At 37.2% G+C, this 57,634-nt stretch overlaps 3 protein-coding genes across 3 annotated transcripts; 2 read left to right on the top strand and 1 right to left on the bottom strand.

Moving 5' to 3' along the window:
- Positions 1-4,591: 4,591 nt before the first annotated feature.
- Positions 4,592-14,847, top strand: LOC145601775 (uncharacterized). Its single transcript, XM_081657843.1, has 9 exons — positions 4,592-4,953; positions 5,052-5,129; positions 8,000-8,677; positions 8,946-9,048; positions 10,374-10,474; positions 10,592-10,766; positions 11,447-11,617; positions 13,970-14,070; positions 14,264-14,847. The coding sequence occupies exons 1-9, from the start codon at positions 4,669-4,671 to the stop codon at positions 14,315-14,317; spliced, it is 1,746 nt and encodes a 581-aa protein (XP_081513969.1). The 5' UTR covers positions 4,592-4,668; the 3' UTR covers positions 14,318-14,847.
- A 1,481-nt stretch (positions 14,848-16,328) lies between these two features.
- Positions 16,329-17,865, top strand: LOC145602950 (auxin-responsive protein IAA32-like). The gene is made up of 4 exons (XM_081659092.1): positions 16,329-16,646; positions 17,020-17,298; positions 17,396-17,504; positions 17,626-17,865. The coding sequence occupies exons 1-4, from the start codon at positions 16,544-16,546 to the stop codon at positions 17,687-17,689; spliced, it is 555 nt and encodes a 184-aa protein (XP_081515218.1). The 5' UTR covers positions 16,329-16,543; the 3' UTR covers positions 17,690-17,865.
- A 28,802-nt stretch (positions 17,866-46,667) lies between these two features.
- LOC145601794 (receptor protein kinase-like protein ZAR1) lies at positions 46,668-49,398 on the bottom strand. The gene is made up of 2 exons (XM_081657868.1): positions 47,751-49,398; positions 46,668-47,655 (listed from the first exon to the last, which is right to left on the bottom strand). The coding sequence occupies exons 1-2, from the start codon at positions 49,201-49,203 to the stop codon at positions 46,988-46,990; spliced, it is 2,121 nt and encodes a 706-aa protein (XP_081513994.1). The 5' UTR covers positions 49,204-49,398; the 3' UTR covers positions 46,668-46,987.
- Positions 49,399-57,634: the final 8,236 nt, after the last annotated feature.

Here is a 57,634-nt window from a genome sequence, read left to right as displayed (position 1 = left end):
AACATGCAACATATTAAAGTGTCAATAATACAAAGAACCAACAAGAATGAGTTTGGAAAGTATACCTGATGTTCATCTGATATTATTGTGATGCCAGCACCATGATATGTCCATTTTATATAGTATTTTACCCCCGTCCCTTGGTCATAATTAGTAGTGTTTTTGGCTCTTTAGAGCCACTTTTATTACTAATATGTGTTTTCTAGTGTTTTCGTAGTTTTGGTTGAGTTTTGTAGGGAATTGCACCTTTGGAGCATTTTCCCAGGGTTTTATGAAGCAACTACGAGCATTGGAGGAGCATGACCGTCTTTGAAGCCCAAGGCCGGCTAGAGCCATCGAGCCGGTGATTAAGGGCTCGGTATTTAGAGTACCGAGGTTTGGACCGAGTATTCAAGACCCGAAGAGGAGATCCGGATTGGGCCGAGGAGTCGAGCCCAATCGGAAGTCCAAGCCTCGAGGAGCCACAAGGGCCTGATCGGGCAAGCATAGCCCCGATCGGGCAAGGCAAGTGCTAGGCTCGCCCGATCGTGCGAGGCTTAGAATATATACTTAGGTTATATGTATATATATATATACATATACACATATATGTATGTGTATATATACACATATATGTATGTGTACATATACACATATATGTATGTGTATATATACACATATATGTATATATATATATATATATATATATATATATATATATATATATATATATATGTATGTATATATATATATATGTATATATATATGTATATATATATATGTATATATACATATATATATATATATATATATATACATATATATATACATACATATATATATATACATATATATATATATATATATATATATATATATATATATATATATATATATATATTATAGAATTGAGATCATGTGAGAACCAATCTAATAGAAACTGGGAATCAATCTCAGCCTTTAATCACGCTCCATCCGACGGCTCACATTTCACCCGCATTCATAAATGGCATTTTTGTAATTTCGTGAATTTTGAAACTTTTTTCCCGTTTTTTAACTGTTAAGGCAAATTCATTTACTTTATGACATTCATTTACTTTTACTATTTTACTAACTTTTAATTTACATTTTAGAAATGAAACTGGAAATCAGTTTGTAAAGTTGAAATATTACGAAAATGCCATTAATGTCACGGCGGGAAGCATGTTGACCGTCCGATTAACATGATCTAAGGGCCTAGATTTGTTCCTAGCTCTTGTTATAGCCTTGGTTCTCAATAACCTGGTCCTATATATAATAGTAAGAAGAATAGGAGGAAAGAAGAACAAAAAAGAAATACTAGTAAGTAAAGTAATTAAGAAAAACCCAGCATGTAAGTTTTAACAGGAGAGAAAAAGTTGGGGGTCCGTGATTTGTGTTTCTTCAATTATGAGAAATTGATGAATGAAGAACATAGAGAATTTGGGTTCTTGAAATCTTAGCTTGTTGAATTTCGAGAGTAATGTGGGTTTGAGAATTGAGACAATCGAAGTTTTTTTCTAGGGCAACTTCAAATGTTCTGTTTCAGAATTCAGAGTGACGATAAGTTTGAAAAGCCAGAAAAGGTGGGGGAGGGTCGCTGACACTGGATGTTGGGACTCTTGGGAGCGAGAAGGTCGCTGGCAGGGACTGGCAGTGACAATGGGTAGAGGATGGGAGTTTGCATTATAAACTGGACTCACATGAAACGGACCCACACAAAACCTTCTCTTATTTATTTCAAATTAATTATTTTTTTTGGGTTTAATTTCAAATCTACTGTTTTTTGAGTAATTTTGTGCAATTTTGGGTAAATTTGGTGGTTTTAGGGTGGGTAGTGGTTAGGGATGTCAGTGGGGAGGGTCAAGTAGGAGCGAGACCCGCCCCATCCCCGCCCCAGTGGGGCGAGGATGGGTCTTGGTTTGGCGGGTGGTGGGGCGGGGATGGGGATAAAAACCATAACCGCCATGGGTGATGGGGCGGGGGTGGATTTTAAGTTGTACCCGCCTCATCCCCACCCCGCCCCATTTCGTACCCGCCCCATCCCCACCTCATACCCACATCTATATATCTTTTAAAGCAAAATTACATACTTTTATACTATTTATAAAATAATTAGGTGAAATACAATATTAATTATACTACTTTGTACGAAACTTATATTATAACACAAAAATGTGTGTAGAATGTTTTATTTTATAATTCGTATTAATTATGTAGGATTGTGTATTTGAGATACGGAGATTAGGTTGATCTTTAATTTGGTGGGGATTAGGCGGGGATTAGGTGGGGATGGATATCCAAGTGGGAGGTGGGGCGGGGATGGTTTTGGAGTTGTACCAGATGGGGCGGGGATGGGGATGGGGATGGGGATGAAAATATTAGGTGGGGATGGGGATGGGAAGTCCAACATCTGCCCCGCCCCGCCCCGCCCCATTGACATCCCTAGTAGTGGTGGTTAGGGTGGTCGGGGATTGTTCTTGTTCTATGGTGGTCGACGCATGCGTAAAGGGTGATAAATTAGAAGTGTTGCCCAAACTCAACGTCAAGCTAGGTGGTAGGTGGTGATGGGCTACATAATTTACAGAAAGTGTTGCACAAATGAACATTTATTGGCGACGGATATCAAAATAATAATGTGTCACAAATGAAATAATAAACCATTATTATATGTTATAAGTTAAAAACAAACAAAAGGCAGAAAAAATTTAGATTGGGGCTTTCCACCGGCAAGATCTGATGGAAGCCCCTCAAAAATTAACAATGGAGGCTAAGATTGAGGAGAGAGGTTAGGGTTTTTTTTTTTTTGGTTGAGAAATATAATTTATTTTTTTTTTTTTTTTTTTTTGTAATTTTATTCATTTTCACATAGGAGTATTCATTGAATTTTATTTATATTTAAATCCTTATTTTTAAGTATTCCCCTTAAACTTGTGATACTAGGTATGCCATTTGCAATAAGTGGCTTGAGTTGTTCATATTAGATGATTTGAACTATTGGAAATCAATTGAAAGTAGTTATCACAACTTAGAAAGTTCAAATTCACCATATTTTTTTTAACTATAAAAAAATATCACTTGGCTTGTAATATTTTGAGATTTAGATTTATTTTTGAGATTTGTAATATTTTTGGTTTGAATAGTTATCAATTGATCAACTTGCCACAATTCAAGATTTTAGTTTCACCATGCTTTAATGGTTTGAAGTTTTTTTGGTACTAAATGGGGTGATACACAAAAACAACCAAATCAAGTAGCGAGTTACGTTAGTATCAGGGGCGGACCTATTAAGGGTCTTGGGTGGCACCGCCCCCCCAAAAATATTTTTATTTATTTATTTATTAAGGTAAAGGTATAAATTTATAGGTTGTCTCTTCAGAGACATCTGATAAATTTATAGGTTAAATACAATTTTTTAATGTAATAAATACTCCCTCCGTTCCCTAATATTTTTTACATTTAGAATTATGCGCGGTAATTAAGAAATTGTGTAAAGTTGAGGCATATTGGAATATTTCAATGATTGAAAGTACAAATTTATTGAAAAATACAATGTTGAGCATGTGGGGTGGAGAAATTAGAGGAGAGAGGAGAGAGAAAGTAATAATAAGTGTTGAAAAACTATTAAAATAGTACAAAAAGTACCATAGCACATGGAAAAGTAAGGATTTTTGAGTAATAAAATTGTAAAACAAGGGTAATTTAGTCCAAAATTTATGACCAAAATAGGAAAGATACTAAATGTAAAGAATAAAAAGGAACACCCTAAATGGAAACGTAAAAAACATTTAGGAACGGAGGGAGTAACATTAATTTAGCTTTGTCATAGTGGTAGTGCATTGAATTTATGCAAAAAGTCTTAGGTTCAAGCCTTCACAAATAAGCATTTTTTTTTTCCTATTTCTAGCCCCTCCAAACTAAATATTCTACATCCCCACTGGTTAGTATTACCCGTTTAATAAACATGCTGGGTTCGGTGATTCTAACTCGTTTATTACATGGATCGTGTTCGTATTTAGTGGTTTTCAATATATTAGTACGTGACATGAAAACGAATACAAGATGACACAACTTGTTTGCCAGCTCTATGGATTTGTTCTCTTCAGCTTAATTTCAGTTCAATTCAGTTTAGTTTCTAATTTACTTCTCTCATAAACAGTTCAGTTCTAGTTCAGTTCAGTTTAGTAAATTAGAGCAAGCCCATATATATACAAATGCTAGATTTGAGAGTAACATCGGAACTCCAATAAAATATTAGAGTATGTTCCGTATAATACACAAAAGATACCATTGAATTAAAAAAAAAACACTAATAAAAGCTATTCAAAAGCCAGTGTCGAACACATTTTTAGACTTACAACGGGTCCATATGGAGTAATTCGATTATGGATATAGGATATGTGTCACTTCCAGCAAGGACCCATCATAAAAGTCAGAAAAAGAAGACAAAGATTACAACAACCGACCACAAACTCAATATACTCGTTTTAAATATTTCTCACCAAATGTATTCTTCAAATGAAATTACAAGTAAACAAACAAATCAAACTCAAATTCCTAAATCCTAATAAAAACTTGTGAAATTAGCGCCAAACACAAATTAAGCGGTAGCACCGCTTCCTACAAAGCAGCAAATTATTATTATCAGTGTAAATAAATACACCATTAAAAATGGCGATTACATTTCAATTTCAATCAGATATGCGTTTCTCTCTCCAATTCACCTCATTCTTCCGCCGCCTTTCGCCGCCGTCAACCGCCGATTATCGCCGCTGGTTATCACCGGCTGTTACCGGTAATCATCGCCGTGTTTCGCTGCGGTTGAGTGTTAAAGCTTTCTCAAACGACGCCGTTGTTGATAAACCCTCGATTTGTACTGCTGATGAGCTTCATTATGTTCATGTTGCTAATTCGGATTGGCGTCTTGCTCTTTGGCGTTATCATCCTAATCCTCAGGTTTTTAATTTTTTTGATTAATTTGACTATTTGTGTTTTTTTTTTTAATTAGGGTTTGAATTGTGATTTTTGGGTGTTTGATTTTGTTGAATGTGCAGGCTACTGCTAGGAATCATCCTCTTTTGTTATTGTCTGGTGTTGGGACCAATGCTATTGGCTATGATCTATCTCCCGAGGTACTTGGATTTTCATTTTTTTTTTTTTTTTTTTGGGTGTTATTTTATGATTTGGATCAATGTCGTTGGAATTTTAGTGTTTAATTGATCAATGTTTTAATTTAGCGCTGCGAATTAACGGATTAATAGATGCAACTTATTATTGTTATTAGTTGTTGAAGCATAACAATGATTGAGGTGTTGAGTTGTCCTGATTATCAGTACTTTATTTGGAAATTATTTGGTACTCCGTATGACCGTATGTGAGTTGTTGGTGGTGATGACAATCATGAACAATGTTAAAATGTTGGTGGCTGTATGATTTAGGTTATACGGTTTAAGTAAATTGGCTGCTTATTTAAGTGTCCCATTTCCTTTTTAGGAAATTTTCTCTTGTGTTTTGACATTTTATTTTATTATATCTCTTTCCTCATATGTTCCTTATTCCTACTTTTCTATTATTTTGATTCTCTCTTACAAAGTACTTAGTAATAAATTTTGAACTTATTGTCACTTTTCTATAATTTTTTTTATTCCCTGTCAAATCCCACTTATAAAATAGTTAATTTCACTTAATTCACCATCCAAACACCAATTAGTGCTGCTTAAATGAGGCACCTATAAAAAATGGAGGTAGTAATGTTTATGTATGCACTTTTTACAACAGTCAAAGAGAAATGAATGGAAAGTAAGAGAGAAAGGATGAGAGAAGTGGAATGTTGCAAGTAAATAATACTTTCTTCGTTCTTTTATTGTTGCACCATAGAGGTTGGACACACTTTTTTTTGGTAGTGGGAAAAAGAAAGAGAGAAGGGTAAAACTACATAATTATCCATGTGAGGGTATATTGAGTATTTGTAGTGTGAACCGAGATATTTTGTATTCTAAAATGGATATGGTTCCTATAGATAAGTGGTGCAATAATTAAAAACGGAGGAAGTATAATTATAGAAAATATAGGTTGAGTGGAGTTTTGCATGAAGAGTAGATGAAGAAAAAAACATAGGTTAAGTAAATAACGACAAAGTAAGAGATTCTACGAGTGATGAACTTGGATGTGTTAGAAATTATAAATAGGGATGAGATAGGAGAAATAAGAACATACATATATTCAATCCAATTAAACATTGTATTTTTACAAGACTTTATATAGGCATACACATCATGACTACTTGTTAGAATTAAGGAAACATAATCTGATTTAGTGGGTAAACATGGATCCACTAAGCTACTACATTAACTCAACTAATGATAATTTGCCTTCTTACTGTAACAAACTACCCATACACTACACACATGCTCCGTAGAGCTTGACACTACTTTGAAGTTTGAATCAGAAATTGATTGAAGAAGTAGTTATTTATGCATTTTAAATTTCTGCTATAATTTCAGAATTTTGCTTTCTTTTTCACAACATGGTGGGGGTTTATTTATTCTTCTAAGTTCTAATCTTCTTGCTTGGGTCATATCCCTGGTTAAAAAGATTGTCTAGGACATTTTCCTAGCCTCAAATTTAAATGAGGAAGTGTTTGGGACTTAGTTTGAACTAAGCTTGCTATCTTAAAGTTGGTGATGCTATTTGGCATTCATCGACAGTGCTAGATATTATATGAAATACTAAATAATTTTTATATTCTTCATTTTGACAAAATGGCTATAGTCTCTTTTCAGTTTTCCTTGAACAAATGCCATTTTGTTCTTAAGCTTCTGTCCCTATTATCTCATTAATCTTCAGCAGTGCATTCCCATTGAAAACCAAAGACAGTGTAATTCATTTATTTTTTGCTTCTCTTCTAGTTTATTACAACCTTAAGTTAAAAGAGAATTAATGACTCTATCTTTACCTTGTAACCCACTACTTCTGAAACTAGTTTAATTCTGTGACTTTTTTCACTTCATTTAAATCATGTGAGAGGTTAGCTTTCTGGCTGGTCTCCATATTTCTTGCCTTGTAGTCTCTAGGTTAACACCATATGCACCAATTGAAAGTGGATTCGTAGAAGAATGTACTGTGAATATATTAATTTATCCCCTTCATATGTGCATGGTGTGGAGTATCTAAGCTGGCCATATTAGAAAAGCTAGATGCATTAAGATAAACTTAATTACATTGTATTTCTGTGTTTACTTGGTTGTTATGCTTTACATAAGGACTTATTTAGTCTACACTCTACATAAGCTCTACGCATAAAACTTTTGGCATTTAAGTGGGGTATCTTAGTATCCTACTGTCATCATTAAACCTTAAAGCAATTTTGTATATAGATTCCAAAACTGTTGTATTTTATCCCCTCAGGAACACCATAGCCATTTTCTGTCGATTCTTGATAACATTTGCTGTAAATATTAACTATGGTTGTCCTTTATAAGCATTATGGCACTCCAATTCTGATAGGGTTCTGGTCAACATGCTCCCAAGTCAAGAATTGGGGCATAGCGTTTAGGTTAATGTATCCATAGTCAAGAAATGCCTTAATGTGAACTGGGAGTGTCATCAGAAAGGAGTAAAACATTGGAGTTTTGCTGCAAATATGGCTGGGATAGAATGGAATGGAATGGTGGCCGTAGGGCAGTTAGGGGTACTTTTATGTTTTTTTCCCCCCCTCTCTCAAGGGTGTTAAGGAGGGATAAGATTAATTAGTTATATGTATGTGTTATCGTTCATTCATATCCTAGAGAGCTCTATGTTGTTTCCTTTTGCATGAAAAAAGGTCAGTCTTGTTTTTAAAATGCTGCTTTGATTTATAGTCTACTTTTCTTGGGATCATGTTGTTAAATAAAGGCTTGTTGATTGGCTAGTAAATAAGATGAAAATATGGTCTCTAGCGGTCTTAAAACTGTTTAGGTGGCTTTGTCTCCTTTTTTATTAATTAATATTATATTTGTGGCAGTCTTCATTTGCTCGCTACATGTCTGGACAAGGATTTGATACATGGATTCTGGAAGTTAGAGGGGCTGGATTGAGCATGCCTGCTACACACTCTAAAGATGTTGAACAGTCAGCCCATGAAATTTCTAGTAAGATGGAGTCAGCAGCTGAAAAGGCAAAAGAAGCTGCGACTCAAACAAGGCAGTCCGCAACTGTTGAGGATGGGGCAGTAGCTGATGCAGACGTCCCTGTTCATAATGGAGCTCCATTGACAGTTGCGACAATGTGGGATGAATCAGAACTCGTTACAAAATTGACAGAAACATTCATGCGTTTGTCTCAGAGGCTCTCTGGCTTTCTTAGTGAAGGTCAATCAAAAGTTATGTCTGCAAGACTATTTGATCAACTTCAGAAACTCTTGGACGATTCTTATTTACTTGACCGCTTCAATGACATAAAGGAAAAGCTTTCGAGCTTGTTAGAAACTAGTGACAACTCTTCTGTAGCTAATCAAGTATCAGATCTAAGCCAAAGGCTAGTGAATATCTTTGAAGAAAGTCAACGTTCGGTCTCGCCTCCACTCTTTGATTTGCAGACCCGTTTCTTCACAACCATAGAAGAATTTCAGAAACAGCTTGATGTGATGGTGAAGTATGATTGGGATTTTGATCATTACTTGGAGGAGGATATTCCTGCTGTGGTGAGGTGACCTTTCTTCTTAATTGTTGGTTAAAAACAGATTCCATATTTTTAACAGTTTAACTTTTGATAATCCTACTTTCATCTGATTTTTGATCTTCTTCAACTCTCCCTCACCCTTCACGCTATGATAATTATAAAATTCTTTTTAAATGTGAGCGAACATGATTTATGTATAATCTCTCATTCTGCCAATATATTATGCTCTGTAATTAGCTTCATGCCCCTTCTAATATTATACTCTCACACTTTGTGTCTTTGTAATGCAGATGGATTATATAATATCTCAAAGCAAACCCAAGGATGATAAATTGTTTGCCATTGGACACTCAATGGGTGGTATACTGTTGTATGGGATTCTGTCCAAATATGGTAAGTTATGACGTTTTGGTGTACAAATTTTGTGGCTATTGATTACATGGTTTCACATCTTGAAGTCTTTTTTACTGCATGAAAGTGTCAAAGCTTGAGCTAAGTACCTTACCAAAATCTTAAGACAGGAGTCAAGGAGGAACCAAGGGAGAGATCTGTTGGCAAGAACAAAGAAAAGAAAGTAAATTTAAGACAAATCATAACATTAAGAACGAGATTGGGATATGGGAATACTTTTCATGTTATTATCGTGATTTTGCCAGATTGCATTCTTAACTTTAACCATAAACAACACTTACAGACTTGTGAAATCTTTAAAACATTGATCAAGTAGTTACTACTCAGTACTACAATACCTTGCCAAAATGGCAAAATCAGAAATTTGTGGCTATAGCTCACCCAAACTTCAATCTTTCTTTGCAAATCTCTAAACTAAAAGCTATGAAGGTGGTTTTGACACCAAAAATTTGTTGTGTAATGGGTCTCTAGAGCATTTCTAGTAAATTTGACTCAAATCTTCATTTATAAAGATGGTGTTTCAGGGATTTGTTTCTGGGTTGGAAATACTAAGAGAGAAGAAAGGGTCTCCCATAGTGAGATGATGATAAGCACAGCACCAAACCCACCATTTATTTGCCAAAAAGCAAGTACACGGAAGGCCCTTGAAATACCAAAAATTTATAATTTACCTCCATTAAAGCATGCTTAAGTTCATAAGAATTTACCTCCATTTTCTAAAATGTGTTATCAGTATTAAGTTGCATAAATAATGAGTGGGTCTTATGAAGTTTTAAACAAAGTCATAAAAACAAGAGCAGTCTCCTCTTATTAATCCTCAACATCAACCAAAGCTAATGAGTCTCTTGTATCTTTACACTTTAGCAGTCTCTTGTAGCTAACGAGAGCAGTCTCTACTTATATCCTTTAAGGACCAGTGCACATACATATTGTTTAATAAGCTAAAAACACATCCTTTATCTTATTAATGTGTTTTTTTTTTATTTTTAATTTCTTATTTTTTTTTGACAACATTAATGTGTTTAACCTTATTATGTATATCACATTTTATTCTATACTTCAAGCTGTTCCTGCAATTCCTTCTCAAACATGCACATCTCTATTCGACCAATCTTCTTTATACATATCTTTAGAATTTCCCCTTTGACATTAGAGGTATGCTATGACTGTAAATTGCTGTAACAATCCCTGTCGTTACTGTTCTCCTTTTGAGCTAGCCTGACTTACTAATAAGAGCTGCATGTTGGTCACTATTTATTACTATTATTGCATTTGGTTAGTCACTATTTGGCTATTTTCCAAATCAGGATATGAAGGTAGAGATCCTAGATTAGCAGCTGTTGTAACATTGGCGTCTTCACTTGACTACACAACTTCTAAATCAACACTTAAGATGCTCCTACCCCTTGTAAGTGGAATACTAGTCAATTCTGCATTTTTATGGTCCTTTCCTCCTTTTACAAGTGATATAATTTTGTTTTTTTTGTTTGTTTTTTTTTTTTTTTTTGTATTTATTGTTTATCAGGCAAATCCTGCACAAGTCCTTAATGTCCCTGTTGTTCCATTAGGAGCCATGCTATCAGCTGCTTACCCTTTTACATCAAGTCCTCCATATGTCTTGTCTTGGCTGAATAATTTAATATCAGCAGAGGACATGATGGATCCAGAGTTGCTAAAGAAGCTTGTTCTGAACAATTTCTGTATGCACAAATACCTTTTATTCTTTTGAATGTTGTTTTGTATTTTCTTCTGCAGTTTTTGATGAGAAGGAAAAGTACATGTGGCACTCACAACACAACATATAACAAGCACTTTTTTTTTTTTCCTCTTTTGCTTGTATTAAGTGCTAATCAACTTCTTTGTCTAGACTCTGTACTATATGGATTGCTATTCTGTTGATTAGGTGCACATCTATTATTAGTCCAACTTTTGTAGTTGTTTCTTGTTGAATTTTCCATATGTGTTGTTTCCCTATCCTTTTCAAGTTAAAATTGCTTTTTAATTGGAGATGTGGATTGACTACCATTTAATGCTATATATTTTACTGTTTCTGTGCTTGTATTAAGTGTTAATAGTCAACTTCTGTGTCTGCTATCTGAACTATGTTGGATTGCTCCTATTATACTGTTGTTTTTTTTGATGACCTTGATGTTCTCATTTATGCTGTTTTCCAAGTCTTTAAGAACTGCTATCTTTGCGTGTTGTACATTTGTCATTATGTTATAATTGATGTTCAAGCAACTATATACTTGCTAGTGTTCATTAGAATGTCTTTAACTAATTAACTGTAAGGTGAAATTTTGCTTGAATGTCAACTGTCAACTCTTCACCACAATTTTTCCTCAAGTATCTTCTTCTAATTCATTGATAATACCTCCAGGTACTATATCAGCTAAACTTTTACTACAACTAACAACAGCACTTCGAGAGGGTGGACTGCGTGACCGTAGTGGCACCTTCTTCTACAAGGAGCATTTGCACAAAATTACTACCCCAGTGTTGGCTTTTGCGGGAGATCATGATCTCATTTGCCCACCTGAAGCCGTTTATGGTATTCCTTACCTTTTTTTTTTTTTTTTATTTATTTTAATATCTTAGCATCTTAGTCTGTGTTTAATGTTTGACTTTTAACTTATGAGACATCATGACGTTGATTTTGACTAATTTTTATTTTTTTTTTATTTTTTTAACCTTGTTAGTATTGGTTTATAACATAATGTAGAGATAAGTGAAAAATGTTATAATAAGTGACCTCGGGGGTGTTTGGTAAATGAGAATCGAGGGTGGGAATGGGAATTTTAATCCCAAATAAAACAAAATCTCTTGTTTGTTAAATGGGAATGGGATTAAAGTAGGGAATGGGAGTGGGAATAAATGGGGTGAATTCCCACCATTTTATTACCTAGGGAGGGTAGGTAATAAATGGGTGGGAATGGGAATAAGTAGAAAATGACATTTTTGCCATTAATGAAAAAAATGGAGGAGAAAGAACAGTAAGGGTAATATTGTATTTTTGTTATTTATTCCCCATCTATTCACATCCACTACCCAAACAAAGTATTGTCATATTTTTCTATATTCCCAACAATCAATTCCCAATTCCATTCCCACATTTTAATCCCCAAACTCCCATTCCCACATTCCAAACGCCCCGTCAAAGTATTGTTCTGTCTTCTCACTTTCTCACTAATACTCCCTCACTAATTTGTGTCATTGCTATGTTAATTAAGAGGTAACATTAACATTGATTAGGTCTTGAGAATACATACATACATACTGGTGACGATAGGAGGCTGGTGTTAACGGTGTCTTAGAGATACTGTTACTGTGGTGGTTAAGCTAGCTTACTGTGTTATTGGTGGTGGTGGACTTGTGGTTTGAAGTTTTTTGGGTGGACACTGTCACGGGGTGGGTTTGAGTAGACGGAATAAGGGTGGTTTATGTTAACTTATTATTAAGTAGTAATGCTTTGGGGTGGTTTTGGACTGAATTCTGTTACAAATTTTATTTAGATGAGTTACTTTCTATTAGGGGTGAAAGTTCGGTTTGCGGTTTGGATTATAGCCAAAACCGAATCCAATCCGAATTAATTCAGTTTCGGAAATCTCAATGTGAATGCAAACCGAATTTAGATATGATCCAATATTATCCAAACCGAATTAATTCGGTTTTTCAAATTAGAATCCAATCCATACCGAAATTTGTTCCCTTCTTTTGCAACATTCAAACCCGAAACTCGAACTTCACCCAAAAAGTTCCTACAATCATTTCTTGTTAACTATATTCTTTGTGAGAGAGTAAAATATTGAGATAGGAGAATTAAGAATTAGGTTTTTTTTTTAGTTTATAAATGAAAGGGGAAAGTGGTTGGATAATTTAAAAAAGAAAATGGGCTTAAAAAAATAGGTCGAAATTCGGTTTGTAATTCGGTTTTCGGTTTTTTTAAACCCCAAACCGATCCGTAATCCATATTTTTTAATTTTTCCAATCCGTTTCAATCCGAATTTCAAAAAAATCCAAATCGAATTACTAATTCGGTTTGGTTTTCGGTTTGGATCGATTTTAATCCGAATTACTTTCACCCCTACTTTCTATATTATTGACGATCGTCAAACTCGAATATGTGGATCCTTAAAATTGGCTTTATTTTTGTTTTATTATTTAAAAAAAGGAAGTCTCCTTACAAGATTACGAATCAATACTCCCTCCATCCAAAAATAGTAGTCTTATATAGTATATACCCAAAATCAATCAATCAATCAAAGCCTTAATCTCATAAGTGGGGTCGGCTACATGAACCAAATTTGATTATTTCGTGTAATTATCAAAAATGATCCCCCTCCTCCATCCCTTACGATCCAATGCTTCATCCTCATGCACATCCATTTACTTATAAAGTATACACCCAAAAAATTTTCCCAATTTTTTTTAAAAAAAAAAAAAAAAAATCTCCGTTATTGGTTTCTCTTATTGTTCACCTTTAATTAACCAAACCTCAGCATCGTTTTTTAAAAAAATTCATTTTTAGTCAATCAAACCCTAATTGTTTTTACTTTTTTCTTTTTTTTTTTTTTTTTTGTTTTCTTAGCATTCAGATTTCACCATCTTGCAGTCTTGCTTTGTGATATTTACCTTTAATCAACTAGTCCCCAATTTTATTTACTATTAACATTGCCTATTATCAATCAAACCCCAGTATACTCTTCTTTATTCACCTTTCTAAACACGTGTGCAGTGACACAGGGACTTTGTTGCAGCCCCCCCACCCCCTTAAGTTTTTCTACTAGATAGCACAAAGAAAGGAATTTTTCAACCAAAACTTAAGAGGAAAAGTGATATAGTTTAGCTTAGTGATTTTAACTTGTTTGTCCAAAATCTATTTTTGACATTTTTCATGGAACAGAAACTGTGAAGTTTATGCCTGATAACATGGTTACTTATAAAGTTGTTGGACAACCCGGAGGTCCACATTATGCGCACTATGATTTGGTTGGAGGAAGACTGGTTAGTATATTTTGACCTTTCTTTTGTAATTTATTTACTTTATATCATTGAAAGCCATGCTTAGTACAGTTACCAGCATATTTTTGTATTCTTCTGCTTCAGTCTTTTGTGGCTTTCTGTGAACCTGTGTCCCCAACCTCCTCCCCCTTCCATATAAGTTTTTAAAACTTAATTCTTATTCTTGGTTTTGCAGGCTGTAGAAGAAATATATCCTCTTATAGTTGAGTTTTTGAGCTGTAATGACTAGAGATTTGGATTTAAAGGACGTGACCCTCTCTCAAAGTGATTTTATTTTTTTTGTCTACAATGAGCAAAGCAGCTGCATCTCACTTCACCAACTCAAGCTATTTTCACGCCGGTGCTCAGTTAATTTATGATTTTGAAAATGGATTGCAAAGTAAAATTGCCCTAGGCAAGCAGCCAAGAATATCTCCTTTTTACCGAGGATGTCAAGAGTTGCTTTCAGGTTGGATTTGGTCTGCTATCCAAGCTTTCGGTTCCCATACTTGTGGTCAGAATTGTACATGTGTATAAGGTTTTCAGATTCTTGACTCTAAGTTCATAGTTCGTATATATAGAATCGAAGATGCTGGTTAAATGTGTTTTGCTGCAGGTTTGTATTATTTTCTCTACAAGCTGTATAGACTTTGTTGTAAAATGTCCCTGTCGTTTTCGTTACGTCGAGTGATGGATTTTGGATGTCATTCTATTTCTCAGTATCAAACCAAAAATTAAGGAAAGCAAGGAGCCAAAACTGAAAAGGAAATCTTAGATCTATATATTTTGGAGTTAATGTTTATATGGTCTCCTTTTTTATTTGTTTGGATAAGATGAGACTTACTGTTTGCGAAATAGATGTGTTATCCTGTCTTTATTTTGGGATACAGATGGTGTGTGATTTTTATTGTTGGGGTGGAGGAGGGAACTCCGTTACGGTGATAAATTACTTGATTAAGGCTTATTTTTGAAGATATTAGCTTTAAATAAATAAACTAGATTTTTAGGTTATATTTTATGTAATTAAATTTAACTTAATATGCTGAATGATATTAATTTTTAAAACTTAACTGAAATTTATGTAAACTGATTAAAGCATTATTGTTATTGTGAATTAAACTCCTTAGAACTTAACTGTAACATAGTGAAATTTGTTATAACTTACCTGAACTTATACTACGTATATAGCATAAATTGAATAGAATATACGAAGTACCTATAATTGTTTTTGGTCCGAGCAGTGCTTGGGAAATTCGTGCAGTATGATTATATGATGGTTTATTGTGTGATGAATGAATAAAGAGAATTCTTTTCCTACATCAGTTATGTTTTTTCTCCAATTATATGCTTAAATGGACTATTGGTGTTACAATCTTTATTTATTTTGTTGATGCTGAAGAGGGATTACAATGGCATTGCACGTTTGCACGTAGTTAAACATATTAATATTTTAAAAAAAACATGTCATAAGAAATCAAGAAGGTTTTTTTTTTTTAGCCTCATTGTTGTATTATCGCGCCCTTGAGGCTTTGTCCTTGTAATGTTGTAAGACACTAATTAACAGTCTAACAACTATCAAATTAATCAGTTTAGTTTAAGGTTTTCCCTCATATCGAAGAAGTGGTTACGGCGTTAATCACTACGTCTTACTTGTTATACCTTGAACATTTATATTTTTTTTTTCTGGGCGTAGAGAGAGCTCCCAATAAAGAGCAATGATGTAGACGAGATTTAATATTGATGTTAGAGTAGACAACCACATAAATTTTTATACTTTGCTTTACTTGTGACATTGAAATTACTTTGTATACTGCTGTGCTCCATGCCTCCATCCCTAATAATTTGGTTTCAACAATAAACATGTAAGAAAATCCAAGCCTTTAGAAATCCATTCAACATAGGTACAGACTACAGACTACTGAGTACAAGTGGTCAACTTTAGCACCAACAAAAAATGTCTCCCTACAGTTAAACAAATTAAATTCAGAAAGCATCAGAATATTATGGGCATATAGATAAATTTAGTAAATTACAATAAATAAAGTAATTTCATCATAAATAATGCAATTTATGCAACAACAGCAGAAAACCAACAACAGTGTTATTTCAGAGTTTGTTTTGTCATCTTTAGAAATTAACCTTCAGAAAGATAAATTTTTTGTACCAATTTTAGGCTGCATAATCTAACCATTTCTGTCAGATTCATTTCTTCCCATCCCTTGTTTTTTTTTATGGTGTTCTGCGTTTTTTCAGAAGATAGATGATCACAAAATGGGTAACATTTCCAATGTGGGAACAAAATTTCTATGTCGTCTTGGTAGGCTCCCACATTGAGTTAGTACTCTTATCGTATTCTTCGTTACATGTTATGTTTTCGTATATAATGTGTTCAGTATCTGTCTAGTATTACTCATAAAATTCATCGAAACATTAGTAGCTTGATATAAGACTCGAGTGCAGGTAGAAGAGTGTTGAAATGGACTCGAACATGGCTGGTTTTCTTTTGAACGCGTCAACTCTTGATCTTGGGCTTAGCTTGAATACACTTCACACCCAAGCTTGTCATCATGCTGATCAGAGTATGTGTTCTCACACTTTAAATTGTTTTCAATTATGTTTATTTTTGTTATATTATATGGTCGGTCCAATTCTAGGCATGTCATACAATTTGGCTACTAGATAACTGTTCCAAGATTAAAAAAGAATTCTAGTTAGCCTCTGAAGTTGTTTGGAGTAGATCCTTTCTTAGGACAAAAGTACTCCTTCCTTATATTTGTGTTACTCCCATTTACACGACACAAGGTGAGTTCCCCATCAACTACATTTGCTTGAGAGTAGGGGGATTTCCCTTACCTCTCCCCTCTACTCTCAAGTGTTGACCTGAAGGAAAAAAAAGTGATAACAATAGAATCATCAAAAGCGAGGCTAATGCTTTATTTGAAACTGATGCAGGTAACCAAAGATTGCAAATGGATTCGACAATAGTCCCTGGGGCTTACAACAATGATCCGATGCAGTGGTCGTACCCAAGTCACTTGGTACGCCTCAAAAGTCCTAATTGCTCACAATCAAACCCTGATAATTCTATTGAAGACCAGGAGGGAGTCCAGAGCAAAGAACGATGGACTTATGTTAAGGTCAACATGGATGGTGTTATCGTAGGAAGGAAAATCTGCCTCGTCGATCATGCTGGCTATGCTGACCTTGCTCTTCAACTCGAGAACATGTTTGGTAATTTAAGCTCGCTCACAAATGCATTACTTCCTATAATCGGAGAAAATCATACACAATTATTTTCTTATCAGTATGGCCTTAATTTTGAGTTCAGGTGGGTTAACAGCATATGGCTTACGCTTGTTTCAACGTGGTTCGGAGTTTATGCTGTTCTACAAGGACAGAGAGGAGAAGTGGAGGTCTGCTGGCGATGTTCCATGGAAGTATGTTTCCTTCATTAGCTAATAGTCATGTTTTTTTTCAAAAATTAACATGAACTTAGTCATTCAGTGCAACAGCTTTAGTGTTTTCTGACCCTCATTTCACTATACATTGTGGTTGCAGAGAGTTTGTAGATTGTGCAAAGAGGTTAAGGATATTGCGAAAGAGCAAAGTGCTACTCTCTTAAGTACAAACAATGCCTGCTCTATAACATAAACACACGAAACTCGTTTGAGCCTGCTATCAGGACTTAGATATGAGTTAGGATTTAGATTCACTAGCTTTCAAATTGTAATGAACTCAAGTAAAATAGCTTACTCCATTAATCTATCTAGCTTTCGATCAAGATTACATAATCCCACTATTAATCCTTAGTAATGTCATCATTAAATCTTCTTAGTTGAGATAATGTTGACTATGGTGTGTGACCCAATGAGGCCTGTGAATAGTTTGTTCACAGCAAATGCTTGATTCTAATATGACTTATAATCCTTTGTGAATAGTTTGTTCACAGCAAATGCTTGATTCTAATATGACTTATAATCCTTTGTAATGTCATCATTAGTTTAATCTTCTTGCGACGCCCTTTTATAATTTTTGGGTTATCAAAGATCATAACAATGATTGTATTGTGTATGGCACAAATTATATTGGTACAATGTCTTAATGGACTGGATGTTACCTTAAAAAGAAATTTGAGACTCTTATTAATAGTGTTTGGATAATTATATCCTCTAGAAAAGTTATGTATTCATTTGTCGTCATTAATCTTATGAAATGTGTTTAGAAAATTATAGGGTTTTTCTACATTATAACCTTCTAACTTTTCGTTTTCTACGTTGTATCCCCCTTTTTGAAAAATCTACACTGTAACTTCAAAAAACATTTAGCTTCTATACGGTAACCTTGCCGTTAACAAATTCCGTTAGTGGAGTACACTCACCACTTAATAATATTTTTTATCGATTTGCGTGTTGGAAATGGTTCCGTTAAAGGTTTTGGGGGCTATTTTGGTCCTAAGAGATCCAAATTGAGCTCAGATTTGACAAAAAAATGACACAAATGTCTTGTTTTGCGTATTATATACGTAAACACGCAAATCGAGACATTTCTTAATATGCAAAACAGGCCATTTGTGTTATTTTTTTTGTCAAATCTAAGCCCTTTAGGAACAAATTAGCCCCCAAAACCATTAACGAAACCATTTCCAACACGCAAATCGATTAAAAAATATTATTAAGTGGTGAGTGGGCCCCACTAATGGAATTAGTTAACGGCAAGATAACGGCAAGGTTACCATATAGAAGCTAAATGTATTTTGAGGTTACAGTGTAGATTTCTCAAAAAAGGGGGCACATCGTAGAAAATGGAAAGTTAGAGGGTTATAATGTAGAAAAACCCAAAATTATATCTTCTTAAAGGTTATTTAATTAATTGCCCTCATCAATGTTATTGCCTCTCTTTTTTAAACTGTTAAAAGTAGTTGTTTCGGGGTTTTTTTGTGATTTCCTCGGATACTGGTCACGCTCTGTTGACAATGAGACTCGGACACCTGCAAAACAACGAATATTCCGGTGATCGGAATATTCGTCTCCGACGATCAAATTAGTGATCGGAAACCGGAAAAGGCTAGAGAGAGAAAGTAGAGAGAAGTTGGAGCTTTTAGTGCTCTATATTTATGTTATGTCAAAATCCTCCCCTCCCATCATAAATGATTGGGGTATTTATAGGGGTGGGAACATGTGCACCTCTAAGGTTTATGCCCTAGAATTTCGTGACATGATTGGCTGCGCAATCAGAGGTCGCCACGTATCATGGGGGGCGCCGTTTTACGGTTTTCAAGGGTTTCTCGGGATTTGGGCCTGAGGTCATCAGGGCCTTTTTCTCTTTCTGATGTTGTATTAGGGTATTTAAAGAAGGCTGACATGTGTCACCCTGACAGGTGGACACGTGTCTCACTCTCATAGGGCCACGTGTCGCCTTTTTTACTGAGCCACGTGTCACTATGAGATTGGGCCACGCACCTGGGGTATTTTTACCCTAAACATTTGCCCCTCAGAGGGGGTGGCTCGTACACTTACTAGACGCCTCCTCTGATCTTGCATTCTGGACGTCCTGGTACTCTGGGTTGGGTTTGCCTCCCATCTGCCCTGGACGTCCATATACTTTTGATTCAAGGCTCTTTTTGCTACCTGGACGTCCATATATTTTGCTCTGGACGTCCTCGTAGTCTGGAGTGAGCTTGTCTTCTTGCTCATTTGGACGTCCATACTTTGTACTGGACGTTCTCGTACTCTGAGACAGGCTTAACCTCTGAGTTCATTTGGACGTCCACTTACTTTGGGCTGGACGCCCTCATACTCTGGGAGGAGTTGATCTCCTAAGAGTCCTAACTACCCAGAGCGGCCACAGCAATGAGGCTGGACGTTCTGGTACTCTGGGAGGAGCCTATCTCCTTACTACCCAGAGCGTCCACATATTTTCTTTGAGATAAACTGGGCTTCCATGATTTCAGACGTACTCTCTGGCTCTTTAATCATGCTGCGTACGTTTGAATTTTTCCTTTTGGACTAAACGTCTGAGAACTGGGCGGACGCTTTTTCCTCTTAGATATTCTCGAGTTTTGGAGACTAAGTGTTGAAGGTGTAAAACTCTTGAATTTGTCACTTAACTCATTTCAACTCACTTTGACGTGCCGTCAATTGTCCGTCTGATTTTTTCACAAGTTACCAGAACCCTAATGTCGTTTTGTCCCTTTCTTCGAGTAATTTTTCAAGAAATTACCATTTGAATGTTTAGGCGGGAAAAATGATTTTACCATTTTGCCCCCATGAGTTCATTCTATAAATATCGGAAGTGAATTCTCATTTTCACACTTTACCCAATTGTGAATTCTAGAGAGAAGTCAGAGCATTTTAGTGAGAGAAAGTTAATTTTCCCTTAATCTTCAAGAGCGCCGCCGTGAGTTTGAGTTTTCCGGGCCTTTTTTGAGTTTTCCGGTCAACCTTCAAGAACTTTACCACCACCTTCAAAGTTTTCAGAACGTACAAAGGTAGGTCGTCTACATTTTCTCTTTTACTTTTACTTGTTTTCTTTTTCTTTTACTTCAATTCTGGATCTATACTCGGCTTCGTCCGACTCTCGTCATGAGGCCGGCCGTTCGCCTGGGACTGAGGAGTCTAGAGTGGACGGAGAAGAGTTGTCTCCTCCTTGGAGTGAGTCTATGTCTGATGTGTACATACTCACCCCCACTTATTCTTCTCTGTCCCAACAGGCAATGGCAAGAACAATGCGTACGCGCGAGATTCATGCGGCCAGGAACCCAGACGGCAGTCTAGAGTCCCCTATGACCCTAGTAACCCAAGTACAATGGTGGAGACTAACTCCACCACCCAAACCACGACCGCCTCCACTGGCTCTCATCACTTGGCCATGGAGGTCACTTCTTCCTTCGAGGAACGCCTACAAGCTGAAGGCGCCTCGTCCGCTCCTGCTCCGGAACTTAGGTTCCCTCAATTTGCCAGTTCGGTCATGGATGGGGCCGAGCTGGTAGCCTGCAAAGACAATCCTTCCAATCCTGGGGCGGACGCTTCTGGTTCGTCCGTCCCCTCTTCTTCTCAACCTCTGCTTCAACTAGGTGGGGCGGACAGACCCTTGACGGGAATCTCAATCAGAGAACCGTCCGTCCTACCTATTCGCAGCGCCCCTCCTTCGGGAAATCAGGCGGACGCTGCCAAGGACAAAGGCAAGCGTCCATTAGTTGAGGAGGGCGTTCCTTCTTCCATGGGCGTACATAGCTCAAGAGGCCGAAGCTCGGCCGAGGCAGCAGACCTGGACAGGGTGTTGTCTTCAGAGTTTGGGAGTGCTCCTTCTCACCAAATGGAAGAAGAAGAAGTTGAGAAAGAGGCCGTGAGTGAGACGGCCGAAGGTGAGGCGGCGGCCGAGGAAAACGTCGCCAACATTGACAACTTCAGGGACCCGTACGCCTGTACGGTTGGGGAGACGGCCCTGAAGTTCCTGAAAAAGGACTTTGAGAAGTACAAGGAGTCCCTCCATTTGGGGGAGGGATTTGAAATACAAGTACCCAGGAAAGCCATTGTTGTGGCTACCTGGGATGAGGAGAGGCCACGCAAACGGGCGTTTTGCGTTTACAGGGCCGCCTTGGACGTGGGCCTTCGCTTCCCTCTTCATCCATTCGTTCGGACAGTTCTGGACGAATACGATATTGGCCTCTTCCAACTGACGCCAAACAGTTGGATGAATATTTTTGGGTACTTAGTGACGTGCATCTGCAAGGGTTTCACGCCAGACTTTGCAATCTTCTGTGAGATGCACTCACTCACTCGGCTAGAGAAGGATGTGGACGGTTGGCTCATCTTGAGTGCGACCAGGGATTACATGGTCGTGGTCGACCGTGTCAGCAAATGGAGGGACTGGAAGCACCGCTTTTACCGTATCAAAACTCAAGATGCGGAGTTCAACCTCCGCATGAACAAGTGCCGTCTAGAACCTATTCAGCTCGGACGCGGAGACCATAGACCTGACAAGCCGCCCATCCATCCTAGCCATGAGCACCAGCTTGAGTACTTCAAGGTCAACCGAGTCAACAGGGGTAACAAAACTGAACGTGTCCCTAGCCATTGGGTTCTTCTTGCCAATTGGCTTAGGGACCCTATCTTCATGTCTGCGTACGACATGTACCAGAACATGCCCCTAGGTGGACACTTAGATATATAAACTTTTTGTACGCACGTAGAGTTTTTAGAAAAATATTCTAACACTTTTGCTTTTTCTCTGTGCAGCGGAGGCGTACGCAATGCTTGACTCGGCCCAGAAAGGGAAGGTGGAGATGTCCGAGGTGGACTTGGCTAGATACAAGGCTCGTTTTAAGATGTACGAGCAACTCAAGGAGGTAAACACTTAGTTTATTTTTTGAATTTCTCATTCCTCATTGTGTCCGTTCTGCTATATTGGGAGGAGCCTGCTTCCTGAGTTTGCGCGGACGCTTTACGTCCGTTCAGGCATGCTAGAAGGGAGCTCCTTCCCCAATTCACACGGACGCCAGCATATTCTTTGTCTTGTAAAATTTTTCTAACTTTGGTTGTGTTTCTTGTAGTCCTCCTCTGCTCCGAAGGCTAGGAGGAAGCAGCCGGCCACGCCCACTCCTGATGCGAACGCATCTAAAAAGAGGAAGACGGTTGCTTCCAAGACGTCTTCAAAATCTGCGGCCAAGGCGAAGTCGCAGACTGCTACAACGCAGTCTCAAGGAGAACAGCCCAGGCTGACACAAAGCGGGGTCTCCAAGCCCGTGGAACCTGTTGCTGATCAGGTCCACGATGAGTTCGTCCCTTTCGGACGGTGGGGATAAGTCAACCCCAGAAAAAATGACCGGCCCCTTCACGATTGCGGGGGTCGAGATAGTCAAAAAATCTGACTGGCTACATGCCCCAGTCAGTCGGCCAGCGATGCTGATGCTGGTCGTCCAGAAAACGATGGGGAGGCCTCCTTGCCGCCTCCTCCCATCAATCTCTCTCCTCCAAGCTTATCCACTGGTTAGCCTTTCTTCTTTCTTTATTTTTGTACATCTTTATTTACTTGTACTTGTAAATTTTAGCTAACTCTTCTTGCTCGGTCGTCCGTAGATATATCAGAGGAGATGCAACTGAGGATGCCCGACCACTCACTGACTGGTGCGGACAAGAAGGCCATGCGCGAGGCCATGGTTCGCGCGGTCCACCAAGTGCAGCGTGACAAGCTGCGGAGGATCAATGAGGGCTTCTTCGCCCCCATGCTCAATTGTAGCGCTGAGGTACGTTTCATTTGCATTGTACTTTTTCTTTCCAACACTTAGCGAAATTTTCTCATATTTGACTAAGTCTCCTTTCTTTTTGTCCGCAGCTCTTCCTCCGCCTGAACGCCTTCCTTGACTGGAAGGATAAAGAGAAGGAGCGGCTAAAGCAAGCTTGGCTAGAAATTAGAAAGGCCGGGGACACTGTGACTGGGACGGCCGCCGTCTAAAGGGTGCATTTTGAGATCCAGATAACCGCGCTGTCCGATAAAGCAGCGCGACAAACAGAGGACCTGGTCAAACTGGGCAAGGCACTCGAATAAGAGTCCTTGGCCAGGGAGGCCTTGAGGGTTGAAAGGGACGAGGAAAAGTGGAGGCTTGGCTTTGAGGCGTCTGAGGCCTTGAAGAGTGAGCTGAAGTTGGCCCAAGCCAACCTTAAGTCTGCTCTAGATGAAGCGGACGCGCTGAAGGTCGAGGTTGAGACCTTAAAGAAGTCCATTGCGGACTATGAGGAGCAACTTAAAACTCCTCGGCCACCCAGCGCGGAAGAAGTCGTCCGCATAGAGCAAAATGCTGAAGACAGACTTAAGGCATACTTCTTTGATGCCTTTGACTTGATGGTGGACGAAGGTGAAGCCGCCTATTATGAGGAACACTTAAAGAAGCGGCTTCAGTACGTCTGCCTCAGAGAAGAGGCAAAGAAGGCCGGCATGCCTCCTCCTAAGCTAGTAGTTACTTCCCCCGAGTCCGGAGAGGACGGGGATGAGGAGGAGGAGGCGGACGACGGGGCTGCCAAGGCCGAGGACGCCAAAAATGCGGAGGAGCCTGCCAAAGATAATACGGCTAAGTAGAGCTCAGGTCCTCCAGCAGCCGTCTGCTCAGCTTTCAAGCTTTCCTTCTTTTTTCAGCTTACTTTGTACTTAGCTTATTATGTACTTCTCTTTTTTTTTGTTTTGTATTTTGAGGCCGCCTGTTTGAGCGGTTTTGTACACATTATGGCCGCCTTTGCGCGGTCTTATTAATGAAATTTTTTTTCGCCTTTGCGCGGTTCTTTCACCTTTGTTTCATACTTAGCAATTTTTTGCAATTTTGTGTTTTTTGAATGATTTTCGTACGTCTCAATATTATGCCTTTTCGTACGTTCCTAGGGGTATGCCCCTTTATTCGGTGTTCTCCTAGTCCATTCTCTAAGTGGTTTGATTAACTTGGTAGTTTTTATGCCTTAAAGGGTATGACGACTAGCAAGTTAATCAAATCATAGTTTTGATTGCCCTTGGACTAGGTAAAGCACCGAATCAATTTAATTGGTCGTTCGGCTATCATTGTACGAGCAGTCCGTTGAATCGATCGCTCGGACGCACCCTAGAAATCCTAAGTATTATCTCAACTTAGAGATTCCTTGCTCGGCCGGGCCAAACGCCTAGGTATGCCCTTGCCCTATTTGTAAAGGACACTTGCTTTCTACACAAGTTCTGAATACCTTTCCTCAATCGTCCGCCTAGAATTGGGAGGACGCATTGTTCTCTAAATTAAATCAGTTTTTTTTTTTTTTTTTTTTTTTTTTTTTTTTTTTTTTTTTTTTTTGGTGTGGCCGAATTGCTATGTTGGGAGCAACCTTGCTTCCTTTTCACTTCGGCCATTTAGTAAGAATGATAAGCCGTGTTGCTATATTGGAGCAACTTAGTAAATCTTTTCATTCGGCCTTTAATCATAAATAATAATATGCAAATAAATACAAGTAAAACAACAAATAGTTCCTCAATGCCTGACTTTTCATTAATTTTGTCAAAGGTACATTGTTGTGGCCGTATGGCTTTAATTACAAGGCTCGGTCATTAGACCTAGCTGTATACACAGCTTTTTGGCTAAGTACTTAAAGAAATAAAAACTTAAACATGATATTTCTTCAGATTATCAGTGTTCCATGTCCGTGGGATCTGACGGCCATCAATTGCCTCAAGGCGATATGTGCCGTCTCGGACTTCTTCCCTAATTCGATACGGCCCCTCCCAGTTTGGAGTCAACTTGCCGTCCTCATTGGCACGGCCAACAACTTCCATTTTTCTCAACACTAGATCCCCCATTTTGAGCGGCCGCTTAGACACTCGGCGGTTATATGCCCTTGTCATCCTTAAGCGATAAATTTCATGCCTAAGCGCCGCATTGCCCCTAGCTTCTGGAAGAAAGTCTAGGGCGGTCTTCATGGCCTCCCAATTGGCCGATTCATCATAAAGCATTACCCGCAAAGTGGGCCCGTACATTTCAATTGGGAGTACAACCTCAACTCCATAGACCAAAAAGAATGGAGTCTCCCCTGTAGAACTCTTTGCTGTTGTCCGTATGGACCATAACACGTTAACCAACTCGTCTGCCCATAGACCGCCTGCTTTTTCAAGCTTGCGCTTGATCCCATTTGAAATCAACTTGTTATAGGCCTCAACTTGACCATTGGCTTGTGGTCGGCCAACTGAGGCAAAACAATGAGTTATGCCTTGGTCTCCCAACCATTCCTTGAGTTGGCGCGTCTCAAACTGGGGTCCATTGTCGAACACCATTGACTGGGGTGCCCCATACCGAGTGATTATGCTCTTCCAAATGAAGGCTGACACATCTGTCCATTTAATGCCCCGGACGGCCTCAGCTTCAACCCATTTAGTGAAGTAGTCTACTGCCACTAGTACATATCGTCTCTGGCCGGATGCAGGAGTATACGGCCCCAAAATGTCCATGCCCCATTTAGCAAAAGGAAGCGGACTACTAATGGCTGATAGACTATTTGCTGGACGATGAATAAGGGTTGAAAATCTCTGGCACTTGTCACATTTTTTCACCATTTTTATGGCGTTCGCATTCAAGCTCGGCCAGTAATATCCCAAATGTGTCGCTTTTTCAGCTAAGGCTCGTCCTCCAATATGTGAGCCACAATGTCCCTGATGAAGGTCGTCCAACACTTCATGCCCTCTTTCAGGAGTTATACACTTAAGGTAAGGCTTCACAAAGGCTCTTTTGAATAGCTCCCCATCCTTCATCTCGAACCAGGCTGTTCTCCTCTTCATTAGCCAACTCTCTTTTGGATCGTCCGGAAGTATTCCATCCCTTAAGTAGGAAATAATTCCGTCCATCCAGGTTGAACTTCGATCTATTATCTGAACGGGCTCGGCGTCAATGCTCCTTTTCTCCTTTACTTCCCAAAACACTGATCTTGGAGTATCACATGATGCCGAGGAAGCCAATTTGGAGAGGGCGTCTGTAGGCGTCGTTCGAAGTGCGCCTACGTTAAAGCATGTTGTGAATATGCTTGGCACTCATAGGAAGTGGGAATTGACATAACGATTAGGGACAACGATTAGGGACAAATAAAGTAGGGAGCCGCCAACAAGTTTTTAAGGAACTTGTAAACCGTTCACGGATCATTTAAGGCAACCACGAAAAGGGACAACGAAGGCAACAACGATTGACCCGTAAAGGTTACACCCCATTCATAATCCATGAGATTACTAACTCCATATGGTTTGGAACCACGAAAGGAGGATCGGGGATGATGGTACGAAGTGAGTCATGGAGTCACATTCGCCCGTATTGGCCTCTACTCGATTCTTATTGTGAAAAGTATTCATGTGATCTCAAAGGCATACAAACAAAATATTCAATTTGCTCCAAACTATTATTATGCTAAATTGGTTGAATATTAATGCAACACATTATTCTAAGATATCGTGATCACTTGATTAAATAACAAGATTAAAGGAACCTAAACCGGTTGTCCAAATTATCTTATTAGGCTGATATTCAATTACATATTCCCTTTAAACATGCAATACGGTGATCATAATAATAATAGAACAAACATTAATATTGGAAGCAATCTAACAATAATAGCGTTAGTCAAATCAAATAATAATCCTCATCATGAAATTAGCAATAAGAAATAATAATAAGAGTAATTAAGTGATTAATTACTCACTTTCCGCGATTTCTTGAAATTGCTACATCATGAATAAACTGTTAGTAACTTCTATAAAAATAAATCAAATTGAAATTAAATTAAATAAAAGTAGAGTTGATTTGATCCAAACCCTCAGTTAATTCTACCTTTCACGCCTTGGTTTAAGTATAGAACTTCGGGTATTGTATGGACTCCTTGGAGTGCTTAAGGTATATAAAATGAGAGAATAGGGTGGCTAGAGTTTAGGCTAGAGCAAGAGTGAGGAAATAATATTTTTGGTGTAGAGAGAGAGGAGAGAATATTTTTGGTGTAGGGAGAGAGGATGATTTTTAGTGTAGAAGAGAGGAAGAGAGAATGATTTGGTGATCAAGCTTGTTGATGATTGAAAAAGGGGAGATATGACCTCTATTTATAGGGAAAAAAAGAGGGGTCGAATCAAGAGAAGATAAGAATTCGAATCGGATAAAACTCTTGTAATAGACAGTAGTTTTTGCGGTATTTGTTTTTATCATATCTTTTGATCCAGAAATTGGAATAAGATGAATAAGATATCGTTGGAAAGCTCTTGAATTCTACTTTCTAACCAGATTAGAATCAGATTAAAATATTTTGTATAATAAAAGATATGGCCGAAATAGTGGGACGGTGTCAGTTTTGGATAGAGTTTCGTATTTCTTTTATATCTTTTTCGTTATAGCTCGGAATTAATATTATAATATATCATTGGAAAGATAATTTCAAGAGCTATCCAAACATATAAAAATCAGATAAAAACAGTGAGGAACAAAAATAATATCTGTCAATCTTTGAACGTCTTTCAATTCGAATTAAATTACTAGAGGAGTTTTATTTTATTTCAAACTCTTTAGTCTTATCTTTTGAAAAAGGATAATTAAGATCTTTTAGAAGCTTATAGAAGCTTCCAATTAATCCTAATTGGTTTAGGAATGAGATTAAAACCTTTGGACCCTCCACATGATCATCGGGTCGTAGGTAAGGTGGGCTTAGGTTCGGTTTAAATTAGATCCAGTTTAGTATTTTGGCCATAACTTATTCGTTATAACTCGGATTTGGGTTTATAATACATCGTTGGAAAGCTATTTTAAATCCCCATCCAAATATTCAATCATTGGACCCAGATTATGGACCAAAATCAACTGGTCTAAACGTTTTTTATAAAAAGGACACGAAATGAATGATTTTAATGGACACGAAATGAATTATTTTGGGTTTAAAGGCATGATAAGAGGACAATAAGTTATGGTTTGGGAAAATAGGCTATGAATTGGCTTGGTTTATGAAATGTATTGGGAATGAACATGGATATAAGCACACTTAAAGATTACATACTCAACCCAACCAATAATGGCGGTGAAAGGTTGTTCATCATCGGGTTTGGTTTTGGGGAGACATTTTTAGGTGTCTACAACGTCCGCTTGATGATTTTCTGAACGAGGAACTTGTTTGAGAGAGAAATGTTCTAGGCCCTCGGCCTCATCCTTAACTAGCTGCATGTACTTCATCATGGTCGGCTCCCTGGCTTCGAAGCCACCATTGACTTGGTGAACTATTAGTCGGGAGTCCGAGCATACTTCAACTTTGGTTGCCCCGGCCGCTTTACACATCCTTAGGCCGGCCAACAATGCTTCGTACTCAGCTTCATTGTTTGACGCTTGGAACTGAAATCTCAATGCGTACTCATACTTGTCTCCCTCAGGAGATTCACATATAATACCAGCACCATATCCGGTCGCTGTTGCACTACCATCCACAAACACTTTCCAGACTTGGTCCCCGGCCGGCTGAAGATCAGGCCGTGTCATTTCAGCCAAAAAATCCGCAAAAGCCTGCCCCTTGATTGCCTTCCTTGGTTCGAACACAAGGTCAAAACCTCTGAGCTCCAAGGCCCACTTGAGCATGCGGCCACTTGCCTCTAATGTTGAGAACGGCTTCTTCAAGGGTTGGTCTGTGTAAACCACAATTGGATGTGCCATAAAGTATGGCCGCAGCTTCTTCGATGCCATGTACAAGGCCAGACCAAATTTTTCAATTGGGGGGCACTTAAGCTCAGCATTGTGAAGTACATGGCTGATAAAATACACTGGGACCTGATGGCCGTCCCTTTCAGCAAGAAGGACGTCACTTCGAGAGTGTTCAGAGATGGCAAGATAGATATATAGCTTCTCATTCTTGAGCGGACTGACGAGGCGAGGCAATGTATGCAAGTGACTTTTCAACTGTACGAATGCTTCCTCGGCCTCCTCTGTCCACTCAAACATGGCTTTCTTCTTAATGGTTTGAAAAAAGTAACGGCACTTATCCCCTGACCTTGACAAAAATCTTCCAAGGGCTGATAAACAGCCGGTCAGTCTTTGCACCTCCTTAATTGTTCTTGGAGACTTCATGTCAAGAACAGCTTGAATCTTTTCAGGGTTGGCCTCAATTCCACGTTGATCGATCAAAAATCCGAGAAACTTGCCGGACTCAACACCAAATACACACTTCTTTTGGTTAAAATCATCTTATGCCGCCTGAGTTCGGTGAACGTTTCTCGTAGATCCTTGAGATGGTCGGCCGACTCTTTTGACTTGACAATCATGTCATCAATGTATGCCTCCATGTTACGGCCGAGCTGGTCTCTAAAGACTGTATTAACAAGCCTCTGAAATGTAGCAGGGGCGTTCTTAAGGCCGAATGGCATAACTTTGCAACAGTACAACCCCTTCTCGGTCACAAACGCTGTTCTCTTGATCTTCTTCCCACAAAGGAATTTGATGGAACCCGGAGTATGCGTCCATGAAACTCATTAGGGCGTGTCCGACCGTAGAATCAACCAAACGGTCAATCTTAGGCAAGGGGAAGCTATCCTTAGGACACGCCTTGTTCAAGTTCGTGTAATCCACGCACATCCTCCAAGTCCCATTTGGCTTTTTCACAAGAACTACATTGGCCACCCAATCTGGGTAAAAGCATTGCCGAATGAAACCGGCGTCCAGCAGCTTTTTTACCTCTACTGCGGCCGCCTGATTCCTCTCTTCTCCGTGATTCCTCTTCTTCTGGCGGCCAGGCTTTATCAGAGGATTCACGGCCAACTTATGCATGGCCAGGTCAGGACTTAATCCTGGCATTTCACCAACTTCAAAAGCAAACACATCTTTGAATTCTTTTAACATCTGAACCAACTCATCCCCAACCAATCCCAAGGCTATAGTGCCAACACTAACTGTCCGTTCAGGGTGGTTGGAGTCAAGCACTATATCCAGGTGGCTGCCGGCCGGCTGGGGCATCAACTCATCTGGCCGGCCGACAGTCATTAATTGCTAGGCTTCTTCTGCCCTGGCCGCCTTACGCTTCTGGCCGACCAGGTATGCTGGGAGTGAGGTTCCTTCTTCCTTTGGCTCGGATAATTTTGGGCCGCGTGCTGTTGGCTTCACGGCCAGCTGATTACATTCCTTAGCCATTTTCTGACTTCCTTGAATTGTTCCAATTTTTCCGTCCGACCTTTCAAACTTCAGCAACATCAAATGGGGCACTATCACCGCCTTGGCTGCATTAAGAGTGGGGCGGCCAAGGATGACATTGTACCCGGTTAACTCTTTTACACAAGGAAACGGACGACCATGTCTCTTCCTTCTCCCTTTTGCCCGAAACGGATGGGAAGGTCAATCCGTCCGACTGGATGAATGATATTCCCCCCAAATCCTACCAAGGGGTGAGTAATGTCCTAGAGAGCATCTTCTAGGAAGCTTAAATTCCTTAGTGCGGACAGACTGATGATGTCGGCCGAACTGCCCGTATCAATCAATATACGTCCCACCTTCAAGTTTGCTATCTTCATGACAAAGACCGTGGGATCATTGTGCAAAGCCCTGACCTCTCCACGGTCAGCCTCACTTATGATTACTTTAGGAAATGGCTCGGCCTTAACGGCGTTCGTTTGCATCACATTTGACAGGTTTCGAGCGTCTTGCTTGATTCCTTTCATGGTAGGGCCGCCTGAAGCAAAGCCTCCTGAAATCACGGCCACAAAACCTGAATCAGTGCTATTCCCATCATCTTCCTTGTCATTTTTCTTATCACTTTGTTGCTTTTTCTCGGACGTGTTGTCTGTCCGTTTGAAGGTGAATTTGGACTTGGTCACATAGGGTTTCAGCAGACCCTTGTCGGCCAACTTGTCCAACAACCTCTTCAGATTGATACACTCGTTCGTGTCATGACCTACATCCTTGTGGTAATGACAATACTTGTTCTTGTTTCTGTACTGGGTCGAGCCTCTCAAAGGCTGAGGCTTCTCAAACTCAAACTTGTCTTTTATCTCCATCAAAATGGAGTAGCCATCCTTGTTAAACTCATACTGGGGCTCGTACGTCTTGCTTTTCTTTGACTTGGGTTGCTTGTCATCAGCCACCCAGATTTCTTTTCTTTTGTTTCCTTCTCTCTTTCGGCCGACCGAGTCTTGCTGAGAAGATTGCTTCTTCTCAGCCCCCTTGGCCGGCTGTTCTGATTTGGTGAGCGAACAAAAGTCCGCGGCCTCAATATAGGCTTCGGCTTCCCGCAATACACCTGCGTATGACCGAATCTTTTTTCTTACCAAATCAAACTTAAAACCATTATGCCTTAATCCCCGAAGAAATTCTGAGTAAGCCATTTCGTCCGGAAGATTATGAATTTGGGCTTTTCCTTGATTAAATCTTTGGACGTACGAGCGTAGTCCTTCATTCTTTCCTTGGACAATTGTGGCCAAGTTGAGACTTGTCTTTCTTGGTGGGATGTTGTATGAGAAGTTTCCCACAACCAACAAACTGAGGGTGGTAAAACAATTGATGCATCCGGCTGGAAGGCTGTTAAACCAATCCTAGGCCACCCCTTTGAGAGTGGCCGGGAAGCATCTACACCATGTAGCATCATCTACACTTTTCAAGTACATCAAGTTTCTGTACGAGGTAATGTGATCCTCTAGGTTGCCCGTACCATCATAGGCACCCACTAGTACACTCTTCACTTTTGCTGGTTGAGGGGACGCTAGTATGTCTTGCAAAAACGGAGGCGGCTTATCTCCCAAATTCAACAAACGCATTTGCCAATCAATACGCTGGCTGAGCGGACGTTCCAGCCAGGTAGGGAGCCTGGCCGAACATCTGACCATACGGCCCATATTGCCCAAAGACTTGGGGAGTTGGTTGTATCAACCCATTGAGTACTTGAGGGGGCTGATATTGTGATGGCTGAACTGGAATGGGAGTAATAGTTTGAGCAGCTTGACTTCTGCTGGAAATGGCCGTGTTGGTGTATTGGGAGAAAGATTGGTTGGAGACTTCATCCGGCATGGTTGGGGTAGAGGCCGTGTTAGAGTATGCGGCCCTCTCCCTTTGCTTGTGCCGAATGTAATCCCTTGCGTCCTTGAACGCTGTGACGGCTCAGTCTTAACTCTTTTCGGCTGTCTGCCCCTCCCCCCGGCCGATTGTGTTTTCGCCAGCAGGCTAGAAAAGTTGGTCCGTGGGACTCGGGGAGACCTTCCATGCGGACGGCGGAATGGGGTGTTACCAGCATCAGTTGCATTGGTCTTGTTGTTGGCTTTCTTGGAGGTGCCTCCTCCCCCCTTTTGCTGAGTAGCGGCCAACTCCTTGCGGAGCTTAGTCAGCTCGGCCATTAGGGTAGCTGGGGTGACAGGAGGTTGTTCGGCCTCTTCAAATGAGGCAGTCAAAGGATTGCTTGAATGTATGGTAGTACGTATGTCTTCTACATATCCGTCCTCGCCTGGACGAGGACCAGAATTAGGTGTCTGACCATCTATTGCCATAACGGACGAGTATCCCCACAGGCGGCGCCAAATGTTTCGGGGTTTTTTGTGATTTCCTCGGATACTGGTCACGCTCTGCTGACAATGAGACTCGGACACCTGCAAAAACAACGAATATTCCGGTGATCGGAATATTCGCCTCCGACGATCAAATTAGTGATCGGAAACCGGAAAAGGCTAGAGAGAGAAAGTAGAGAGAAGTTGGAGTTTTTAGTGCTCTATATTTATGTTATGTCAAAATCCTCCCCTCCCATCATAAATGATTGGGGTATTTTAGGGGTGGGAACATGTGCCCCTCTAGGGTTTATGCCCTAGAATTTCGTGACATGATTGGCTGCGCAATCAGAGGTCGCCACGTGTCATGAGGGGCGCCGTTTTACGGTTTTCAAGGGTTTCTCGGGATTTGGGCCTGAGGTCATCAAGGCCTTTTTCTCTTTCTGATGTTGTATTAGGGTATTTAAAGAAGGCTGACATGTGTCACCCTGACAGGTGGACACGTGTCTCACTCTCATAGGGCCACGTGTCGCCTTTTTACTGGGCCACGTGTCACTATGAGATTGGGCCACGCACCTGGGGTATTTTTACCCTAAACAGTAGTGTGTATTCATTTGTACCCCTACAAATATTTATTTATATAATTTCTCTCATTACTGCGGCCAACAACTAAGTTTAACTTGTGACACAAGGTCAAACCGATAGAGGTCTTTGGGCATGACTAGCTATGACACACATAGGATGCTTATGAGACGAGACAACTCGCGAGCTACTCGAGTTCGACTCGGTCAAAACTTGACTCAAGTGAGCTTGACTCGAGCAAGCTCGAGATTGACTTAAAATTTTAATGAGTCAACTCATTACTCGACTTGAAAACTCGTGAGAAGCTCGAATTCCTGAACATAATATTATATTTACTAAAAATTAAAATATTTTGACAACACTTTTTTTTTACATTAAAAATTAATAAATAAAACATTATTTATGTACCCGTATCCTCATATCTATATTTCTCAAATGAGCAAATTAAAGAGATTTGAAGAGATGTTACATTAAATAGAGAGTTTTAATAAGACGAATCAAATTGCAATCTACTCGAGATCGACTCGGTCAAAGTTCGACTCAGTCATATTTAGTCAAAGCTCGACTCGATCAAAACTTGGTCAAAATTTGACTCGATTAAGCTCGACTCAATATGTTAACGAGTTGAATCGAGCTACCCCAAACTTGAACTCGACTCGTATCATAAGCACCCGCACCACATCGCACACGTTAACTGCACTAATGTAATAGAAGATTCTACATAAATCAAGAAAGGTTTGTCATATTAGAGCGGCTAGAACGTGAAAGTATCGAACTCCAAGAAAATGATCGAGGTATCGGATTGTTGTTCTGATCCGATGACGATCACATATGACGGCGATCAATCCCACAACAAAATTCGTAAGCTAAAAAGGCTTATTCAGGAAATGACAAATCTCGCATTTTTTATAGTGATTATGTTCTAAAACACATGTTTGTATTTTTTATTTAGTATTTAATTGTTTTTATTTATTAGATATTATTTCCATCTATTTTACCAAATCACTATTATTTATTGTATCAACTTTTTGGAATGTACTTGATGTGATTGATAATAGAATTCTTCCACTAAATATGTCTTTAGAAGATAAATATGGAGATGACTTTACAAAGATGATAAGTCATTAAAGTTTGACTTTTCTAAATAGTTAGGATTTTTTGGCAAAAACTACCTTTTATAACCAACATTTTGTGAAAAACTACCTTTTAAAAAATATGTTGTAAAAGACTATCTGATTTTTGAAAAATGTTGTAAAGGACTACCCTTAACGGAATCTGGACGTTGACCAATTTTTCCGTCTTTGACTTTGTCACGTGACTAGCATGTACCTTTAATGACCCTTTCTTCTCCCTTTTTTCTCCCAAATTTTCCGAAAATTTAACCTAAGTCAAATTTCTTAAGATTCGTACTATTCATTCACTCAATTAATCACTTAATCTCCCTCCATTAACGCTTCTCTTTCCAACTACACAGATAAGACGTCTTCTCTTGACCTCTGAAGATCACTAATGGCATTTTGCAGATGGTATTGATTTTTCAGCTATAAAGACCCAAATTTGGTAAGTTATACAATATTAATTAAATTTGTACCTTCGAAATTACACTCTTCATGTTCTTCTCTTTGGCTGACCAAAACAATTGTACTTTTGTTTGCTTGAAATGGGTAAAGCATCTATAAGAAAGCGAAATGAGGATATGGTGAAGGGACCCTGTGGCGAGTAATTCAAAAACCCAAGTAAGATTTCTTCCCTTTTTTCAATTGTATATTGATTGTGTTCATGCAATTGGGGTGAATAGTATATTATATATGAAATTGGGGTTTGTGTACTATTAGATTAAGGATTTAATTAGTTTAATTTATAGCACTTGGTTGGGTTTTGTGAATGGGTTGGTTAATTAATACTTATTTTTGGCATTATTTTACTGTATTTGTGGAATTGTGTTTGAAAGGAGGTGTATTTGTTTATTTGGAACTGGTTTAACGGTAGGGATAACATATTTTTTTCCTTAGTTTCGATTAATGGAAGGTCCAATGGAGTCTTTGTCACTAAAAACAACAGTAAAAAAAAACAACTTATGAAAAGGGAAAGGACAATTATTATGGTCTTGATTTGCATACCACAGTTTATGAAGTTTGCTATTTTGAATTTGTTGATTGGATAACGAAGGGGTTAAGGTATGAAAGTGTAGAACATATTTGGTTTAGGAAGAAGGGGTGTACCCTGTACAATGGTTTGAAGGAGATAAAGGATGACTCTAATATTCCTGAGTTTTTAGATTCTCCTGAAAAGGATAGTTGGTATAATCTTTATGTCACCCATGTTAAGGCTGCTGAAATGGTCAAAGTAATTAATATAGATGATGCTGATGATGTTGTAGTTGAGGATGAGGTGGACAGTGGGGGTCATGTGGATAGCATGACTGTGGGTGACTCACTAACATTGGGGGGTCCACAAAGTGATAGTGAAAACTAGGGGTGAGCAAACCGGGTACCCGGTCAAAATTTTAGGACCCGGACTTGGAATTGGTTGGAACCGGGTCCTAAAATTTGGAACCGGAATTGGAATTGGTTTAACCGGGTCCTAAATTTTAGGAATTGGAATTGGAACCACCGGGTATCGGTTTCGGTTCCGGGTACCCACTTATGTATGTAATTGTTAAAATAATAATACAAATTATAATTCTTATTTTAGTTAGTATCATTATTAGTGTGTAATACTTATATTTATATATGCATTAAGCTATTTGCATTGTATTCATGTTAGGTATTAATAATACCTTTTTTATTGTACAAATTAGATACATTTAACATATTTTTATTATTTAAAATTTATTTAGTTTAGGATATATTGGGTAACCGGGTACCCAACCGGTTCTGGGTCCAAAAAGTTGAGAATTGGAATTGGAATTGGTTATAACCGGGTCCTTAATTTATTACCCGGAATTGGAACCACCGGGTCCAATCTCGGTTCCGGACCCATCGGTTCCTAACCGGTTCCGGTTCCAATTCTGGGTACACGGAATTTTTGCTCACCCCTAGTGAAAACCCTAGATCTGGTAAAGATAATAACAACACAACTTCAGATCCTCTGCCTCTTTCTTCTCCCTCCTTCATAAAACACTCCACACTAAACGTTAAAAAAAAGGAAAGAAAAGAATTAGGTCTAAAAATTCAAGTAGATCTAAAAAATGGAGAGAGGCTAGTTTGAGTACTTATTTTGCTGCGGATGTTTGTCAATCTGAGACCGTGATTGATGAATCTGATGAGGATGACAGTGATGTACTCAATGAGGGAGACTATAAGGATGATAGTGACAATGATCTCTTTGCTGAGAATATAGAAGAGGGATTATAGAACACAGTTACCAGAAGTTGGGGGGGGTGCATATTGTGACTAGTGCAACTGGGCAGATTGTGACTAAGAGTGTAGCATTGCAGCAGACATAAGCAAATGAGGATGCAGAGAACATATTTTTAGGAAGTGATGCTGATATTAATGACTCTGATGAGGAAATTAGAAGCTGTCATGGTAGTGATGATGAGCAGGGCATGCGGTATGCTGTTTTCAATCCATCAGTAGACTTCAAAGGGAGGATTAAACTAGTGTTAGGACTGAAGTTCCCATCTGCTAACATCTTTAGGAAAGCTATTAGGTTCCATGCAATTGAAAATGGTTACAACTAGTACTACTTGCATAATGGGTAGGGATGGCAATGGATCCGGATCCGACCTAGATCCCTGGATCCATATCCATTTTCACGGATATGGATTTTCAAAATTTTAACCCGGTGGATCCGGGTCGGATATGGATCCTGTGCAAAAATTGTGGATATAGTTACGGGTCTAAACAATACATCCGGATTCAGATCCGTTTACCCTTTTTTTTATTATTCTAAGTCAAAAAGCCCAGCCCACAACTATTATCTCTCTCTTACATTCCCCTAACCCTAATACAGTAATACGTATCAGCAACCCTATAGCTTAACCCCAAATCATTCTCTCTCTAATCCCCAAATCATAGCTAAACTCTTAATATATCTAAAAGTTCATCCATTATTGGTGTTGAATATTGATAAGTTATTGATTGTATTGTACAGGTGAATATTATTGATTTCTTATTTGATTTTTTTCTTGCTTTGGTTGGTAATTGATATTTATCCTTTGTTTGCTCAAGTTCTTATGAGTAATTTTATTCCAGAATATAGATTTAGATAATTCTTGTAGCTTACTATAAACTTCAGTATATAAATGTTCATAAATTATAAATGAAATGCAATTATTTTACAAAAAAAAATGTGTTTAGTTCGAAATTAATTTTTTTTCTTAAGGATCCATTTAGGACCCCTTTTAGACCCGGATCTATAGGACCTGACGAATCTGGATATGGATCCTCGATTTACAGATCCGACGGATCCGGGTCGAATTTGGATCTAATGGACAAAAAGGGATCTGGATCTGGATCCACCTGGACCCGATCCAGATCCGACCCATTGCCATCTCTAATAATGGGAAGAAGAGGGTGTCAGTTTCTTGTATGAATAGGTGTAAGTGTAAGTGGAAAAAATATAGATTAGTGATGTGCACTTGTGGTGAGGAGAGGAAGTGTAACTTTAAGATTTCTGGTAGGAAAATGAAAGGAGAGGAGACCTTTCAGCTTAAGATCGAGCCTTAGATTGGAGCACATTTGTGGAAGGAAACATCAGAACAACAAGGTCACATCTGAGTATGTGGCTGAGAGGTTCCTAGATAAGTGGAGAGACACACCAAGCTGGAAGTTGTCTGAGTTTATGAAAAGAGTGAAAAGGGTGATAGGAGTAGAGGTTGGATATTACAAGTGCTACTATGCAAAGATGGTAGCACAGCTATTGTCAAAGTGGTTGGGATTGAGAAACCTCCTCCAGTTTTTCAAAGAAATATATTTGTCTGCAATCCAATAAGGAGGGCTTCATGGCAGGATGCAGGCCCATCATTTGAGTTGATGGGTGTCACTTAAGGGTTCCATACCCTGGTATATGCCTAACTGCAATTGAAAAGATGGCAACAATAATATATTTTTTGTAGCATGAGCCATTGTTGAAGTGGAAAATGCTGAGACAAGGGCTTGGTTCTTAGAGTTGTTGGTGGCTGATTTGGAGAGTGTGAAGGACTCTTTGACTTGGGTTGGAGAAAGAGAAGATGATGTGACCTATATGTCAGATAGGCAGTAGGTATTACACAAAGTAGTACATAATCTTTCATTTTTTTTTTTTTGCAAGTGTATAATACATACTAACATAATGTTGCTGTATGTTTACTGGGATTACTTGATGCTTTCACCAAAGTTGTGCCTAATGCAGAGATTAGATTACTGATTTGATATCAAAGTAGTACATAGCTTAAAACGAGTGCCTACTTTACTCTACCAAAACTCACAAACAGAGACATGACTACAAACTAGCTTAAAAGTTTCACCATGATGAAACTAACTACAACAGAAACAAATACAACTACACAAAGACACCTTATTACATTAACTCCTCCACTTGTCTTCTTCTTCAACTTTAGTTTCATTTTGTCTAATTCATCCAGTACCCTCTTCTTCTTAGATTCCAAGCAACAAACTCTGTTCTTCAACACTGCAACCTCAGCCTTAAGCAAGTGCTTTTCTGCAACAAGTTGATTTGTTATATCTCTCTGCCAATCAATAATTCCCTCATCAACCCAACGAAAATATTTGCAGCCCCTTTGATTCGTTTCTGGATTGTAGAATTTACAAGCTTCAAACTTTCTCCTTGGTTTTTCATGAGTCCAAGAAGTGACTCTTGCTATAGGTAGACCGCAATTACACTTGTTTATGGAAAGAAAATAATCCATCGCACTTGCATCAAAATCGCAATTGCAATTATTAAATCAAAACCCAATTGCTTTAAACATTTCAATTCCGCATATACAAGACAATTAAAAAACGGATTTGCACGAATTAAGCAAGGTAAACATGGATTACTTGAAACTTACAACAATTGGAAGGAAATTCAATAGACTGGGGCTGAATTTGAGAGGAATTCGAGAATTTAGGGTTCTAGGGTTACAAAAAGGGGTGAATCGGGGGAAATCGGGAAATTTGGGAGAAAAAAGGGAGAAGAAAGGGTCATTAAAGGGCACGTGCTGGTCATGTGACAAATTCAACGACGGAAAAATTGGTCAACGTCCAGGTTCCGTAAGGGGTAGTCCTTTACAACATTTTTCAAAAATCAAGTATTCTTTCACAACATATTTTGTAAAATGTAGTTTTTCAAAAAAAAAAAAAAGTTGGTTGCAAAAGGTAGTTTTTGACAAAAAAAAAATCAATAATTATATGTTTATGTTCTACACTACATATTCAAATAAATAAGCTATATGCATATTTTCTAAAAATGTAGAATATCTAATTAGAGTTGAACTGAACTGAAATTAAGGTGAACAGAACATGCCCTAAGTAAGTATATTCTATACATTCAATTATTTTTTTTATTTTTTACTTTTTAAAGGATTTATCAATATTTACAAGTTTGCTTGTTTTTTTAAAAAAATTTTGGAAAAATATATAAAATCTTCTAGGATATTGAATAAGTACATAAGTTGCTATATTTATATGCAAAATATTTGTTTCTTAAATACAAATTATTTTCAAATAAAAAAATATTAAGAACACACTAGGAGATGACACATGTCATTATCGGTGTGTCTTTTAGTATATTGTTATTGATTGATTGATTGATGATTGATGGTGTAAAATAAATAAAAAAATAAATAAAAATACTCTCATAGGCCCGCACTTCATCACTTATTGACATCATGCAACTCAATTAGTATTATGTGCACCATGGTGCAACTAGAAATAGGTGCACCACGACTATACTTTTGAACATTTAGTGTAAAGAAATTGAACATTTTACAAAAAATGAACATTTAGTAAAAAGAATATGAACACGTCACAAAAATTGAACATAAACATGCAATGTTCATATTGTATCAAGAAATGTTTGTATACATTAAATGTTCAGTTTATATTACAAAACTATTGAATTATTATGAGTCAGTTTAAAATTTGTTTGACTCGTAATAATTCAAAATTTGCGACTGTTCATATTTTTTTTATACTAAAAGTTCAAAATTATAGGTGTGGTGCATTGTTATTGTTCAGATTTTTTACTAAATCTTCAAAATTTGTGATGTTTAGATTTTTTAACTAAATGTTCAAAATTCTTGATTGTTCAGATTTCTTTTACTAAATGTTCAAAAGTATAGGCATGATGCATTGCAATTGTTCAGATTTTTTAACTAAATGTTAAAAATTTGCGATGTACAGATGTTTTACTACATGTTCAAAATTTGCAATTGTTCAAATTTTTTTACTAATTGTTCAAAAGTATAGACGTGGTGCACCTATTTCTAGGTGAACCATGGTGCATCTTAAAATTTGCCCATGCCACTCATTAGTATCAACCAATTTTAGTCTTTTGGACTGATAGGCCCAAGTCACCCAACATACATATACATGAACATGATCATCAATTATCATCCTTCAAAAAAAAACCATCAATTATCAAAGAAATCCTTGTGTAACGTCAATTTGTATCTGGTCAGTAAACCAAACAATAGTAATAGTATTATTGAGTACAAAGCATTTAGTCTGAGAAATCATAACAGAATCATTATTATATTTATGTGATTATTGTTGTCATAATTCATAACTTTAAAGATACATCATTTTAAGAATCCTAGCTACTTAATCAATCTTGGCCTTCTTTTATAATCATCATTCATCTTATATCTAGGTCCTTTCCAACATCTTAACGTATGGAAGGAAAGAACTACTTTTACAATATGCTGACCATCTTAGCACTTATTGCAACAATAAGGGTATTGTATCTATAAATATTGGACTGTATACTTCCTCCTTAAAAAATTACAACATAGGGGAGTTTCATGGTTTATAGGAGAGGAGAGAGATAGAAAGTGATTATAAAAATAATAAAATAAAATAAAAAAGTTATTCATGTGATGAGAAGAGAGATAGAGAGAATCATTATCCAAATAAAATAGTATTGCGATTAATTTATTATTTCCTTAAATGGAATAGTTACAATAAAAAAAAAATTGATGGATAACTATATATGTATCCAAAGTTGACATGACAAATCCATTTAGGCCTGTTCTCTTCACCTTAAAAAAATAATATTAAGTAAAAATAAGTCCAGTTTAGTAAAAATAAGTTCAGTTCTGTAAAATTAATTTCAATTCAGTAAAATTAATTTCATTAGTAAAATAAAGTTCAGATCAGTAAAATTCAGTTTTCTTAAAGAATAATTATAATAGAAAATCAGTAAAAATAATTTAAGTTCAACAAAAATAATTTAAGTTTAGTAAAATTAATTTAAGTTTAGTAAAAATAATTTAAGGTCAGCAAAAATAATTTTAGTTCAGTAAAAATAATTTCAATTCAACAAAATTAAGGTGAAGAAAACAGGGTCTTACTAGTATAAAGAAAGTTGTGTGAAAATTAAACAAGATACGGTTTGTATCCAAGTGTATATGAAACTGTATCCTATTTTGACACAACTTTCTTTATTTATGGACCTGTATTCTCTTTATAAAGTTGAGGAAAATTTGTGTAAAACTACCCTAAAGATAGGGTCATTTGTGAACAACTACCCATTTTTTTTTTATTTGTTTAGAACTACCCGTAAGTTTGGAAACGTTTCGGTAGCACTACCCACTAACGTTCTCCGTCCAATTAAAATGTTATGTTGGCCCAATTTTTCACTTTTATCAATTACAATGCATGGCTAATTAATGCTAAAATAAACAAAAACCCCAATTCAATTAAACCCCCAAACCTTAGAAATCAAAATCCCCAAATAATTTTACACTCATGAACCCTAAAATGAATTCTAATTAAAACCCTTATTAGATTAATTAAGGTGAATTAAAACCTTTAAACAAACTCGGAGAGTTGATTGGGTGGCAAAAGTGAAAAAAGTGGGCTCCGATAACGTCTTAATTGGACGGAAAATGTTCATGGGTAGTGCTACCCAAATGTTTTCAAACTTGTGGGTAGTTTTAAACAAATAAAAAAAAATGGGTAGTTGTTCACAAATGACCCTATCTTTAGGGTAGTTCTACACAAAATTTCCTAAAGTTGAGATTTTGATTAATTTGCTAATTTACATCCTCAAATCTAGTCTTCAAAATACATGCCCAAAAGTATGTTACATGTAATAACAATGTAATATGGATCAGTGGAAGTACATTATTTTCTTATTTTGGATCAGCTTTTTTTTTTTTTTTTTTTGAGGGAGTGTCTATTTTTTTATTTGAAACTAGTTTTTGGGCCCGGACGATGCCCCGGATTATTACATGGAATTGAACATTAATATACATTGTAATGTATGATTTAATTTTCTTGTAATTAAATTTGTTGTTTATATAGTCATTTGCTACATATTAATTTTTTGTATTCAAATGATTGCATAAAAAATTACCTAGCTTGGTGGTAAGATACTTAGTTCTAGAATTAGAGGTTGTGGGTTCAATTCTTGCGGAGAACTCTTTTTTCTTTTTATTATGATGAGTCCATGACATGGAATGAAAAACAAATGGAAGAAGAGCCACGTAGCATAATGAATAGTTGAGTAGGTGACGTGACGTAGTGAGGAGAGCTTACGTGACACGTGGACGTTCTTAGGAACGTCTTTTAATATATTAGTATAGATATTGTAATCACATTATCCTGTGTAATCTAGAAGTTGAGAGGAAAATTTAACATTCCTTCTTTTCTTTTTTTTTTGACAAACATTCCTTCTTTTCAAAAAAAAAGTACGGAGTGTATATTAATCTCAAATAATTGTTTTTACGTTACTCTTTACAAATTAAACAACAAAATTAAAAAATCAAGTTGAATTTGTAAAAAAATATTTTCCGTTAAAACAAACAAAACTAATTGGGAAGCATTTTCAGCAAATCAAAACAGCAAATACCTTCATTTTCTTCCTTGACCAGCTTGACAAATCATATGATTGAATACCTTATAAAAAGTCAAAAAAATTGTCATTTAAAACCATAAACTTAAATTTTCTCACTTTTTGGAAGGCATGATTGGCGGACACCAAATCATTTAAGGAGCTGTACACTACTTAAGTTGGTTAATTACTGTTTCTAAATTCCTAATTCTATCCTAAAATTATTTGGATAATTAACCAATAATAAAAAAGATTATGCCGCATTATTTTCGTAATATATATTTCTTGTATGCCAGCATTATAAAACGCCAAAAAAGGGCAGGAGTCAGTAAGTTAGACAGAATATGTTTAATCATGTTGACAGTTAAGAAAGTATTTTGGTCAGGATTAGGCAAATCTAAGTTGACAGTTGACTGACATCCTTAAACTGTGAGGCATTTCTCTTACAAACTCAGTCAAATGGATTGATGTTCTTGTTCTAAGCTCAGTGATATGAAGTACAATGTTACTCATTTCGTATTAAAAAGGAGTAATTGTTTGTCAAAAAAAAAAAGTGAAACACTCTTTTTACAAAAATTTGGATACATATGATAAGTGTGACACTTATAAAAATAGAGGGGATATATATGTTCACAAATCAATTTTAGATATTAATTATGTTCATTTCTCATGATTTGATATTACTAAAAGACTCATTCAACCAAAAGCTTAATTAAGCTGATGGTTAAAGCCATGATCGTTTTATATACTCTATCATGCTCCTTTACAGTTTACATACATGAGAGCTCATTAGGCTTGAAACGCTTCATATTCCACTTTGAAAGGAGAGGTGGATGAAATTTATCCCCGTGACCTTTGTGTCACGTTACCTCTTGATATCATGTTAGAGGATCAACTCAACCAAAAAGTTTATCAGATGGATAAAGCCAATGATATACTCTATCATATGGTCTAATCTGATCTGATTTTCAAATTTGACTAAACTTACCCTTATTTGTTTGATTTGATATGAAATTATCAAATAAGACATAATTAAATATGTATTGATGCATTCTTTCCAAATATGAATTATTCATAATTTTTTATTACCAATATAAATATATATACGGATAAATAAACATATATAAAAAGATCTTATCTAATGTGACCTACAGATTTGATCATTTCGAATACAATCGAACATGGTTAAAAACCTGAGTTGAACATAGTCTTACTTGCTTCATTTCCTTGACCATTCACGCCTGGAATTTTTAGTATCGTTATGGCTAAACATTTAAGTCGTCAAAACATGTTCAATGTGAAATCTTGTTTGATTTGTATTGATTTGTAATTTATTGATCGTAATTTGTGTAAAAAGTGGATGTAAGAATCCTACTTAATTAATCTTAGCCTTATTTCATACTCGGCTTCCATTTGTTGATGTAGTGCCTCAAATTAAAAATAATAATTTCTAGTGATTCTTCTCTTAGTAATGGTAATTAACATCAGATATATGTAGCCTGACAATTTGACAAGTAGAAGATAATACGGTTACTAGTGTTGCAATTGCTAAGTTAGTGTAGTATAGTATATTAGTGGGGAGTTATCTATCATGTTATTAGTGGGGAATTATCTATCTTGATTAGTGGAGAGTACATATATCAACTTAATGAAACAGGGGAGATACGTTTACAATTTATTTTTTTGCCACCTGCTAGTATTGGTACAGAGGTACTCAATTTTCACAAATATGATGGTAAAATCGTATGCACAATGCACTATGTATCCACTCCAGTGAATATATAACCAAAGGACATAAAGACATGTCTAAAAACACATTAGACATGCCCTGTTTGGTGGTAGAGCTTTAGGTAGTGATTAGCGTTTTGACTAGTCAAAACATTACTAGAAAAAATTTGAGAGTGTTTTAACAAGATAGCAATTCTAGTAGCGGTTAACGATAGAGGTAGCGTTTAGGTAGCTTTTCTCAAACGTTAATAATAATAGCGTATAGATTTAGAAGTAGCAGGTAGCGTTTGACAAATTTTATTTCAATTAATATTTATATGAATTTTGATATATTTTAGTATCACAACCGCTACTTTTACCAAACACTCGTACTTTTAACCATTACTTTGACAGCTAACCTCTACCCACTATTAGTTGACAGCTACTCGCTACTCGATCGCTAAAAGCTACCCGCTACTGCTACTTTTGCCAAATAAGACCATTATCCATATTATTGGGTAGACATGACTAATTTTTTATTCTTTATATCATATAACTTTCAAAATAAAAAAAATTATTAAAATACCATAATATTGAAAGCTACAATAAGGGTGGAGCCTTGCATGAGTTGATAATCAGCGGCAATGAAAGTTGAGAAGTTGAAGGACATCATTAAAGATAAAGTTAGCAACTTGGAGTTGGATTCCACTTCTATGACACACAACTACACAACTAACACAAGTACTTCGTATAATGTATTGTCCATTTGTCCCAACTCCAAAATTAATACACATGAAAATGGAAAGCATTTAGTACTCCTTATTCTCTTTACAAAGTTCATTTTATTTGTTAGAATATGCATTGAAACAGTTTGTCCCTACGAACAATTTAATTCGTTGTTATAAAGTCATCCATGTGTGTGACATTTGTTGGTTTTACATTAACCTATCTTACTTAAATCTGTTGTTGGAAATTAAAAGTTTTCTCAACAGATTAGGAAATTATAAACTAAATTATTTTCCAGTCTTATGCTCTAATTATCTAGGGTGATTAATTGCCCAAAAGTATTAGTTCAGTCACAACTAGTTTAGACAATTACGTATTAGTAGTGGTAATACAGTCTCAAGACCTGGTATCAAATCTTGTCAGCTAAGTGACTTTATATACGCGGATGCACCCAAAAAACACCTTAGGGTGGTCCGCGACCAAGATGAAGCTAGCAATAGGGGGCTCAGAAGGGAGTGTAGATTCTAGTGTATGGAAAAGAATCTAAGCATTACATAGTACTACTCCATTAGTAATTAGAGTAATCTATTGTATTATACACTTCCATAGACACAGGAATCTAATGAAGGAAGCAAACAAGCTAAGCATGAACATTGCTTTCCAATTTCATTGACAAAGAACAATAAGACAAAAGCTTACTGCTGCAAAGGTTACAAGCACAAAAAGATTGAATGAGACAACAAATTTGGCATTATGTACTTACAATTATGTATCATAAAAACACACTCAAAATACTCACAAGAGTAACATTTACTTGCAGCACTGCTAGTCTAACATCCTACTCTTAGTGACTATGTGTTCACGGGCAAAGATAGCATTGATGATTCACCCACCAAGCCATAACTTGATCCACAAATTCTACCTTCAAGGAAGGCCACAGTCTTATTGATGTGGAGCGTTTTTACGAGCTTAGCTCGGGTAATCTGTCTAATGCGTCGTAAACATGTCTCATTGTTGGCCTTTTCTCGGGGATGGTATTAACACAAGCCATAGCGATTTTTAGAACAGCTATTATCTCGTCTTCCTTGTCTGCCTCTTGAGCCAAAGACGGATCTAGAACATCGATTAGTGGTTGTTTCTCGTCGATGCATTGTTGAATCCATTGAACAAGGTCCATTTCCGAGGTGCCCACTTCAACTAATGCGGATCTTCCAGTGATCATTTCTAGTAAGATCACCCCATATGAGTACACATCCCATTTTTGTGACGGTTTCACAGCCTTAAAGGATTCGGGAGCTTGGTAGTAAGTAAATGCATTCGTAGCTGAGACACTTCCGGCTTCTGAAGGTGCACTGCCTGCTTGCTTTTGTTGGGGTTTCTCAGAGGTCATCCTACTAGATTGAAGGGTAGGGGATCCCCCGGCAATATTAGCAAGGCGCCCGAGTCCAAAATCTGCGATTTTGGGCTCCATGCTGTGTCCAAGAAGTATGTTGCTCGGGTTTAAATCACCGTGAACATATTTTTTGGGGCTGAATTCATGCAAGTACACTAAACCTCTAGCAACATCTCTGATAATTTGTAATCGAATTGACCACGACAAAGGTGTAAATGAATCCATCCCTGGTTTCCCTATTGACATAACAACCAACAAAAGCCAAAGAAACATATTAAGAAACCAACATTACAAAATCAATCAAAGGCAAACAGAGTTTATGAAAATATACCATGTAAAGCAGTGGATAGGCTTTCATTAGGGACATAGTCATATATAAGCAGCTTCTCGTCAACAGACCAATAATATGCCCTTAATGTGACAACATTTGGGTGCCTAAGCTTCCCAATTGCTTCAACTTCGGTTTGAAATTCCTTAAACCTCTGTGAACCGCCTTCGCCTAGTCTTCTCACAGCCAATGTGAGTCCATCTTCAAGCACCACTTTGTACACAATACCAATCCCACTCTTTCCTAACACGAAAGCGGACGCCTTAAGAAGCTCATCTAAATCAAATGCCACTTGAGAATCCAAGGGCACCAAATCATACTGCTCAATGTGCTCTGATAAGGTTTCAGATTCCTCTTTTGTGAAGCAAAAACACTCCCTACTTTCTCTACCTCCCTTCTCATCCTTACTCTTACAAGGACAAACCCTTGTATAACAATAGGACAACAACCACCCAATTAGACAAATCCCAACAACATCACTCACTACAATTGCTACAATAGCACTCTTACTAAGCCCTTTTCCCTTACTCTTCCCATTCCTACTCCCTTGGGGTGAATAATCACTAGGCAAATAAGGGTATGAGGCCGGCGAGGCGGCCGAAGAATCCGAAGAACAAGGATTCTTCAATGGAGGTCCACAAAGGCCAGGATTACCAATAAAAGCAGTAGGTCCTCTATTCATAAGAGCACCAGTTTGAGGAATTGGTCCACTCAAATTGTTATAAGTAAGATCAATATAAACCTTCTCAGGCAACTCACCTAGACTAGCAGGAATCAACCCACTAAACAAATTATGAGAAAAATCAGCAGTACCTTGTAAACTAGACAAGTTTCCCAAATCATTTGGGATAGACCCATTAAACTTATTATAAGACAAATCAAGTTTCTCAAGACCAACCAAATCCCTCCCAAACCCATTTGGGAGATTCCCACTAAAATTATTATGACTCAAAACAAGATTTTTTAGCCTCTTACATTGAAGAATTGAAGAGGGTAAAGACCCATTTAGGAAATTTTGAGACAAATCCAAATTTTGAAGATAATTAAGCTTCCCAATCTCAATTGGTAATGACCCATAAAAGAAATTACCAAAAAGTACTAAACTTTGAAGCCCTTTTACTTGAAAAAGATTAAGGGGTAATGGTCCATAAAACCTATTACTCCTTAAATTAATATGCCTTAATTCTGAAAGAGACCCAATTGAACTAGGAAGATACCCTAGTAATTTTTTCTTGGGTATACTAACAGAAACAACTTTGAGATTTTTACAAGTTATACCATTCCAAGAACATGGGTTTTCATCAGATTGATTCCAATTACTCATAGACCCATCTGGGTCTTGAGTTATGGATTGTTTGAATGATAAAAGTGCAGCACCTTCATCATTCAAACAGTTTATTACTGAAGATTTTGAGCTCAAGAGAAGAAGAATTGCACATAAAATGAAGTATTGCATTACTAAAATTGGTCAGTTTGAATACAAAAGATGATGAATTCAGGGTTACCTGAGATGATTTTGCGTAGATTTGGAGGATTTAGAGAAGGTTTTTGGTAGTGGGAAAAGGGTTTGTAAGTGTTGAGAAAATGGAATGGAATAAAAAAAACAAGGACAAGGAAGAAAAAAGCTGAGTGAAAGAGCAAAAGATGGTGTAGAAAGATGAGGGTAAAGTTAAATAATTATATGTCCCTCACTTATATTATGGTCCAACGTCATATACAATTATGCAATTTCACGGTTAACTAGTTAAACAAATAACTAAATAAGGCAGCGTAGGGTATACGGAGTGTGTAATGTACTGTGTGTACCAAACCCGAGTTAACCCGAAATACTCGATTTGAATGATTTCTCTTTGATTTGAAATGTACACGAAATTAGATGATTCGGTTTTTATTCTATTCATTTGTTTCATAAATTAAAAACTAAAATTGGTTTGTTGCTTACTACTGTTTTCAAAGGTTCTAACAAAAATATATGATTAACTAATTTGCAATTAATTTGCATATGAGTGTTCTCTTCTATTCTAAGAAGACTATGAAAGTTTTATACTTACGTGGCTGGTCACACCGTGTGATTGGAGATGCTCAATCAGGGGTTACTTGATCAAAGGTCACTCGGTCGGTTAGGGGTTACTTAGTCGGTCAAGGGTTATTCGATCGATCAAGAGTTACCCGATTAGTGTTTTGGTGTGTGTCAGTCAGTCAGCCACCTAAAAAAACGTGTTGTTATTCTTTTTTATATTGGTAAAACACGTGATTTAACTTTAAGGGTCTATTCTCATACGATGAAATTCGGTTCAGTTCAGTTCAGCCCCTAATTTCCTTCTCTTATAAAATATTCATTTCACTTCAGTTCAGTTCATTTCAGTTCAGTTCAGCTGACTTCAATCAATGAGAACATGGCCTAACCCGTTTAACCAAGACAATTCTCTTTTGGTACATATTTCGGAACTAGAATTTTTTAGAGTAAAAATAATATTGAGTCTCGAGGGAAATGAGACATGAAGAGGTTCGTGAGCTAATAAGTTAGGTCTTCTAAGGCGAGTAGACGTCTTGGAGATTGTAGTCAAGAAGAGGGGGAGGACACATGTTCAGAATTCCCAAAAAAAAACAAAAAAAAAAAGAGAAAAATAATGAAAAGAAGGTAATGCTACTGTTTTGTCGATGTTCCCTGCTTCTTTCATCGTTTCCGTAGCCTTTGCATTTTGCTATTCACTTGCTGTTTAGTGTTTTCTACCAACTTTTTCATGCATCTTTCTTACACTTGGCTTATCTAATCAATATATTCCACTGTATTACACATTTTTTTATTCACGTCTTGTATTAATTAACTTCGGCAGTTCGGCTCCAATAATAAATGAGATGATAGCAGATGATTACAAATATTCTTTTTAAGGAAATACTCCTTAATGTAGATCTAGAATAAATAAGCAAAATTTAAAAACTAGTACTCCCTCTAATCCTTTTTTTTAACGGCATAAATTATTTGATGTTCTTCTCATTTTCTGAAAAAAAAAGGTTTACAAAATTATCCACTTTAGAATCATTTTAAATTGTAATTCTTATTCTTTCTTTTCAAACACCATCATATTGGCATATTGATTAGCTCACAAATTTTCATATGTGGCCGACCACAACGCCCACACGGTATGGTCAAGATTACTTAGTCAGGAGTTACTCGGTTAAGGGTTACTTAGTCGGGGTTTGCTCAGTCGTAGGTTACTCGGTCAATCAAGGGTTATTCGGTCAAGGGTTGTGTGCCCGAGGTCGGGGTTACTCGGCCATGTGTTATTCGGTCATGGGTTACTCGATAAAGTTATCCGATCATTGTTTTAATGTGTCAGCTTGCCGCACGGTGTGGTTGGCCACACCAAAAAAAATCGCTATTATCTGCTTGTTATTTTTAATTTTTTTTTTTTTTGTTGTACAGTAAAACTATTTGAAGATTGGATTTTTTTTTTTTTTTTTTTTTTTTTGATAACCTTGAAGATTGGATTCTCTATTAGTTTAATTATATTTCACACTTATGAAATGTGTTTTACTTAATTTATCCTCCAGTTTTACGTAGAAAGAACAAAAATGACTTTAGTAAAAGATAAAAGATGTAGTGAATTATTATTCCTAGTTTCTAATTTCCATACATGATACATCATTCTCTTACCCAAACGGGATTTTAAATATGCAAATTTGACGGTGGATTGGTGGGCTCACATTGTGAAGTAAATTGATCAATGGCTGTAATGTAGTACTTTTGAAAGTGGGGTCTACAATTACATTATTGCTCCCACGTGTGAAAAAGTTGGTCCGACCCTCCGCGAAATTATGAATGGGAAACTAGGACTAGAAGTACCAAACCGGTAACATAATTAATAAATTACGACCAGTCGACCACCGTCGGCTTTTAATCTAATTCATGAGACTACCCGCTCGAGCCGCTATAGAGGTAATCAATTCATCATGATGTGACCCAGCCTGATTTTTACTACTCTGAACCACGAGAGTACAAGAATACCCTTAAATATATCTACTATCGGCTTTTAATCTAAACCACGAGAGTAACGAATGAGACTATCCCCAAGGACCACTAGTATCCGACTCAACTATAAGTGAACCGAATTTAAGGGTCTGTTCTCTTACGTTGAAATTGAGTTCATTCAGTTCAGTTCAGCTCGACTCAGCTCAGTTCAGTTCAGTTCAGTTCAGCTCATTTCAGTTCAATTCAGTTCAGTTCAGCTCCTAATTTCCTTCTCTTATAAAATATTCATTTCAGTTCATTTCATTTCAGCTGAGTTCAGTTTAGTTCATTTCAGCTGAGTTCAGTTAATGAGAACAGGCCCTAAGTTTAGGGCCCATCGGTTTGGAATTGAAAACCAACCCAACCTAATTATGTTCAACCTGAAATCAAACTGATATGAATTTTGATCATTTGATAACGAAATGACCTGTTTTAACATGTAACTCGTTTAATCCAAATTAGTTAAAACATGTGACTCGTTAAATCCAAACCATTTACAGCCAAAATTGTTTCATCCCGAGCATAATATGAACAAATTGATTTGTTTTAACCTATAGCTTTTGAAATCAAACAATAAAAACTAAACAATAAGGTTATGGATATCTTTTGCTAAATTTTTAATTGTAGTCATGCACAGACTTTTCATAATAATTGTACTTCCAACAAGGGATATCACTTCTTTTTTCCATAACTAGGGTGGCTAACACGTACTATGCGCGCTATAATTAGTCATTTTCAAGGAAATTCTTCGGTTGTTAGCAATATAATGAGTGAAAATATGTAAACAAATAATTTTTGGGAGTACAGATGTTGGCACATTATCCTTAGAAGTTAAAAAATAAAAAGCAATTAACGTTAATAAGGACAAATAAGTAAATACACATTTTAGAGGGTGTAATTGTCCAAATAATATTTATAAGAGTAAAATCATTAAATCACATAACGAAAAACTTAAAAACAATTAAAAACATATCAATAGGGCATAAAAGTAACAAACATTTTGAAAGATATACTCCCTCCGTGTTTTAATAAGTGTTACACTTACCAAATTCGGGCGTGTTTTAATAAGTGTTACACTCCATTTTTGCCAAAAAACTACATTAAAATATTTTATCTCTCTCCTCTCATGCTCCTCACCCAAACCCACTACTACCTTTTTTATTATATATTTTCTCTCACATTCATTACTTTTCGATAAACTTTTAACCCCGCTATTTTTCTTTTACAATTTTTTTAATATTCCAACTACCCCACTTACCTCTTATTTTATTTAAATCAATTAAATTGCCTAAAACTATGTGCCGGTCAAACTGTAACACTTAAAAAAACACACGGAGTAAGTAATTGATTTCACACTATTTATAAATGTTTTCTACAAATTCTTAAATGCACCTGGTTCACACTAATTTATTGTGGACCACTAACATTAGAGAAACTGCACTATAGTTGCTTTATTAATAAAAGAAAAGTCACTATAATAAAATGAAGGTCACTATGTTGAAAATAAAAGTCATTTTGGTAATATATAGGCTATAAGAGGTTAATTTTTTTAATGAAATATTTTATAAGATCAATATAAATAATAATGCTCACTATGTTAAAATTAGGGTCATAACGTCGTATTTCAAGTTCATAATAGTATTAAACGTTATACAATTTTTAATAAAGGTTACTATGTTAAAAAATAAGGGTCACTGTGTTCAATATAATGTCAGTTGTCTGTGTATAAACCTCGGGTCCACGCAAGTATTTCTCATATTTTTTTTTAAAAGGATAGAGATTCTATAAATCTTGCCGCGGAATGCCTAAGGGATACCACCATGAATTTGATTAATTATCTAATAATCTAATATGATCTAGTACGAGATACCATAAATGTCTTACATGTCATTTATGAAGAATTTATTAAACTCTTTGCGACTATGCGTAGTACCTTTAAGTTATAGCTTAAGGTTGTGTTTGGTAATTAGTTGGTAGGTGATTGATATAACTGCTTATATCAAATGGTAATAATGCATTCAACTCAGTGCAGTAACAAATATGATGAGCATAAACAACCAAGAAAGTCTTATAGGCCTAAGCAGTGATGTTAAATGGCTATCAACCCACCTTCTTAACCTTTTAGCCAAAGTAGTGGTTCAAAAATAAACTACTATAATAACTTTTGGGATTACTCTTATGATTAGTGTTTGACCAATCACACCTTTTATAATATTTATTTAACATACCCCTAGAAAAATTTATTTACTTTGTACATATTTTCTCTCTGACGCCAACTTGTGACATAAAGCCATATCAAAATAACTCCCCCAACAAGGTTATCAAGTACATTAGCTGCCTAATTTGATTAAAAGATTTCGAATAGTAGATATTATAGATCCAAAGATTTTCAGATTGGATACATGCATCAGATATTGCAATTTTCGGATGTCGGATGCCAAATATCCAATTCTTGCTCAACCCTATTTGGCATTTGCGACTTTGTTCCAAGTTTATTTCTTTCTCTCATAGTCATGTGAAAATGTTGGGAAAGTCGTTACTAATTTCACAGAGAAATCAAGGGCCTGATAGAGTAAAAATTGTGAATTCTTTCTCGCCAAGCATATCTGATTTTACATCCCTTGATCTCGTTTTCAAATTAAGAAAATAATCTCATTCCTAATCTATTTTATTTATTAATTAATTTATTTTTTTGGTGGAGAAGTGGGGTTAACCAACATTCCTAATCTATTTAATAAATATATAAAAAAAAAGAAAGACATTATATTAGTATTGAATGACCAAAACTACTCCTAATGGAAAATTTCATTATTGTACGGAGTACTTAATAAATTAATATTGACGCGTCGACCCAATTAACATTTACTTATGGACTTATGGTATACATAAATACATAATACATATATTTAAACAAAAAAGTGAAAAACTATACACCATAAAAGTGAAACGGACCTCAGCTCTCAAACCTTGCCTTCGCTGATGATATCATTCTATTTGTAGAGGCTAGTACGGAGCAAGCTCACTGGGTTAAGTCGTGCTTAGATCGTTTTTGTGCAGCCTCTGGACAGAAGATTAGTTACTCTAAGTCTAGAGTATATTTTTCTGGTAACACTGATGTTACGAGAGGAAAAACATTACTGATTTCCTGGGTATAGAACAAACTGATGATCTTGGGAATTATTTGGGAATGCCAACTCTTACAAGCCGTGTAACTAGAGACACCTTTGGTTATCTCTGTGAAAAAATTGATCGACGTTTATCAGGGTGGAAATCTAAATATATTTCTTTAGCGGGTAGAATTACCTTAGCTAAATCAACTATCACAACGATGGCTTCTTATGCAATGCAGACTGCAAGAATTCCAAGAAGTATTTGTGATGACATAGATAGAAGAACACGACGATTTATTTGGGGAGGGGATGATGAAAAACGCAAAGTTCACCTTATTTCCTGGGAAGTTCTGCAAAAACCGAGAAGCTTTGGAGGGTTGGGCTTGCGATCATCTAGAGAAACAAATTCAGCCTTCCTAGCAAAATTAGGGTGGAGGGTGCTTACAGAACCTCATGCGCTTTGGGCTTGTGTTCTTCGAAGTAAATACTGTAAGGGAAGATGTGATGTTGATATGTTTGAACCGAAATCAAACATGTCAAATGTTTGGAGGGGGATAACTGAAAATGCAAATATTATTTCAAAGGGAGCTTGATATGTCTAGTTTATGTAGTATTTTACCCCCGTCCCTTGGTCATTATTAGTAGTGTTTTTGGCTCTTTAGAGCCATTTTTATTACTAATATGTGTTTTCTAGTGTTTTCGTAGTTTTGGTTGAGCTTTGTAGGGAATTGCACCTTTGAACTACTTTTCCGGGATTTTATGGAGCAACTACGAGCATTGGAGGAGCACGGCCATCTTTCGTAGCCCAAGATCGGTTAGAGTAATCAAACCGGTGAATAAGGGCTCGACTTGTGTGAAGACGAGGCATTTGGACCGAATAATTAAAGCCCCAAAGAGGATATTTGGTTTGGGCCAAGTTACGAGCCTAAACGAGGAGTCCAAGCGGCCCAAGGGTGTCCGCCCGGTGGTCTGCCCGGTGGTCTGCCCGATGGTCTGCCCGATGGTCCGCCCGATGGTCCGCCCGATGGTCCGCCCGGTGGTCTGCCCGATGGTCTGCCCGGTGGTCCGCCCGATGGTCCGCCCGATGGCGCGCCTGATCGGGCAAAGAAGACTTATATCGCAACAAAAAGGCGCGCCCGGTCGGGCGGTGTGGCGCCCGGTCGGGCGCGTGTCTCTGATAGATCTTTTAAGCACCGTTTAGTTTGTTTTAGTTTAGGATTCTTGCTTATTATAAATATGTATTTGTTAAGCAAGTTTAGGATTCCTTTTTTTACACTTCGTTATTCTTCCTTTACTTTTGTAATTCTTTCTCTTAGATTTTCTCTCTCTACTTAAGCTTATTTTCTCTCTCTACACTATATACTTTGTTCTTTACTCAACTCTTTATTCTGATTACTTTGGTAACGATTTCTTTTCTCTTAATCTCAGTTATTTATTTTATTCCTTCTATCATGTTTTATTTTGTTGCTTTGATTAGTTTAGATTTAATTATGTGTGAGTAGTTCTTTTTCTAGGGTTTATGGGGATCCATAAATAATATGAAGGGGTAATTTATTGTTGTTAATTATCAATGCTATATTAATTTCCTATTGATTGATTTAATGCTCTGTGACTAGATTAGGCCTGATCTTTTATGCATGAGTTTGACAATATTGATTCGAGATTCGAGAGATGAGAATTGATGTTTAGGTCTAGTTTCAATAGGCAGGTTAATCTATAAATGGTTAAGTCGAGATTCGAGAGATGAGATTTAATACCGGTAGATTAATTCTGTGATTGTAATACGTAGCGAAAGCCCTTTATTATCTGGTTAATTGATGCATTAATGATTGGTTATTATGTTTTACCCTGGAATATTATTTATTGGTGAACCTATGCCCTAGGTCCTTAATTCATTGATTCCTCTTATTTTATTTTCCCTACTTATATTCTTCGTAGTATAATCTTTAAATCACAACAAATTGTTACTAATAATTTAGATTGCTATTAATTAGTTAGAAATAGAAAGACTAGTTTCCCTGTGGATTCGACCCTACTTCCCTATCTACTTTAGTTAGAGGACTTAGGTAATTACTTTTGATTAGGTGATACGACTTTAGCCTGTCAAAATTTGGCGCCGTTGCCGGGGAAACGGTTATATTTTTTATTTCTAATTGTTTTTGTAGTCTAGATTATTTTCCTTCGTCCCGGAGAACATAAGTTTTTTGGGACAGTTCTCATATCTGTTGTCTAGTTCTTTGTTTATGCCCAGGTGTTCCAGATCAGGCTACATTCCTTTCGATCCTGAGATCGAGCGCTCTTTCCATAGGCAAAAGAATTTATACAAGCAAATACTGGCGAGTTCTAGTGGTGAAATTCCTAGAGACCCTTCATTTGATTCTAGTGATCCAGACACTTCTTCAGAATCAGAATTAGAGATGGGAGAAAATCCACCTAAAAAGCTCAGCGACTATTCTCAGCCATCTTTGGCGCATTTTCCCCACCTTTCTCCTACGCCAGATCTTGAGGGAGTTCAATTCGAGATCAAGCCCCCAGTTCATCACGATGATAGAAAGGAAGCAATTTAGTGGAGCTAAGGGTGAAGACCCAAATCTACACATTGCTGACTACTGTCAATATTGTAACACTATAAGGCAAGCTGGGGTCACGCAAGACCAAATAAGGGAGATTCTCTTTCCTTTCTCTTTATGTGGAAAAGCTAAACTGTGGTTTAATGGTTTAAATAGAACTGCACTTGGCATTACTAATTGGGAGACTCTTGTTTT

Source organism: Chenopodium album, chromosome 21, assembly GCF_948465745.1.
Source record: "Chenopodium album chromosome 21, dcCheAlbu1.1, whole genome shotgun sequence".
Lineage (NCBI taxonomy): Eukaryota > Viridiplantae > Streptophyta > Magnoliopsida > Caryophyllales > Amaranthaceae > Chenopodium > Chenopodium album.
Note: the sequence above shows the minus strand (reverse complement) of the source record. Positions and strands in the feature narration are given on the sequence as shown.

Bases quoted from the DNA above. Each gene is read 5' to 3' on its own strand.
- LOC145601775 (XM_081657843.1), top strand. From the start codon at position 4,669: ATGGCGATTACATTTCAATTTCAATCAGATATGCGTTTCTCTCTCCAA. The intron at 4,954-5,051 runs GTTTTTAATTTT...TTGAATGTGCAG, and splicing joins GTTATCATCCTAATCCTCAG to GCTACTGCTAGGAATCATCC. The intron at 10,767-11,446 runs GTATGCACAAAT...TAATACCTCCAG, and splicing joins GCTTGTTCTGAACAATTTCT to GTACTATATCAGCTAAACTT.
- LOC145602950 (XM_081659092.1), top strand. From the start codon at position 16,544: ATGGACTCGAACATGGCTGGTTTTCTTTTGAACGCGTCAACTCTTGAT. The intron at 17,299-17,395 runs GTAATTTAAGCT...TTTTGAGTTCAG, and splicing joins TCAACTCGAGAACATGTTTG to GTGGGTTAACAGCATATGGC. The intron at 17,505-17,625 runs GTATGTTTCCTT...TTGTGGTTGCAG, and splicing joins GCTGGCGATGTTCCATGGAA to AGAGTTTGTAGATTGTGCAA.
- LOC145601794 (XM_081657868.1), bottom strand. From the start codon at position 49,203: ATGCAATACTTCATTTTATGTGCAATTCTTCTTCTCTTGAGCTCAAAA. The intron at 47,656-47,750 runs GTATATTTTCAT...TTATGTCAATAG, and splicing joins CCTATCCACTGCTTTACATG to GGAAACCAGGGATGGATTCA.